Below are 72,089 nucleotides of genomic sequence, written 5' to 3'. Positions count from 1 at the left end.
TTTATCACAAGGTTAAACTCTTAGGGAAAATACTTTCAAAAGGTTTTATCTAAGTTCAAGAACTTTCCATATAACCTTTTCATAGAATAATAATATCCCTAGCATCCCCAAATGTCATTTTTACCTACCCTAGTAGTATATCCCCTTCATATTGCATTGATCAAATTCCTTAGCATCATTTTCACCACCAAACCCTATCAAATTGTCCATCAACCAAATTACCTTCTTGAGCATTTACCCTCATTTTGCATGTCCCAAACATCATTAAGAACCCTAGAACATCATCCTTTGAATGATATACCTTGCATACATCAACCTTTATCACCCTTAACAAGTCCAAAACATAACCCTAATTGTCATTTTGCATACCTTAGAGTCATTTTCATCCCCTCTAGTCAAACTTCAAAACATCACCTTGCATTTGCATTTGCAAAAAATCCCTAGGACATTTGCACTTTGCACATCAAAACCATAATTCATTTAGCATTTCATCACATTGCATAACATTCCTAAACACTTAAAAATCCCAAAAACACTGATATCTTTCATACCCACCACTCTAAATCACCCAAAACACTCAAAAATTCCATTGCATTTGCACTCTTAGGTATCATGCCAACACTTACTAGGACACAATCAGCTCAGAGATCCAAAGAACTCTATCAACCTTTTTTTTCTAAGGCACAAGCACAACCAAAACCTTGTCTAAGACAAAGAAAGAGCAAGAAAAACCAACAAACCTTTGACACAGACCAAGTCGATGCATCACAACCATTACTAGCAGACCCCTTGAACATGCTTCTGCAAGATCCTCATAATCAAGCTATGATACAAAAAACCTTGAACAATGCACCTACCATGAGATTTCCTCCAAAAAATTCCCCCACACATGGGATGGTTCAATGGAGTCCTGACAGTGAACCTATATTCGTGCCAATGCCACTAGGAGAAGGAAGTGTACCAACCTCACCTGAAGATGAACAATTACATTCATTTGAATTCAGCCAACCTAACACATCAAACATAAAACAAGGTATTGTACACCTAAGTGATGAATCTGACACTAATTATGGCATAACTAATGAAGAAATGGCTAGGGCATGTCAAGAAAAAAGTTTTCACAAGAACTTCAAACATTTGGCAGCTCAAGAAATTGTCAAATTTAACCCAAACTTGGAAGGTCCTAGGTCCAAAAATCAAACCAACACAACAATTGAAAACATCCAACCCATGATAAATTTGGACTTAGACAAGGGAAAACAACCTTTGGAGTTTTCAAACACAATAATGACACCTATAAGATCCCATCAAGAACCAACAATTGAAATCCTCCAAAGTACATTTGAACACATCAATGTTAACCCCTTGTTTGATGAAATACAACCAATACCTAAACACCCCAAAAGGACATTAAGACTTGATTTTAGTCACATGATGCAACAAAAAGATGCACCTAAAGGGACCTATGCTCTAGGGATGCTAGACATACCTTCTTTGGGGGCAAATCAACAAAGTACACCTTTTCTCCTAACTTTACCCAGTGCTACGACATCAAACACTATGGAGCCTCTCATAAATACAACATGTGAAACATCAAATGCAACCATCGCTATGGACACACAAAGGAAAAGTCTTATTGACATTACACCCATTCCCAATAGAAATGTATCTCATAGTCAAGTCAATATGATGTCGCAAGCAAGAACATCTAAAACAAAAAGGTACCAAAACAACAATACAAACATGACATTCAATTCTCATGGACTTAGTCAACCCCCATGACAAAAAACACCTACAATGGTACAAGGACTCAACACTTCCAAGGCACAACCAAGTCTACATCCACTTGACAAACATCCCACATATCAATAACAACATCAAATGCAACAACAACAATCACAAGTGGGGCAAACATCCAACATTCCTAAAACGCAATCCCATGTGGACCCACTTGACTTACACACAATTTATTAAAAATAATTCCAACAACAACAAATGATGTTTGCTAAACAACAAGAGCAACTCAAGCAACAGTTGAAATACCAAAAATTCCTTGAGCAAAAAATCATATACCAGCAACATTTGTTACAGCAACAACATGTGCCACAACAACCTCAACAAATACCTCTAGAACAACAAGCACGCACATGGTCTCACATACAACCAACAGAGGTATCCAAACAACAACCACAACACACGACACAACAACAACACATGGTACAACAATCATAGTCAATCCCACAAAAAATGCCACATCAAATACCACAACAAGTTCCCCAACAATAGGGACCTTTCTGTCTTTGAGGTGCCAACATACCTCCACCACCTAGTGACACTTCATCAGACTCATCAGACACAGAAATGTTAGAACCAAGTAGACATAGTTCTCGCCATAGCAAACGGTCTACTCATAGACACAAAAGACTTGAAGGAAAGACCATCATGTAAAACCCCAATGAGGAACTATTACAACAATTCAAACAACTTTCCAAAAAATTTGAGGCATTGGGAGTCCAAAAGAAACAAGCTCTATATACAAAAAGGGACCTACGTCCTAACTAATTCGATAAAAGTCTGTATATGCCTCCATTCCCAAAACACTTTGAAGCTCCAAGGTTTGAAAAATATCGAGGAAAAGGAAACCCTATTGATCAAATCTAAGAATTTTGTGCTTCATGTACTGAACTCAGTGATGAACCCACTTACCTTATGAGATTGTTCCCTCGTTCTCTAGGTGGGCCCGCACTTGAATGGTACTCCAAACTTCCTAGTAATATCAAATCTTGGTCAGAACTAGCAGACATGTTTATCTCCCACTTTGCCTTTAACATTGCAAATGAGGTGACACTTTCTAATTTGTGCTCAACTAAACAAAAGGAAAGAGAATCATTCATCACATTCTTACTATGTTGGAGAAACCTAGTTAGTCAATGCTCACTAGATATTCCTGAAGAACAACAAGTAAACCTGTGCATTGAAAACTTAGTCCTGGACTTAATGTATGAACTCAAAATCAAGAGTCCAAGCACCATTTCTAAACTAATGAAAAAAGGGGCTAGTATTGAAGATGCTCTTATCCATAAGGGAGTCCTCAAGATAAATAAAGAAAACACAAACACCAACTCGTCTAATGACAAGGCAAAATTTTTCTCCAAAAAAAAGAATGTGACTAATGATGGTATTGTGGATGCTCACACAATTAGCACAACACAACCTCAATTGACTTTGAAAGGTGTAAACCCTACAAATTCACAAACCTCTAATCAAACATCAACTCCACAATAGAAAATCGAGAATCCCACACAAGATAAACCTCGAAGACATCCTAGAACCAAAGATAGGAAATTCACACCATTGGGGATACCACTTGAGACTGCATTACAACAGTTATTGAGTAATAACTTCCTGCAATTACCCCCAATCAAAGATGAACCATTGACTAAAGATGATTGGTGGGATGACAAAAAGTATTGTGATTACCATCGCACCAAAGGACACAAAACTTCATCATGCTTCCAACTGAAAAATGCAATACAAGACCTTATTGATGATGGTGTCATCACAGTTGATACATAACTATTAGCATCCAATTTTGATCACAATATTTTCAAAGATCCTTTGGGTAATCATGACAAAGAGAAACCCTCAAGTCCAAACTCAAACTCACAAGGTAATGTGAATTACACATGCACCGGCTATGACTACACCATCAATTCCTTTAATGAGTCTAACTTACACATATCCACATTCACATTGAAGGCTAAAGACCCTTGTTGTGCTGTCACTACACGTTGTAGCAAGATTACCCTACCTGGAGCCCCAACTAGACCTACTGCTTCTACTAGACCTGTACCCCCATCTAGACCTACTGCTCCTACTTCAGCTGATTATAGCCTTGTTGAACAACTTGGCAAAACCCCTGCACAAATATCCATTTTGGACCTATTGTGTGCATCTCCCCAACATCAAAAGATCTTGGAACAAGTCCTTAAAGAGTTAGTAGTCCCAAATAACATTGATGTTTCCCAGTTCCAAGCCATGGTTAGGAACCTATCTATGTCAAAACATATCACTTTTTCACCCCAAGATATTCCTAAGGATAAACCTAACCATAATGATCCCCTTTATCTTGAAGTCTTCATCCATAATGCCAAAGTCAGACGTGTCTTAATAGATGGAGGAGTAAGACTGAACATCTATACTCTTAATGTTGTCAACAATTTGGGTTATTTTGAAGATGATATAGATCCCTCTCAAAGAATCACAATAAAAGCTTATGATGATGGTGAAGGCTTCTCCAAGGGCATCATCACATTACCTGTCAGAGTTGGTCCAGCTATTGAAGATACATAGTTGCATGTCCTAGATATAGAAATGAATTGCAACATGATACTAGGACACCCTTGGCTTCATGCTATGAAAGTAGTCCCTTCTACATATCATCAATGTCTAAAGTTTTCCTATCACAATGTAGAGATTACCATCCCTGGTGATCCAGATCCTTTTCAATTTTGTACTAATCTAAGAGATGCTACTGCATTCCAAATCCCAACAAACAATGAAGCACAACCCACAAATTCCTCTAAGTATGTGGATGCTGATATACTACTTAGTAAAGCCAAGGAAAAGATGAAGATTGAAGATAATGGGTGTGGAGAGTACTTTATGTCTCAAGTCTCTCACATTAGGGAGTCACCACTTTCTCCCATCACTACAAAGAATGATACTTCTATCCATGAGAATACATCTGTATGTATTGAAAAGCCAAAAGCAGAACGAGAACCCACTTTGATATCTCCTAACAAGTATGGACTTTGGTTTACCATCATGCAGAAACAAGGCTATGATGGCTATAGTGGTCTTGGATCTCAAAAACAAGGAATCATTGAACCTATCACTACAGAAGGACAACCTCCTAGTTTGGGGATTGGATTTAAACCATTATGAATAGGTCCTCCTAGTACCACAGTACCTACATGTAAGACTATGGATGTTTCAAACGATGAAAAGGCATATGAGGATATCCCACTTAAAACCAACAATCCCCTAGCCTCTGAGCATAACCCCAATGACCCAGTTGAATCAGTTACCCATATATCTACCTTCAACCAAAGCCCATTCAACACTGATGATGACATCTCCTCAAGTTATCCTAAACCTTTGGATTGGGACCAATGTGGACCACCAATTTTTGATCAATTCGACAATGATGACACTCTCATAATAGACTTTAAAGGAATTATGATTGAAGATCATAAAGAAGCAATTTCTTCTAAAGAGAACACATTGGCATACTTTGGGGAGCCTACTCCACCTTCTAGTTACAAAACAAAAAGAGAAAGAAATAACAAGCATAGGTCTCTTGGTGAAAACTGAAAGGCACCATTAGACCATAAAAAATCAAAAGCTAAGAAGCTCCCAAGGATATAAAATGAAAAATATGATGCCACGAATATCAGTGTTCCAGTGTTCAACATGCCACAAAGTCTTTTGGAGCTCTCTAAATCAACATTCATGCGAAAGCTCATTGGTCTCAACCCTCCCAACCCTCCCTTATATCCCTTTGTTTATCCCCAAATCCAACTACCTACTTTGTCCAATAACCAAAATTAGTCCTTTATCCAACAAGCCTTTGCATATGTCATCATCAGTGACATCCCACATGACATTTCTATTGACCCAATTATCCTTAGATGCCTTGATTTGCAAGAGATAAACATTGTCTTACATATGGTACACGATGGTATCTCTCGAGGCCTTTCTAGTGGTTTGATTTTAGCTACAAACTCGAAACAAATCCTCCATAATTATGGTCAGTCATGGATCCAGAGCTCATTAGCTAGAAGCACCAACAATAGATATCTTCTCAGCATTTTTTAGTGACATTCTTGGTTTCATCTAAAAGTCCTGAAAAAATATCAAAAAAATAGTAAAAAGTCATGAAAAAAAACAAAAAAAAAAGAAAAAAAAGTGAAAAAAGTCATGAAAAAATGGATGCCTTGATGAAAACTTGGCAAACAAGCATCTTGGCACAAAAATTTGAGTCAAGAGAAAAATTTCATCCAAAAGTGAAAACTTGGCAAACAGGCGCTTTGGGCAAGTACCATGGTGAAAACTTGGCAAACAAGCACCATGTGTAATCAGTTATTGCTCCTCCATCTATCAGGATTCCATCTAGTCTTTTCCCCCTCCATCATTCCTTGATCATATCCTTCATATTTCAAGACATCCTTGGTCCCTTATCATGGCTCACGAACTGGTTAATGCCCTTTGTTACCTTGCCTAAGCATCACCAGTCTGCGCACACACTCTGTCATTGGCCTTTGTACATAGTTTGCGTCTTGTCTAGGGGCATATTACCTACATGGTGCATGAGTTTGAATTTGAACTGGGGGCATATCCCTAAGTTCTTTTTATCCATTAGACCTATCGCATAATGGATTGGAGCTAACACTTGTTTATGCTTATACGATCCTGAAAAAATCCCTAAAAATCATAAAATGTCCTGAGAAAATCACTAAAAATCACATAATGTCTTGAAAAAAATCCTAAAAATTCAAATACGATCTTGAAAAAATCCCTAAAAATCATAAAATATCCTGAAAAAAACCTAAAAATCGTAAAATGACCTAAAGAAATTAGTTACACAAAAAATTCAAATATCTCCACAAAACCCTAAAATTCACAAAACTTGTCAAAAATTTGCAATAAACCTTGCACATTTTCACTATGGATAACCACCCCTTTTGCATAAACAATTGCACTTTGTAGACTAAAAATCAAAGCACTACGCTTCAGTGCCAATCACAATATCTGTACAACATGAACCAACAATCAATCCAACCAGTCACTATGAACTTATCAACTGAATCCACAACCAGAACTATCACATTATCAACATGTCAAACACTATCTACACACCTAAAACATTAAAAAGTATGTAATAATGGACAAGAATAGTTGTTGGCTCACGCTGTTTAGTGAGTGATTTATTTTTTGCTTTTTTTTTCTTTGATCATGTTCCTATGCCACTCGATGATATAAAACTAATCTATGAGACTAGCTGGGATGGTTCATGGTCATTTTTTTCTACTTTTGTCTATTACAATGTACTTTTGAGAGTTTGGGGCATGTACATATGCCTCAGAAAGGACAAAGTCATTCTCTGTTTGCATTGTGCTTGTTTACGCAAAAGGCTTGCATTTGCGCTCTAGCCCTTTATGCCATGATACATTGCATTCCATTTGCCATATCAAAATAAAGATCCATTTGACATATAGTGCACTTTCTAGAAGCAAAAGTATTTCCATCATACTAACATCTCGTCATCTCATTTTTCTTCGTCATCTCATTCTCCATCACCATGATCATGTCTTCTAATTCACCAAATCATCTTCATCTTGCATTCATGCATTCTTGCATCATCCTACACTGTCAATCACCTTTCTGTGGCTTTCCACCTAGTTCAACCTTAGTCTAACATTTGTCTCATCATATTTGACCAAATACGACCATTTTTGATGATTTCTCTCATGTTATGACATCTTTCCATCATTTTGGGCATGCACGCACAGTTTTGGGTCTACACTCTAGGCCTCATAACTTTCACATTTTAGCTCTAATTTTCATTCAGTCAGTTGCTATGGTTTTGTCTTCTTGTTGTTGATAAATTGACTTATCATATGATTATATTAGTCAATTTCTCGAGGGGGCACCCATATACATCATCCCTACTGGGGCATGTTGTGGCTTTCTCATCAGTTATTCTTTGATACAATGCTCTAAATCACATTGTATCAAAGAGGGGCAAAATGTAGAAACTCAAAAATGGTTCACATCTATGACCTCATCACTTCTTCATACTAATTTGTCCCATTTTATCATTCTACTAAATTTTATCTTTTGGCTAAATTGACCATATTTTGTCATTTGTATCCCCTTTCACATCAATTTCATATCAACTCAAAATCATATCAAATCAACTCGGAATCACCCCAAATCAACTCAAAATCACCCCAAATCAACCTGGAATCACTCAAAATCAGTCCTAATCAACCCAAAACATATCAAACATCCCAAATCAATCATCATTTATCCGCTCCTAGGCATTGTTGTGGCTTTCAGTGTCTTGGAAACCTATCAACTTATTAATATTATCAATCTGACCTTAGTACTGTCATGGCTCTCAGTACTAGGTCAAAATATCATTCATGTCATTCAATATTTGATGTTGTTGAGGCTTTAAGTGGGTTGAGGAATCTTATGATGCGTCATAGATTCTCTTCCAAATTTGACTCTCGTGTGTCATAGAATCTTACTTTTGGCATATTCTATCATATGCGTCATAGGAATTATTATTACCTCTTATGCATGTCCCTATTTGGCTTATTCGTCATAGATTCTTGGCTTTAAGTGGGTTGAGGAATCTTATGATGCGTCATAGATTCTCTTCCACATTTAACCAAATTTGACTCTCATTTGTCATAGAATCTTACATTTGGCATATTCTATCATATGCATCATAGGAATCTCTTGCCACATCGCATGTCTGTGGGTGACAAATCCAATGTCCTCACTTTAAGTGTTGATTATAAAATGAACACTCTTCTCTTATTTTGGCTCTCTTGGATCCAAATTCTTAGGTTTTGAAAGTCCAAATCTTTGAATCTTTGAGTCTCTACTTATTTGCATGTTGCATTCTCTCTCTCACATAAAATCACACTTCAAGTATTCTCATGGCATTATCCACATCATAGGCTTTGGCTTCAACCTTGTGTGCACTATAGGCAAATTGGAGCTACAATCATTTGGAGAAGAAAGAAGAACATGGGAGCTACAAATGGAAAAGGGGGTTTCTATTGCTTTCTCTATTAGTTTGGCTTTCATGGTAGACTAATGGGTGCTAATATACGATTATTGAGTTTTGTGATTTGATCATAGTATGTTATGCATTTTAACCCATTTTTCTAGTCCTACAGGTGGTTATTTATCCTGATTGATTATTCACTTGAAAAGTGAATAGGTATTGAAAGAAGAAATTAATTTCTCACTTCTCACTTTTGCAAATTGGAAAATTGAGAGCTTCTGAAATCCTATTCTAAAGGATTGGTTTTCTGTTCGTTATGGGAGCTACATGCATGGGATCTTCATGAGGATGGACTCACTGGATCTAGCTTAGGAAGTCCTTTCTTTATGATCATTTTTGGTTTTATCTACAGATTATTTATTTTACTTGGTTGTTTTCCATTGTTTCCCTTTTGGCTGTCAGGTAGGACTCTCTCATTTTCATGTTTCAGCTCTATTTTTGGTTTTTTTTCGGTAGCTATTTGTTAGGAGGCTAAGAACTAGTGTTTCCCAACATTCATATTTGTTGGTTCTGACCAATTGGTCAGGTATGAATACTTTCCAAGTTTTTGGGATGAGAGTTTGGGGTTTTGCATCATTATGCTAGTCATTTTTGCAGACAGTATCCAAACCCAAATTTTATTAGATTTTCAAGGCTTTTGTGCCCTAAGACCAAATGGATTTTATTTTTGAATTTTTTTGAGTTTTGGGGTTTTTACCTCATTTTATGTGCCACCCTATTTTCTTGGGTTTTCTTGGTATGATGTTTGTCATGGACTTGGATCATCCGTTGGGATGCCACTTTTATGTTGCATTAGGATGCATGTCGCATCTATCCTCCCGAGTTTTTTTTGGTGGAGTGATATTTTTCTTGCATTCTCATCTTGTCCTTGTGTAGTGATATTCATGACAGTGGTAAGCCATACATGAGTATGTACATGTATATTTGTCAAGTAACTTGCAAGGCTGGATCATTTATGGTACTTCTAGGAGTTATATTTTTTGGGGTCGGGTTGGGAATATGCATGCCTATAGGCATTCATCATTGAATGAGCATGGGTAGGCTAGGGTAGCATATGGAGGGGGTTTCTATCTCCACAACCTGGTGTCCATGCCTAGTGCATTGCATGCAGAAGTTTTAACCAAGTGATAACTAAATAAAATACTAGGTGGTAATAAATTTAAGATATTTAAAAGTGGATTGTGCATCTTCCATTGGGAAGAGTTGCTGCCTGGATTGTGTGCCTTTCATTAGGGAGAGAAACTACCAGTACTAGCTTGGGCTTTTTGATACCAAGAAACTCTCCATGATGTTAGCCCCTACATAGTGGCCCATTGAGTGTGTGACCAAGACCTATAGTCCTTGCATTGTCTCATGTTCTTAGTTTTAGTCATCATTACTATCTGGTGTGAGTGCTAGCCATGGAAATTTTCTTTATGTGTGTTTGTTGTCGGATCATTATCTCCATTAGCATGGTGGGAATAGACTTATGGGTTTCATGTGGTTGGGAGGTGTAGCTATCTATACCACTACTGGGGACCGGTATACAGAGTTGATGGCCTATTGTTCTAGTGCGACCATTGCTCTAAGCTTCACTTGATACTTCGGGTTCCAGAGTATGCTTATGCTTTCATTGGAATGCCTAGATATCATGTTTAGATGATGTTAGTTTTTTTGATGCAATTCCTTATTATGATTTTTACCATATGATTTAGAAGATGTGATTTGATTAGTTGGAATATCTTATGTTGTAGTACATTTTAGTAGTGACGCCCTCATAAGATAGCTTTGATGATTTGGTCAGTAGTTTGGGATGTTATGCACGAGGGATGGCTAGGACCTTGGAGGTCTCATGATTCTATTATGGTTGGGAGGAACCACACATGATTTTTGTTATCCTTGTATATTGCGATGTTGCTTCTATACACTATGATGTTGCTTTTAGTACATTCTTTTACTACTATATTTTAGATGGTTAGATGTAGTTTCTATCTTGCAGTTATTGTGTTCGAGTGTCTATGCCTCAATTTGTGGATCTAGTACTCTCTAGTGTGGATGAACTTGATTTATTATATTTTCACCTTAATTTCTTTTGGCTTGCTCATTTGAATCCTCATGCAAAATTATACCTTCCCACATGAGAGTGCAAAAGTTTGCATGGTATGATGAGTTTTCTCACACAGTTCTTAGTACTTCCTTACACGAAACTTCACACTAGTTCAAGGTGTTTTCACTATTGGGCCAAGCATTTCCTCATGGAAAAGGTAGATCCTCACATGATGTGTTGTACTTCCTCATGCAAAATTCTATCAATTGTTTTTCCTCACATGAAAAACAAGGGGCATCTCTACTGGTTTTTGGGGAATGCAACTTAGTATTTTAAGTACCCTTTAGGTTTTCTTAATTTTCCATGCTTTGATAGATCTGTGATTCTTTATTCTATTGTCATCTTTGGTCTTCATTTCTCTATTTGAGTGTGTCAGTTTGGTAGTTGCATTTGGAGATTCACTGGTTGTTGGGATTGTGGTCAAGTCTTCCATTGCGATCTTTGTGATCCTTGTATGTTGAGTGTCATGTACATCCATACTTGTTTAAAAAAAAATCTTGGCTTGTATTGAAACCTTGTTCCAAGGATCTCTGGGTAGGGCATTACATCTAGTATCAGAGCCCATGTTGCAACATTGGGATCTTTGTGTTATGCTTCCACTATTAGTTATTTTTGCGTGTCTATTACTATCTTATGTCTATTATTTTGATATCTTGTTGATTCATACTTGTGAATCTTGTGCTTTTGACATGTGATTCTAACCTTATCTTGTTGCTCCATAATGATGCCTCTTGCATGTAGGCTTGTGGTCAAGGTAGTAACCAACAAGTTGTTCAAGAGGAAGAAGACCATGAAGAGGAAGAACAATAGGATGGTGAGGGAGAATAGGGTAACAAAAATTAGGGTGGAATTAAGGTATTGATGTTAGTGCTACAAGAGATTCTTTCTTGGTTGGATCCTTGTGTAGAGGAAAACCAACGTGAGCGAGGTAGGGAAGAGGAGACTCATCATGAGGATTCCCACATGTCTAAGCATAGGAAGGAAGAGCATGAGAATTTTCATACTCCACTGGGTGGCCAAAGGCACCATCAGGGTGGTAGGTTCCATGACAGTTAAGATTCCATCCATTTTGATATCATTAAATCTCTTCAACAATCCAAATTTCCATTCTATGATGGCATGTGAGGTGGCCTCAAGGTAGAAACTTGGTTATTAGACATGGCGCATTGCTTCACCATGTACCCATATGCAAGGAACATGAGGGCCCATAGTGAAATTATGTAGTTGAGGGAGCATAGATCCATTTGTTGGAATATTGAGGGGCAAAAGCTTCAAATTAGCATCATAAATCTCACTTGAGAGATCTTTAAGGAGAGATTTTGAGAGAGATTCTTATCTCCTTAGTTTAGGGAGGCCTATGCTGATGAGTGCCATGAGCTCAAACAAGGAAATGTGTTAATGAGATAGTACATGATTAGGTTCTTTGAGCTTAGGTAGTACTCATGCTACAACCATGATAAGATACTCCTAACTCAACATTTCATCTGAGGCCTTAAAGATGAACTTATTGGAGAAGTTTGTATGCATCAGCCTAGAACCCTTATTCATGTTGTTGAGAAGGCACATATTGTAGGGAATAATTTGGCTAGAGGTTTTAATGGTAAATCATATTTTTTAAACCATACTGCATAGAATTCAGGATAGCATGCACAGTTTACCTAGTCCTTAGGGAAGGACAAATCCTAATCAACACCCTCACAAGTTGGTAATTGTCATTATTTTTGATAGAATGGAAATTGGTCCAAAGGTGAGAAGAATGTAGGTGACTTAAGAAAGAAGGGAGATGACTAGAGCTATGGTAAAAAATCTCAACAAGATCGCCCTCCTCAGAGTTTTTACAAAAACTCTAGCAGGGGTAGTGCACCTTATCCTAGTGCTACTTAAGGTGGTCATGAAATAGGTTCCAGCTTTGCGAGAAATTATTATTCTTGTGGCTAGCCCAGTCATAAATCTTTTGGGTGTCCTATTGAACTATCTACAAGACTTAGTAGAGGTGCATCTAGGTCGAAGCCTACCATGGGAGATGTTGGTGGGAATCATTGAGTCTTTGTGGCAGTTGATAACTATCAATGAAAGCATCAAAGTACCCTAGTTGAGGCTACAAGTACGTTGCATGGTATTTCATCTTTAGTATTACTTGACTTAGGTGCTTTAGATTATTTTATTTCACCATATCTTGTTTAAAAATGTGGGTTAGTGGCAATTGTAATAACCCAAAAATGGTTATCTAGACTATGAGCCCCCTTTCTATCATTTTTACATAATTTATCCATTGGTTATCTTTGATCAAATCCTCAAAAACCTATTTATTTGATTATAACCTACAATGTGACCACTTTATCCCAAGTTCATATTTATTTCCAAGAACATGTCCCCCTTTTAATTAAATAAAATTCCCCATTCATCTCTTGTCCTAAGTGTGCACACATAAAACATTATTCCTATTTTACAAATTAAAAGAAAAGGCTTTGTGACTTTTGTCTTATATGGGTAGTCAACTTCTATTTTATTGGTTGATTGGCTTGTGCACATGGATCACTCCCATTTTCAAACTCCACTTTTTATCTTCCATCATCTTCATCTTCATCTCCACCATTCATACAACTTTAAAAGAAAGAGCTCGCCTCTTGTCCAAGGATCCACACTGTTAAGTATTGTTATTCTGCAGGTTTACTATTTGAATTCTTGAGAGCTTTTGTGGAGAACTTCTATTTTTTGTCTACATTCTCTCATACCATAGCATTCTAGCTTAGAATCATGTTGCATGTAGCTTAGCTTTCATTTTGCAATAGCTTAAATCACGTAGCTTAATAGTTAGATTTATAACACTCTCATCCTTGATTATAATAGTTGCATTTTGCATATTCACATTAGCTTACTTCACATTTGCATTGCATTATTGAGGCATCTTTTGTAGACATTTTCACTCTTGCATCTTGTCTCTAATAGAACCTCCAATTTCATGGCTTACCAGCAAAAAGAGCATTCCTAAGGCTCAATTGAGAGCCCTCGTATTCAAATCATGCTCTCTTGCACTCCGTGAATAGGGAGCTCTAAGCCAACATCCAAGTATTCTGAACTCATGGAATCACTTAGATAGAATGGTTTAGAGTTGGACGCTTTGTGTACATTCTTGGCACCCACCATGGGGCATAACACTTGGTTTTGTACTTTGCTATTTTTTGTTGCATTCTCTACATGCTATCTGCACTTTTATTTTTTAAGCCGTAACTTTTGGGCGACATTTTTCGAGTTTGGTGTGATAGTTCTTATGACTATAGTGTGATACCTTTTTGGTAAAAGTGTTGCATGATATTACTAAACTTTGTTGCCTCTCTATAGTAAGTTTTGTCACCCATCTTAGGTAGGAATATCACACAAAAGGAAACTCTTGTATGCGTATATTGAAAACTATTGCATGTCATACTTCTAGAAAAAACTATCACCTCGTCTAAACTTGCTTGTTAATTGAGTGATTAGATCAGTTTCTCAGTTGTACTTTCTATTTGGATTTTCACAAGTCTATAGTGGGTTTTATAGAGGTTTATTTGTATATTACATGTTGTTTTGAAGCTAACTTTTCGGGCTAACGATTGTGTTTTTAGGTTGTTACCTTAAAATTTTTGCCTAATCACCTTATAAAAAAGAATGCATGTCAAAGCTTCAAATGCACAAGGGCTACTAATGTTTTTTTGCAGGGCTATCAAATGCATAAAAACCAAACTTGCTTGGTTTTTTTATTTTATTCCATGTGCAGCATCTATTAGTTGTTTCATTTTTGTAGGCACATTAAAACTTATGGTTCAGATTCTTCGGTGATAAGAGAGTATGATCTTCACCCTTGTGGTGAATCAAAAATCTTGACTTGCCTTTGGATTTTCAAAAGAAAGGGAATAATTGAATCTTCGTGGTGTGTTGGGGGGAAATGATTGGAATATGAGAGCATGCTCTTCACCCTTGTGGTGAATAAAAAATATTGACTTTCAAAAGTTGAACCACTTTTTGTCTTAGTTAAAATCCTTTAGAGGGCCTGCTCTTGGGCAACCAAGAGGAATGACCCAAGTGGGGAAAAGTGAACCTGGCTATTTTGATCCACTATAATATCAAGGCTATTGAGGAAACAAAACCTCAGTAGATGTAACACTTATCTTACCTAGTGTGATTGCTTGTGGGATTGCAACCACGAGGAGATCACTAGGGAGAAATGCTTAAGGTACTCTTGTGGTCGCGAGACCAGTTACTCATTGCAAGGTGAGGTGTCCTATATCAAGAGAAAGAGGAGTGATATGAATAGAAATCCTTTATCAATGCCCTAGGTTATTAGCTACCCTATTTTTTCACTTAACTTCTTGGTGCAAGGATCGATCCTAGTGGAGTACTCAGATCACCCCAAGATTTTACACTCACCATCTATGTTCCCTTTGTTATGATTATGGAATTTCCATGAAAAAGTGAATATCTCTTGTGGAAAATCACTTGGCTTGAGGCAAAGGAGCACTTAGATTGGGCCAAGTTGTTGAGTAATGAACTGTGACTTTTAGGTAGATATTGCTTGATGTGTTCTCGAATGTACTAGACCTGTGAAAATATTTTGAACATACACATGACAATAGTTCTAGGGATTTCTTTTAAGACCTCACATATGCTTGTATCATGAAAGGCTTCTTTGTCCCTTGATTGTTTGAAGATTACTGCATGTGTCACTATCTTGCTTGGAAACAAATTGCTTTTGAACATCAAACTTGCTATGCTATTAACTATTGTCAAACTTTGTCAACCAAGTCAAAACATCAAGTTCAAATGTTTTCTTGTGTTTCTTTCTAAGGGGAGTCTCATCATTTGACTTTTGTTTTGTATGTCTCTAGTGCTTGAAAATGCTTAAAGTTGTTGGAAATTTGATTGAAAAGATCATTGTAAGAAGAAGATTGATTGAAAGAGGGAGTTTTTTGTTAAATGAATGTTTTCAATCACTGTTTTGTCATTGATGTCAAAATTTCTATTTGCTAGAATGAAAATTGCTTATAAGATCTAAGTACTATCACTTAGTTGATTGATGAAGAGGATTTAATCAAAAAGATGTAACAAGAGTACCTAAGGAAAAGTTGAGTTATGGTTTTGTAATGAAGTGCAAGGACCAGCTAAGACAATGGTTAAAATAATGTATTGATAACATACTTGAAGATACAAAGGTTGGTCACACTTATAAACATTGGAGGAACAAGTTAGAATAAGGTTGACTACAAAGCTTAACTAAGTTCATTAGTGAGTGCCAAGAAAGCTAGTTCAACAAAGAAAATTTTTAGTTAGTGCTGAGCAAATGGAAAATCTAGTGTGTGTCAAGTGATACAGAAGGAGCTGAGTGTGTTTAGGTGTCGAGAAAAGTAATAGGTACTAAGCATTAGAAAAAAACTTAGTGGATGTTGAGTGAATCCATAGCAGATGTCTAGCATTAGTAAAATGTAGTTGATGCCAAGTAACACAATCTGTGCTGAGCACCATAATTTCAATGGTGTCAAGCTGCTGCATTATTGAAAAGTTAGAGATTTTCCAAATCTAAGCCGAAAAGTTTGTTACCTTGAATTTTGTGAACTAGTTAGAGGATAAAAATTATGAGCTGGTGGCACAAAATTTTATATAAACCATTTTTGAGTGAATTCAAAAGGATTCTTCATGATGTTTCTAGAAGGAACAAAATGTGGGTTAGATTCAATGAATCCTACCTAACCCATTCAAAAAGAAATCAAAGGAGGGAAGAATTGAGCGGGAAAAGAAATTCTAGACTTCTATTTAAGGAGTCACAGACCAAGAAGTAAGAGCTATTGGAGTGCCAAATAGTGAAGTGGTTAAAGGGTGTCAAAGAGAAGACACCAAGGAGAAGGAAGAACATAGTATAGAGACTCTGCTTTAATTAGTGGTCAGAAGGAAGATTGCACTAGTACATCAAGCATGAAGACTCAAATAAATAAAGCTTGAAATGAGGGAAAGCTATAAAGAGTAGTAGAGATTGAAAGCCAGGAAAATGTCAAGAGCTGAATTGTGATCTAAAATCTACAAAATAAGTTATGAACTGTAATCAGGTCAAACCCCCTTATTGTTACTCTCTAGAAATTGCAATAGTCAGGGTAAAAATCCTATGGACTTAGGTTGGTTTAACAACCATTTGTAAATCCTTTAATAGGGTGGCATTCCAAGTGAATTTTCTAAAGTCCTCTAACCAGTCCCACTTCTAACAAGGTGGTTAAATCCTTTAACCATGTCACATTTAGCAGTGTGTTGTAGCCTTTAATACGGTAGGCCTTTCACAAGGCATCACTTTAGAAGAGCGAGAATTAAGTAGCATGTTACTGGTGGTTTTTTCCAAATTGGGTTTCCACATAGATCATTATGTCATGTGTTGATATTTTCATGTGTTATGCTTGCATGCTGATTTATAGTAACTTGTTGATTAGGAATGTTTAAGCTTGGATGAATGAACAATTTATAAGGCTTGCTTTACTTGAAAAAAATTTTGAATTGGAAATTTGGACCTTAAATAACTGATTCCCCCCCCCCCACTCTTAGTTATTCTGAAGCATTTCTAATAATTGGTATTAGAGCCATTTGCTGATTTAGTTTGAAAGGTACCAGAAGTAGGAAGACCAAGATGTCTAAGAGAGAAATTCCCAAGCTCAACAAAGACAATTTCATTGCATGGAAAAGTATGATGAAACTGCACCTTGGATCAATAAGAGATTATGAAAAAATCTCAATTGGAGTATAACATGTAGATCCAGTTGGACTGCTTTCTACAAATGATTTGAAAAAAGGAAGGAGCACAATTAGGCAATGTTGGAGATTGCCTCTGCACTTAGCTATGCTAAATTTGATGACATCAAAGGATGTGATACTACATTCAAGATGTGGAAAGCCCTATCAAATATCTATGGAGTAGATTAGAATGTTCAAAGAGAAAAGACAAAAAGCCTCAGAGGAAAGTTTGATGACATGAAAATGGAGGAAGGTGAGAATGCTGCTCAATGTGGCTCCAGAATGAAAGAAGTGGTAAGTGCAATAAGAAGTTTGGGTGGTCATTTGGAAGAAGAGACTATCAATAGCAAATACTTAAGGACCTTGCTCCCCATCTATGCTATTAGGGTTTCATCCATCCAAGAACTAAGGTGTGTACCAGGGAACACACTAACCTTTGAAGGTATAGTGGGAAGACTTACTACTTTTGAATTGTCCAACTTTGATAACTACAAACTTGAGAAACTTGAATCTTCTTTTAAGGCTAAGTGAACATTGAAAGATACTAAGTAGGTGAAATCAAAGAAGAAAAGCAAAAGAGAAAAACATGCATCCAATGATAGCAGCACCAATGAAAAAGATGTGGATCAATTGGAAGCATTATTGGCCAGAAGATTTCACAGAGGAAAAGATAAATTCAAAGGTAATCTCCCTATCATTTGTTTCAATTACAATGAAGTAGGACATACTACTACAAGGTATACATAGAAGAAGAACTACGAAGAAGGAAACAAATATAAGAGCAAAAGAGAAGATGGTAGAAGATATTACAAGGACAAAGTCAAAAGATGGTACATCATTGAAGATGATTCTAATGAGAATGATGATGAAGTAGTCCATGTAGCCATGAAGGAAGAATTAGATGAAGATGAAGCAACAACACTAATAACATGTTTAAACAAGAATGGCAAGTGGATCATAGACAGTGGGTGCTCACATCACATGAAAAGAGACCAAAGTAAGTTTATTACCTTTACCTAGTATGATGGAAATAGTATTAGATTTAGTAATGATGCTCTATGTCAAATCAAAGGAAAATGCTCGATTAAACATACAAAGAAAATTTCATGTGATAATGCATATTATGTTGAAGGACTAAACTACAATTTGCTAAGTGTATCATAGTTAGGCAATATAGGTTGCAAAGTAGAATTTGGAAACAAAACTACCAAAATCTATGACATTGATGGAAATCTAATAGGAAAAGGTGAACAGAGAGGTAAAATGCAACCTATCTCATTGTTAGACTTGATGATGTGTGGCTATGGCATAAAAGGCTATGTCATGTTAATTTTGACAATCTAATTAGCATCAACAAAAAGAAGAAAGTTAGAGGTTTGCCTAAGCCCAAGAAGCTTGAAAATACAATGTGCAAATTCAATGTCAACTAGGGAAGATGACCAAGTTAAGTTTTAAAAGAAAAACCTACACTTCAAAAGAAGTACTAGAGCTAGTCCATACTGATTTTTGTGGACCAATAGAAGTGCAAAGCTAACAAGGAGACAAATACATAATGCTATTTGAAGATGACTATTCTAGAATGATGACTGCCATGTTCTTAAATAAAAAATCTAATACATTTCAAATGTTTAAGTCATATTTGGCCAAGGTTGAGAAGGAAATAGGTAAAAGTCTGAAGTGTCTAAGATCAGACAGAGTAGGAGAGTATACATCAAAAGAATTTGAGATATTTTGCAATCATAAAGGTATCAAAAGGTAAACATCAACACCAAGAACTCCCCCATAGAATGGCATTACAGAAAGAAGAAATAGATCAGTGATAGATTGTGCCAGAACATTGATGATGGAAAAAAAAAGTTTCTCTAAAGTATTGGAGAGAAGTTGTAAGTGCTTTTTTTTACACACTGAATAGAGTCCAAGTCAAAAAGGAAAAAATGCAACACCTTTTGAACTATGGTATGGTCACTCACCTAATGTAAAACATTTCAAAATATTTGGTTACAAATGCCATATTCTTAAAGATACTAGAAATGGAAAGTTTGATGCAAAAAGCGATGAAGGCATATTCCTTGGATACTCCACTAGAAGTAGGGCATATAAGTGTTTGAATACTGACACTAACAAGATTGTGGACAGTGCAAACGTAAATTTTTATGAGCATGTAGAAGTCCAAGTTGATGAATCCAGGAAACTAGAAGATTATAGATATTTTTTATACTTCTTATGAAGGTATACCAACTAAAGATGAAGCTAACAATCAAGTTGGGAATTAGCAACAAATTTTAGTATCAACCAAGTCACAACCAGTGAATGTCAAGCTACATTCAAAAGTTGAGTTATAGAATGAAGAAAATGCACATTCTGATTCTAAAAATAGTACACATGGAAGAGATGATGAAATACCAGAAGGAGAAGAGGCAAATGACTCTAAAGATGAAAGATCAAATGTGGAATGAAGGATAGAATCAAGACTAGCCAAGTACGTGAGAAGACATCACACTAGTACATTTGGGTTCATTTTTTGACCTTTATTAGTTGAATTTTTAACCCATTTTTTGACCAAATTTTGACCAATTTTGACCAATCCATTCATCGATATTTTTTTGGTCAAAATTTTGACCAACTCACTGGTTGGTCAAAATTTCAACCAATATATTGGTCAAAAATCTACCAAAGCCATTGACTAAGTTCAAATAGGATTTGGTCAAAATTTTGACCAACAAAGGTAGAATTTTTTTTGCGTTGGTGCAAATTTTGACCAATGAAGGTGGAAATTTTGACCAACAAAGGTAGAAATTTTTTTTTGCATTGGTGGAAATTTTGACCAATGAAGGTGGAAATTTCGACCAACAAAGGTAGAAAAAAATTTAGGCATTGGTGGAAATTTCAACCAACAAAGGTAGAAAAAATTTTAGGTGTTGGTGGAAATTTCCATCAACAAAGGTAGAAAAAACCCAGGTGTTGGTGGAAATTTTGACCAATGAAGGTGGAAATTTCCACCAACAGCTAGGTGTAAATTTTTTCCAGGCATTCTATAAAACAGTACACATGTCTTGCCTATGATATGACATTTGACATGCATCCTACACTCTCTCATCCAGCTTATGATGGATTACGTAGAGTGATTTGAAACCATGATTCTAAAAAATACACACAATCAAATCCAAAATGAACTTGCACTACAAATGGATTGTGGAAATATGATATTGTTAATTTTGCATGCATGTCTACTAGGACAAATATATATTTAAGTTGTGATTGTCTGGGTAGACATGCATGCAATTTTACCAATATCAAATTTCCACAATCCATTTGTGATGCAACTTCATTTTGGATTTGATTGTGTGTTTTTTAGCATCATGGTTTCAAACCACTCTACATAATCCATCATTAGTTGGATGAGAGAGAGTGCAAGATGCATGCAAAATGTCATATCATAGGCAAGACATTTGAACTATTCTATAGAATGCCTGAAAAAATTTACCCCTAGCTGTTGGTGGAAATTTCCACCTTCAATGGTCAAAATTTCCACTAGCGCCTAGGTTTTTTCTACCTTTGTTCGTGGAAATTTCCACCAATGCCTAAATTTTTTTCTACCTTTGTTGGTCAAAATTTCCACCAACGCACACCAGCCAAGTACGCACACTAGGTTGGCTCACCAAGCTAGCCTACCAAGTCATGTCACCAAGTTGACTATTTGAGTACACTCACAAAGTTGACTCTTTAAGTTTGCTCATCAAGTCACCCCACCTAAATGCCTCATCAAGGTCAGTCTTTAAGTTTGCTCACCAAGTCAGCTCACTAAGTCGCCACACCAAGTCGACTCACCATCTTGCCTCACCAAGTAGACTCGCTAAGTCAGCTCGCCAACTTGCCCCACCAAGTTGACTATTCAAGTATGCTCACCAAGTCACCCCACCAAAGTTCCTCATCAAGGTCAATCTTTAGGTCCGCTCATTGAGCTTGCTCACCAAGTAAACTTGCCATGTCGCATCTCTAAGTGGCCTCGCTAAGTCGGCTCACCAACTTGCCCCACCAAGTTGCCACTTTAAGCCCACTCACCATTTTAGATCGCCATACCAACTCCCCAAGTCAGCTTTCCAAGCTGATAATTGAAGTACGCTCGCCAAGTCGACTGTTCAAGTGTGCTCGCCAAGTTGACTTAGAGTTCGTTCATCAAGTCACCCCACCAAAGTGCCTCATCAAGGTCAGTCCTTAAGTTTGCTCACCAAGTCAGCTCGCCAAGTCACCTCACCAAGTCGGCTCACCCACATGTCCCACCAAGTCCCCAAGTCTGCTCGCCAAGCTGACAATTCAAGTGCACTCACCAAGTCGACTCTTTAAGTTTGCTCACCAAGCCCATCCCCTAGGTCAACTCACCAAGTTACTCCCACATAGGCACCTCAATGAGTTGACTCTTTTAGTCAGCTCACCAAGTCTATTGTTCAAGTATGCACACTAGGTCAGCTCGCCAAGCCAGCCCACCAAGTCATCTCACCAAGTCAATTGTTCGAGTATGCTCACAAAGTTGACTCTTTAATTTCGCTCATCAAGTCACCCCACCAAAGTGCCTCATCAAGATCAGTCTTTAAGTTCGTTCACCAATTTAGCTCACCAAGTCATTGCACCAGGTTGACTCACCATCTTGCCTCGCCAACTAGACTCACTAAGTCAGCTCGCCAACTTGCCACCAGGTCAATTGTTCAAGTATGCTCACCAAGTTAACTCTTTGAGTTTGATCATCAAGTCACCCCACCAAAGTGCCTCATCCAGGTCAGTCTTTAGGTCTACTCATTAAGCTTGCTCACCAAGTTAGCTTGCCATTTTGCATCTCTAAGTGGGCTTGCTAAGTTGGCTTGCCAACTTGCCCCACCAAGTTGCCACTTTAAGCCCACTCACCATGTTAGATCATTAGGCTAGCTCCCCAAGTTAGCTTGCCAAGCTGACAATTGAAGTATGCTCACCAAGTCAATTCTTTAAGTTCACTCACCAAGTCCACCCCCTAGGCCAACTCTCCAAGTTAGCTCACCAAGTCAATTCTTTAAGTTCACTCACCAAGTCCACCCCCTAGGCCAACTCTCCAAGTCAGCTCACCAAGTCACCCCCACTTGCCCCACCAACTCGCCACTTTAAGTCAACTCACCATGTTAGCTCGCCAGGCCAACTCCCCTAGTCAACTTGCTAAGCTAAAAATTTGAGTATGCTCACCAAGTTGGCTCTTTATGTCCGCTCACCAAGTCTTCCCCCTAGGTCAACTCACCAAGTCACCCCCACCCAATCACCTCAACAATTCAACTTTTAAAGTCAACTCACTAAGTCAGCTCACCTAGTGGTTTCACCAACTTGCCTCAGCAAGTTGGCTCATTATGTGTGCTTGCCTAGTTGCCCCATTGAGTTGCTTCTCTAAGCCCACTCACCATGTCAGCTCACTTGGTCAGCTCACCAAGTCAACTGTTCAAGTACACTCACTAGGTGGGCTCACCAAGTCACCCCACCAAGTCATGTCACCAAGTTGACTGTTCAAGTACGCTCGCCAAGTTGACTCTGAGTTTGCTCATCAAGTGCCCACAAAGAAAAATCAACCTATTATTCTAGGAGAAAACATGAATACCATGGCAGGCATAGTGTCGTGGAATATAAAACCTCTTTTCCTTTTTCCTTTCAAATAAAAGAACTTCCACTATTAACAATGCCAATGGGTGTATATAAGTTGATCTATATCCATAGTTATTAACCAATTTTTTTATTTTTTTTTAAAAGTGTGTTTTTCAAAACAATATTTTAACTTGCACTTTATGGGGAGAAGCATTGTGTTCTTTAATTTTATTTTTTAAAACTATATAATAATTAATAATATCCTTCAAACACTGATCGTTGTGAAACCAAGTTGGATCATTGGACTTATTTTCTATCACAAAACAATTACCATCTTCAGCTTCTTTGTTCTGAACCATTGATTTTTTGAGAAATTGAATTCTCTTATGATTGTGAGACCATGGTGCTGTTGAAGGTCATTCAATTTGATAGCCATAAAATGTGCCAAATCTTTTAGTAAATCATGTTCTGGATGTGAAGCTTCTTGTTTCTCTGATCCATTCTGCACAAGCTCTTCTTCATGTACTTTCTTTTCAAAAAGCTCTGAAAGTAGTTCTATCACCATTCTTTCTTCCTAAATAAATGCCAACAAAAAGATACTTTTCAATTTTAAGATTTGAATGCATCTCCCTAACATTATAATAGAATATGTTTCATCCATTTGTTTCATACATTTTTCTAATTGAAAAGCACCCTTTTTTTCTTGTTTAGTGTGTTATATAAATCCTTCTAAAAGGGCTCTTAGAGTCTATGAGGCCAACTTATCCTAAAAATAAATTCTAAATAAATGCTACCATTTTTTTTTTGGTTTATCATCAATTTTGTAAACCATAAGGGAAGATTTCCACTACTTAGAAACTATGATGTTAGCAAAGAAGTGGAGCCTAAGGTACCAGCAATAGCCACATATGTTACTTCCCCAATATCAAAAGTAAACAAAACTCACAAACAAAAGAAGAATGTCCATAGCTTAAACTCATGTAGAAAAATATACAAAGACAAATAAATAATTTAAGTTTTCATAGTAATTGGACAAAGCATCATCTCGCTACTATTCATATTATCTTATATTGAACAAGAAGAATAGGTCTTAATATAATATCTATGACCTCTGAGATCACTATTAAATGTCAAAAGTTAGTCATTTATTGTGGTAGCAAGTATAGTAAAATTTTAGGCATTGGGAGAATGTGAGGAATGGATCTTGCATAACTGTAAAGATGATGCAATTTTTAATCACTTTGGAAGAAGCCTGAGTCAATGACTATGACATCTAGATACTCGCTATAAAATTATTGATCTATACTTAAAAAGAATTAAAGCAAATAAAGCTCAAAATAAATAAGGTTCAGAGGACAACCATAAAGAAACATACTTCTACAAACTTATCTTGTGGTAAAGATTGATGTGAAATGTTTTGGTAGTGTACTTTCCTCTTATCATCCACAAATTCTAGGTTTGATTCAACTGGAGCCTTCAATTCTTGTGAGCTACATAATGGAGCTTCTGAGATTCTTTGCATCTCAGTCTTTCTAACTGCTGCATTCATCAAGTCATCTAACTACTACTGGAACTTCTTTATTTCATGTAAACTATCCAAGTTATCACTAACAACACAATCTAAGCATTGCCAATATATGAATGTAGGCACTTCAAGAGGGGGAAGTAAAGGGACTATCTTTTTCCTCATTCTTCTTTGCAGTAAATGCGAAGAAAAGGCTAGCACTTACTTATATCTATTTCTCAAATATTTGTCACATAGCCTCTACAAGAGACAATAATACATACCTTTCAAGAGCATGAAAATAGTCTAAAATTGTCCAGGAGCACACCATTCAATTTGAATGAACGTAGGACAAAGATGTAGACTTTTATTATGTAAAATAGAAAGTAAACTAAAGCAATCAAATTAGTTGTTTGTATGCCTAAGTGATTAAAAAATGGTGACTGAGATGAATGTAATATTCCAGATAAGGTGAATTTTGTAACATTCCAAATATATATAATAGTTGTACAATTAATATATTAATGAGAGTTGAAGTACTGTAGTATATAGAACATTTTGATACGAAATGTATGTTTGATGCGTATTGTGTTTGTGTTATCTCCACCCACAACCATCATCTACATTATCACTTGTCTTATTGATAGGTGTGATAAAAGAAAAAAAAAAACATTCTGGAGTAGAGATCTCACGTAACAAGAGATTTCCATGCTCAGCCTCCTCATGATCTTTTTGGCCTAGGATTATCCCCACAACAATTTAAACAAAAAAACTCGTGACAACTGTGAGATTTTTAAATTTTTGTACTATTTCCTAGCCCATCTTAATGGTTGGTAAGAAGCATTAAAAAGAACAGTAGGAAACATAATCGAGTTTCAAATTCAAAATAGCATATCTCAGAAAATAGAGAGTTTTAGTAGTCATGATCGAGCCTTTGGATAGACAAAGAAAGCCCAAGAAAGACAATTCCAAATGAATAAACAAATAGCTTGGCAATTGGCTGCAGTAAATAAAATTTGAAAATCCATTGCTATTAGTTTCAATCGATTAAAAAGAATTCTGTTTCCCTATGTCTCTGTACAATCAAAAAATGGTGAGAACATAGAGAATACTTCAAGTAAGTTGGTTTCACTTAAATGAAGGTTCTCTAGCTCTCCACCTTGGGTCAGGAGACACAACGATTAGTGATTTGAAACTATAGGATATAAATGGGTTAAAAAAAAATAAAATTCAAAATGTTGGGTACCCAATTTGTCCACAAAAAATTATTGGAAATGAACAAGATCCTTCTCCATTAACTGATTGTTATTGGATAAAAAATGCAAAATTATCCACCACCCGCTGCCCGCTTCCAGTTCCAAATTGCAGCATGTTCAATGGGTTGGCGAAGATTTGGACAAGAAAAACCTTTCTACAATTTGGATTGTCTAGTGTGGTTATATGGATTGTGGAAAACATCCATCATCCATTTGCTTTGAGCTATAAGAGGATTATAACTATTCAAATTGGTCATATGATAACAACTCTTGCAGTTTGAAAATGACACTTCATCACATCTCTTCTTTTAAACCTCTGTCAGGAATTCAAGATTAAGTGATCAAGTTTTTTTAATTGAAGAATCGAAGGAAGCAAAAAGTGGGTTATCAGCATCAGTAAATGAGGATACATAAAGTTTTGATTTGTCAACATATTCCTATATTTGACATAACAATCCATGTTGTTCAGACATCCCCAGTGGTTTCAATAGGCCCAACATAATGTTTACATCTGAACATACTAGATTAAACATATTGAAATGATATGGAATACCAATATTGGTATTGTTGGAACATGATGAAGTAACAATTTGGGTATTTGAAACATGTGAAGGAAATGTAGAGGGGCTTGTTCTTGACAGAGTAGGCCCAAGCATGCCATTGTCCAATTCAACCATGTCTAGATGTATTCTTGAGTCAGAGGAATTCATAAAATTACCATTTTGATATATTTTAGTCTGAAACGACATGCCTACACCATTTTTTGAAAGTGAAGCATGCAATGTTGGCAGCTCAATATTGAGTGTTCCCCATTTTATGTAATTGCCTCTAGCTTGAAGGTTATAAGAGTTATGTATCTCAAGGAGTTGGTTTTCTACTTTTAGCTTCTTTTTTGAATCTGTTATGTTCACTTTTGAAGCTTTTAGACTTACTTCCACTACCTCATCTTTATTATCTGCTGTAAAAGAAATAGGAAGATTTTGTTGAGTATTCTGTGCTATCGGCTTCAGTACATGCTTGAAACTGACAAACTGGCTTGTAGCTGAAGATAGATCTAATGAAGAAGGATTATTATCTAGACTTGTGTGATTGTCCATAGCACATGTCACTATTTGTGTGGAATGACACTACACATCGAGCTCTCTCTTGTTCTTTGTTGTCTCTCTCTCTGCTTCACTTATGTACTTTTGGCTTAAAATAGTCCCATCTTCATGCCTTATATTTTTCAGGCATGCAAAATCTGATAATTTTGTGTTCCTGGTTGTTACCTTCAATATGCTTAGGATTGAAGTAGAGACTTTGAGTAGCATAACAGCTATAAGGAATTTAGTCTTAATATGAAACTTAGTAAATTAGTTGCAAATTTATCTAACTAACTATCTAGGAGAATGAGATGCTTGATCCATCCCATTAGATGCTTGATCCATGTCACTCTGCCAGTAATGAATAAGAATTGCATGTGTATTAAAGATAAATCACTTGAGCTAGAAACCGTATCCATCTTTATGAATCTAAAATATGACATAGCAAAAAGTGGAATAGTTTTGATGGAAAAATATTATGAATGAGCCAACTTCAGCATCAAATGCTTGAATAACAATCAAATTATACCTCAAATTCATAATATTTGTAACAATATAGAGACCTTCCTCTTCATTCATTATCTACATTAGCCATTTGATTAGATGTATTTTGAGAATTAATGGAATGGTTTCGAGACAATTAATAAATTCAAAACTTGATTAAACACTTTGATTTAAGCTTGACTCATCATCTCTAGTGGGCATCTGTTCAATGGGATTTCAACTTGCACACTTTGGTACTCAAAGAGAAATAGATGTAAATGGAGAGGGCATGTTCTAACATTTATGGTCATCCAATTTTAATTTTAGTCTTTGCAATTTTGCACAATACCTTTGTAGGGAAGGAAGCCCTCAAGCTAGTTGGATAGTTCAGAAACAAATGTCAATAGTCCTTGGTTTAGTTACTATTTCGAGAATTGAGTTGAACTTGTTAATTATTTCAGATTTGTGGTTGTGAAGGAAATTGAGAAAACTTGTCTGCTACCAACAAACCCATTTATACTAGCTAATTTTGCATTGAGGAAACCCTCAGTCACCTTTTGACGAGTAAGGTGTCGAGGAAGATTAGGACTATAATCAAGAGCTTCTTGTCAAGCCCCTACTGTAAATTGTAGACTTATAATTATATAAAAACTAGGGATTGCAATTAAATTTAATAGCAATCCATTGTAAGAAGCTAGCCCCTACTAAGAAAGGAAAAAGGGCAGATGCTAGTTTGAAAGGCTAAGTAAAATTCTAACAAGGGCCAACTACAACTAAATGGTACATTAATACCAGCTACTAGTTTAAACAAAATATAATTATCAACTACTACTTAAATGCATCTACAGGCTATGATCCCTCATGAACTATGATTAAGATTAAATAGATAATATTCAAAGGCTGTGCTTGATCATAAGGAGATGTATCCTTCAAAATGAGACGATACTAGTGAAAAATGTAACATTTCCCCACAATCAAGGATATAATAAGAGAGGTGGTGCATTTGTACATAGCATTAAATAGAATTGAAGGGCCCAAAAAAGGAGGAACATTTCTCTGCTTTGACTAAAATAATGTTCCATGAGAACAGACCCTTGGCCCATATGAGATTTTTAGATGAGGCTAGTAGCAACTAGAAATTTGTTGAGGCTTGATACAAAGTTATTCGGGAGAAATGTTATCACTTCCACGTCTGAGTTTTCAATTTCACATTCCTCACATTCCTCAAAAAGGAATATAAGGAGAACAAATTTTGATGAGAGGTGTATTAGGAGTGCTCCTAATTTAGGATTGGCAATCAAAAAAATTGAGAAAAGATAGGAAGGAAACTTGCCTCTCAATGATCCTATGGATAGGACCCTTGGCTATATCTAATTCTCAAATATTTTTGTTCCTTTTGTCCCTTTTTGTGAGTCAGGGTGACTATTTCTGCTAGCCTGTCCATCTATAAATATTTTCTAATTTTTTAAAATGGGTTGGGAACCTTTCAAAATCCCTCTTTTATGATTATTTAAACAAGAATAGGACATGCAATACAAAGCTCTAGTCTGCATCAAGTTTAGAAGCATAAGTGCCACTATCCTTGTAAATCACAACAAAGGGGCCAATTAGATGATAACTATTAATCAAAAGACTATTATATTGAAATGAACTAGATATCTTCAGCCACATCTTACTCAAACTTGCAAGGTGACCTTGTCTCCCCCGACCCTTTTTTGTGAATACTTAATATTTCATTAATAGAGAAGGCACTATTCATCAAAAAAATGAGCTAGATATTTCAGACAAGAGCATAGTGTGAGTGATATTTTTGACTATAAATAGCTATGATTTCAAAATGTTGTTACTTTATTTAATCTACTAAGTTAATAACATTTCTCATAGGTATTTGAAAATTTGAGGTTAGTTGTTCAGTTATGCATAAATGTTTATGTGGTGGAAGTAGTAATTTCAATGGGCTCTCTACTATACAACAACTGCTAATTTTGCATTCTGAATGATTTGCATTTCTTCATATCCTTGAAGAGAAAATTCAAATATACCATGTACTTTTGAAACCAAAAAATAGTTGCACTGCAAAAGTAAACTCAAAAGGGATTGTGTTGATTGAATTCTCAGTAAATTTACTCACAACCTTGGAAATGTTCATAATAATCATGAAAGCATAAAAAACAAAAATAAGTTTATTTGAGGAAATATGTTGATTGAATTGATAGTGAAAATTATGGATAGCCTTGGAAATGTTCAAAATAATTGTGAAAGCATTAAAAAGGAAATAAGTTGATTAAAGAATATTTACCTTGACCTACTCCAGAATATGAAGTAAAGGTTGTTGTTAATGCAAAAGGAATGCTATATGTTAGCTACAAATGTCATAGGTAATCAATCTTTATCAAAGTCATAAACTGTAACTACCCAAAGTACAGAGAATAGCACTTACCATGATACTTTAATATCAAACTAGTCAATTTACTAAAAACTAGAAATTATATATGTATATACATAACATCCAAGATAACTATCAAAGGGGGAGGGTCTAAAACATATCACAAGAGGTGCTCCAAGGGCTACAAAAATAACCAAAGATGCAATTTTAACAGAACTATGAGGAGGTACAGATTCATGATTTTTAGCAATTTTGGTGATGATAATAGTACATGCAAGCAAAAGGCGCAGAATGAAGTTTGTGATTGCCCACAATAATTCAGGGCTTGTCCTATGAGCCATAGTTTCTATCATCAAAGAAGTTGCTCCTACCATTATTGAATTTAGCATTAGGCCAAATGATCCTAATCTGGCACCTTCATCATATAAAATTGGAAGAGGTTTAGGACCAAAAGGCTTTCCCTTATAAACTTCTTGACCCATCCAATCTATGTCAAAGAGTAAGAAGGGGAACCACACAAGCCATGTCAGTGTAGTTACAATAAGTAAATACAACATTGGAGAAGGGAGATCTCTAAAAGCACTAAATAGCTCCCATATGAATGTCTCTTGGGTTGCTTCATCAGCCTCTTGCTCCTCATCATCTTCATCATTTTCATCAACTGGATTATGAATTTTACCTCCCACTACCTTTGCCCTCACTTTTGCTTCTGCTTGAGCCTTTGACCATCTTTTTTCAGGGGTGGCTGTTACACTGAGAATGGTAGCAGCCACTAAGAGGATTATTGCTATAAAAAATGCAGACTTTAGATTAGTATAGCTGACACCATAGGCCTTTGTTCTTATGAACGGAAGAATTTTATACCATTTGCTGTAAGAACCACTCGCAAATCCTAACACATTCCCTACTACCATAAATAGTGAGAAAAAGGCATTGGCACTCCTAGTTTGTATCTGGTTTTTTCCTACCAGAGGAAAAGCATTTAGAAATACATATGGGTGGAGCTTCAAGCAATCAATAGTGCATAGTGTTGGACATCATTGCCATCATCCCCCGATAGAAGTGTGGTGCTAGAATTTAGTAAAATATTTCATTTATCAAATTAAAGTCCTTCATTTAGCAAGAGAATATAATCTAGAGTTCATTTATGGTTGCCTAGTTTTAATTTCTTGTGGCTATTTGTGAAGAGAAAAATTTGCTCATGGAAACACTATATTGAGTCCTTGAATGATAGGGAGATTTAGAATTCTTCCCTCAAAATTTTCACTACTTAGCCCATGAAAATGAACAACTTTTTCCTTGGAGTGAAATTCCCTATGGACAATGTCCCTCTCCAAGGAATGTGAAGAAATCAGATCTTTCTAGGATACAATCAATGAAATATAAACCAAGTATGGATGTTCTTTTTGGCAAGTCTCTCCATTGAGAAAAGAAATTGCATTTGTAGTAGATGAGTCTTTAATGGGTACACACTAGAATATAAAAAATCCAAACCTATTTAGCACTACCTTTGATGAAATATGCACTCCTAATAGGAGATGCTCAACATAAGATAATGGGATATAGCCTTTGATGAGCATAATTATTCAAATTAAAACCATCAAGAGCTAAATTTTAAAACTCTATAACCATTAATGAAATCTAATGATAAACCATAGGAAATTATTGGCTTCAACCAAAGCCTCTTTAAATGTGGTATGGAAACAATTTCAAAGACCTATGATGAGCTATGGTAACGAAATATTTTGCTTGATGAAATTTTTGAAAGAAAAAACAATTGGTACATCCCTTTGTAAATGGTATATAAAAAATATCCCATAGGTAAAACTTTCTCCGAAGGGAATAAATATAGTTGATTGCAAATTAATATAGTAATAGTTTCATGAATCTAAACATTAGTCTCCATAGATTAAAAATTAATCACCTCACCATCCTGTAATGGCTGATCTTAACAGAGACATTCTATAAACATATACTTCCTTCAAGGTCTATTTTCTGCATGGCTAAGCTAATGAGGTTTTCCCAGACAATCCTTCATGGAAAAGTCTTGAACATTGGGCATTGAAGATTGAAAACCTTGAGAGGTGGGAAATGTCAAAGTTTTGCATTAATCAGAAAGTTTTCTTTCTCTAAATATTTGAGTTGTTTTATACATGGTACTTTTTGTTGGAAATTTTCTATAAATGGTCATGTTCAAGAAGGATTGGAGCTAACACGAACATAGGAAAAATGTCTGCAAGTTGACCATTACCTTGAACAATACTACAAGATGACATTTAAAAAAAGAGAGGGGAAAAAGAAATGTAGCTCAAAAAGGCTGTAAGTAAGGCCTTAACCATCATCTTAAACATAAACTTTCTAGATACCATTGCAACAAATAGAAAAACAATATAAGCATGACATACCTGAAAAATCTGCAAGGATTACCCTACAAGGCCCTTGAAGCATATTGTTGGCAAGATCAAGGAGCCAAAACCCCAAAACAAAAATTGTAATAGCTCTTGGCCTGTATGAGATTGAATCACCAAACATACATCCCAAATTTGCTGAAAATCTAATGAGCATAACTGCCATTACCACAATGCATGCTCCCATAACTATAAATGGCCTCCTTCTTCCCCAGGAGAACTCGCATCTATCACTATAATACCCCACTATTGGTTGCACAAACATGCTAGAAATAGGGCCACATAGCCATATATAACTAGCCCATGTATGAGGAATACCTAAAACTTGCACATATGGCATCAGTAAGGAGAGATGCAAAGGCCATCCAAATTGCATCCCTACTGCCACTGATGCAACCTTGCTAGAGTTCTCAGAGGAACTCCATTCTTCACTTTTCTTCCCACACAAAAATTTCTATTAATGATTAAAACAATCCCACCAACTCCAAAAAATTGGTATCTATATGATAAATAACAATAATTTTTCAATGAAACTCACAATCAATTACTATGGCGATAAAAGAGGTTTCAAACGATGGATATGTCAATAACATTAACTATTTCATAAACCTAATGATTCTAGATTATATATATATGATGTCTTGTGATTCACGTGTGAGCAGGTCACTATAGTCTTTGTGATGTATATTGGAGCTACTTACTATGTATGTGATGTATAGAAAGCTAATTAACTTGTGTACATGTGATGTGTATGAGCAATTTTTTGTATATGAGATAGGTGCTCATTATAATCACGATGTGTGTGATTTGTGATATGATCCTTGTGAATATGTGTAAGTTGCTGCAAATAATGATAGGTGATGGTAGAGATGGAAACATCACCTAAATACAATGAGTATCTTTATTAGTATCTTTATTTGTGATGGGACTAAGTTTACACTTAATTAATAATAATATTGGATGGTTGGTAATGTATTGTTGTAGCATTCTTTTAGATTATTGGGTTTTTATTGCCCGATCCTAAATAATTTTCAAAAAAACACAAAACTTAAATTTGAGATGTGTGGCAAGATTATCCAACATAATCTCAAATCTAGCTTAAACACATTTAATTTTGACAATCTCTAGTATTCAATGAGGAATATCAAGCTCGAAAGAAGATACATTAGATTTGAATGCACAGGAATTGATTCTTGGAGCCAATAACATAGCAGAAGCTAAGGTTGTGCTTGAGTCTAGTTACCAAAGTCAATTACAATTGTAAAATTACATTTGGAAGGACATTTTCTTATCATGAAAAATGTTGTCCTAGGGGAGATTGTATTACTGGAGAATTAACAAAGTGATGGAGATCCTCTCAAGTCTACTTGCAACATTCTAAAGTTTCAAAATATTATGGTAAAAAAAGAGGGAAGCATGGATGCAACCCAACTTTCTAATGTGGCCATTGAGTCAAAGGATCACATGCATGCAATGACCTTCATGGACCTAAGGAAAATCAGTGCCAAGGATTGGTGAGAAGATAGGCAAGTACACAAGTGAAATACAAACTCAAAAATGCATTGCTCGTAATCCTCTATAGAGTGGTAGATATCTTGTGTGGAAGAAATTGTAATCTCAAAAGGGATACCACATTCAAAGGTGCTTTTGGATGCTTGGAGGTGGCTAGTGAATACCACCTTTCCACTGACAATGTTGGCAAATTTCTCTCTTCGGGCTACAAAAGCAATGATTGCATTTTTGGGAAAAGTTTCCTAGAATAGATTGAAAAAATGAAATTCAAAACAAATGAAATCATGCATAAAGTGTCCATTATGTTGGGGGATGACTATCTTATGGAAAAAGGCAGATACTACTCAAATGTGGAAATTACATCATTGTTTAAGGGGCATTGCTTGGAATTCAATACAACTACAAACATGAGAAGGGTCATTGAACTTGGAAGCAATAGCTAGAAACTATTTACTATTCCCAAGCTATTGTCTATTTGCAATTCTATATTAAAACAACAAATAAAACTAAGGCCTCACAATGTTACAATGCACTACCTTGCTGTAAATTAACTTTCTAGAATGATGACATGGTGAGTAGACCCAAGTGGGGTTATATATTTTACTAGTTTAAAATTTCCATAACTATCCAAGCTACTATTACAAATTCAAGTAACAGTATGAAAAAAACATTTCTACAAATGCAGGAATGAAGTACGAAAAAGGGCTAGACCTAAACCAGTGCATTCTTCAAAATTCATCTTGTCAAAAGGAAAATGATCATATAATGTATCTCACTGAATAGATAAGCATGCAAGCCTGAAACCCAGACATAAAAAATCTTTGGCTTAGCTTAAAAAGTTATAGCACAAGAACACAAAGTAAACAGGAATTTTCCTAGAGGACTGGAAGTGATACAAGAGTTATGTGAAAATTTGACAAAAAAATAGTTGAAGAGTTGGAAATCAAGAAATGACCTAGATCTATGCTCAAAAGCATTCTTGATCCCATTGATCTAGGTAGTAAAATTATTAAGTTTGTACTGCTTAACAGTCACAAGGTTTCTAATGCAAAAGTAAAGATCTGCAGTATGTTAGTGCCGAGAAGCAATAAATATGCTAGCCCATAATAAGAATCTATTTGTTTCCATCTCTTACATATTAGTAGTGACTCACTAACTTATTAGTAGAACATATCAAGGACTACTTAAGTCTATGGCACTAAGTTTGAAAATTTAAACATAATACCCATAGCTATGCATATAAAAAACTTAGAGAGGTTGTGTGGATATATCCATGGAGTTGCTGGTTTCTCAGGTTAACTATGCTGGATAGTAAAAAAATTTTCTAGAATTTTTTTCACAAGTTTGAATCTGTCAAAACTAGTAGCCACTAATTTATTATGTCAAATCAATGTACCCAACATCTAGTAGATAAATGTGCAATACAATTTGTGTGCTATTCACATTAAATTGTACAAAAATGATCCCTTAATTGAGGACAAAGTATCTTTTAATGAGTACATCAGATACATGCTACTCCTAATCATTCAAAGCACAACCATGAGGCAAAAAATGAATAATTATTTATAGCAGGACTATCTATGAGAGAATATAACACAACTTCAAGAGTATGAGCTGCATCTTTAGCCAGAGATGATAAAGCAAATTTCTTCTTTTTTCTCCCACGCAAGCATACCCATCTGCACATCATTTGCTAGAATCACTACATTACATTTTCTATTTTGGAGAAATAGTTCCTTAAAATGGTACTTCTAGATTGCACCAGGAAAGCTTGCATAACTTATAAAAATGCATCTCGTATAGTTTCCTCATAGTATTTACATTGCTGGGGCTCCAAACTCTGCAATGAAGTTCTTTTGAAAACTTGCAAGCTAAGCTTCCTTTCTTCTTTAAATAAAGTAGTGAAAAAGACTCATGACTCAACAAGGTCATGTTGTGGATGCAAGCCATATAGAAAGATGAAAATAAACTACTGGAATGAAGAGGAAAGGAATGCAGATATAGATGTTCTACAATATATCAATCCTCCCAAAGATTGAGTTCTTGTTTAATGTCTTGCAAAGCAATCTATAGTAAAATGGCCAAAAACCTGTGTGAATGGGTCTAGATCAAATTCTATTAGAGGTAATGCTGCTAATTTGAGTGAAAAAGAAAATGGGAGTAGCTAAGGCATATTACATTCTTTGTTTTCGATCCAGAGTTTTCCAACACCAAGACATCTTGAGATTCCCTGCATACAAAAGAAATTTTTAAAAAAATAGTGCATTATATCAGAAATATAAATTTTCCACAACTTTATCCTTGCACTTAAATATATGCTAACCCTGAACCTAAACATCATCTATAAAATAACTTTGTGACCTGAAAGAATTAACAGTGGCTCTATTTTTTAAATTGTGATGAGTAGAAGAGAAAGAGAAAATTTAAAAGCATTGAATAGATTTGGAATCTACCTCTGCAAATTTCTTATAGATAACAAACTTGGAATGATATCTAATGACCAAATTCTTACCTCCTTTCTCCTCTCCTGTTGACCCTGCACCAAACTCTCGCCCATTGCAGTCACGGTGCATGCCAAAACAAAATTAACACTACCGTAACCTTTTTTTCTTATGTTTTGAACTTCAAAATTTAACCAATTTAATCATGGTTGAAATTTGGTCAAATTTTTGACCATATCGGGCCCATTTTTTCAAAAAAAAAGAATTTAACAACCCAAATAGGCCTTTGGTCAAAAAATTTGGTCGAAAAAGGGGGCCTAATGTACTAGTGTCACCCTGTAGAAAAAAATATTGGTGATAAGGATGCCAAACCAATAACAAGGAATAGACTAAGAAATGAATCATGTTTGCTGAGAAAAATTGAGCACAAAATAATGAAAGATGCACTACAAGGTGATAATTGTCATAAAGCTATGGAAGAGGAGATGGATTAGATTGTGAAGAACAAAACTTGGACTCTAGTTCCCAGACTAGCTAATAAGAATTTAATTGGTACCAAATGGGTCTCTAGAAACAAACTTGATGAGAATGGTGAGATAACAAGAAATAAAGCTAGACTAGTTTTCAAAGGCTATACACAAGAAGAAGGACTGGACTATGGTGAGACATTTTCCCCTATTGCAAGAATAGAAGGAGTAAGAATAGTGCTTGCATATGCTACTTACAAAGGTTTCAAAGTCTACCAAACATATGTAAAGTCTACATTTCTGAATGGTATACTAGAAGAGGAAGTCTACATAGAACAAACAAAGGGATTTGTTGATAACAACAACAAGGATATGGTTTGCAAACTACACAAAGCACTCTATGGTCTAAAGCAAGCACCTAGAGGATGGTATGAGAGATTGCATAAATATCTTGTGAAGATAAGATTTGAGAGAAAAGATGAAATCAATAACTTGTATATCAAAGTAGAAAAAGGTAAAGACATTTTAATATCTAAAATATTTGTTGATGATATAATATTTGGAGGAAAAGATATTCTATACAAAGATTTTGTTGATCAAATGAAACATGGGTTTGAAATGTCAATGTTTGGAAAAATCAAATTCTTTGTTGGATTGCAAGTACATCAATTGAAGCATGGAATATTTGTGACCCAATCAAAATACATCAAGGAGATACTCAAGACATTTTGGTTAGAAGAATCAAAACAAGTTAGCACACTAATGGTAACAGGACACAAATTATCAAAGAATGATGAGTTAGCTAAAGTAAATCAAACAATGTATAGATCAATGATTAAAAAGTTGTAGTATGTTGTACATAGTAGACTAGACATTGCATTAGCTATTGGAATAGTGGCAAGATTTTTTGCAAATCCAAGGGAAAATCATTTGATAGCAATAAAGAGAATACTAAGGTACCTAAAAAGAGGAGTGAAAAGTTTGAGTTGAGAGCCTACACTGATGCAGATTGGGGAGGTAATATTGATGATAGAAAGAGCACCAATGGAGGAGAACTTTTCTTAGGTAAAAGATTGATTACTTGGATTAAAAAAAAAACAAAGTTGTACCTCACAGTCCACAAAAAAAGCTGAATATGTTGTTGTTGCTATCAACTGCACTAATATTGTATGGATGAAACATCTATTGCAAGGCATAAAAGAAGAGGTAAATGAGTCTATGATACTTTATTGTAAAAATATGAGTTCCATAAACATATCAAAGAATCCTATAATGCATTCCAAAACAAAGCATATTGCAATCAAGTATCACTATGTAAGATAATTGGTGGAAGACAAGCAAGTAAGGATGGAATATGTTAGCTCAAAGGAACAAATTGCTAACATCTTTACAAAGGCACTACCTAAAGATTCTTTTGAGTATCTTAGAGGTAAGTTAGAGGTAATACCCCTAGCCAAGGCTACTTAAGATAAAATAAGACCACCCTACATCAAATGAATTGATTATTAAAATATTACACATTGATGCAGATGATGTTTACTTTAGGATCATGCTTGAAGTAATCAAAGTCCTGAAGTTCCAAATCAATCACAAGCAAGGTGACAAAGAGAAAAATTGAAGTACCTGCAAATGCTACACTTGCATGTTAAGATGTTGTAATAGTATGTCTTCGGCATTGTCGTGAAAGAGGGAGAAGAATGAAGAAAACTTGATCAACTATTGAGGGAGAAGAATGAAGAAAGTGATTAGATTTATGGATAGAGAGAGAATTAGTTAGTCACTAGAATAATAGGAGATGAGAAATGCATATAGAGGGAGAGAATGTAAGAGGGAGTTAGTAAAGCAAAATAATGTTCAGTTATGACAAAGGAAATAACAGCTCAAAAGGAGAAAATCAATACATACAAGAAACAATTAGAGGAAGATAATTTATCAGCAAAGAATTTAGAGGGAGTCATCAGTTAGTTTATGTTGTTGATGGTTGAATATAGTTTTCTTTTTGGCATTTGATTTATTGTTTTAACCTAGTTAGCATTTTCTTAACTTGGTTGATCAGTTTGGTTTGCTATCAATGCCAAAGAGGGAGATTGTTGGAAATCTGATTGAAAAGATCATATTAAGAAGAAGATTGATTGAAAGAGGGAGATTTTTGTTAAATGAATATTTTCAATCACTATTTTTTCATTGATGTCAAACTTGCTACTTGCTGAAATGACAATTGCTTACAAGATCCAAGTACTATCACTTAGTTGATTGATGAAGAGGATTTAATCAACAAGATGTAACAAGAGCATCTAAGGAAAAGTTTGAGTTATGGTTTTGTAATGATGTGCAAGGATTAGCTAAGAAAATGGTTACAATAATGTATTGATAACATACTTGAAGATATAGAGGTTGGTCACACTTAGAAACATTGGAGGAATAAGTTGGAATAAGGTTGACTACAAAGCTTAACTAAGTTCATTAGTGAGTGCTGAGCAAGCTAGTTCAAGTTGAGAAAATTTTCAGTTAGTGCCAAGGAAATGGAAAATCTAGTGTGTGTCAAGTGATACAGAAGGAGTCAAGTGTGTCCAGGTGCTGAGCAAGGTAATAGGTGTCGAGCATCAGAAAAAACTTAGTGGATGTTGAGTGAATCCACAGTAGGTGCCAAGCATTAGTAAAATGTAGTTGATGCTAAGCAACACAGTATGTGTCAAGCACTAGCATTTTAATAGTGCCAATCTACTGCATTATTGAAAAGTTAGAGATTCACCAAATTTGAGCTTTGTGAACTAGTTGGAGGATAAGGATGATGAGCTAGTGGCATAGAATTCTATGTAAATCATTTTTGAGAAAATTCAAAAGGATTCTTCATGATGTTTCTAAAAAGAACAAAATGTGGGTTAGATTCAATGAATCCTACCTAACCCATTCAAATAGAAATCAAATGAGGGAAGAATTAAGTGGGAAAAGAAATTCCAAACTTCTATTTAAGGAGTCACAGACCAAGAAGTAAGAGCTGCTAGAGTGCCAAATAGTGAAGTGGTTGAAGGGTGTCAAAGAGAAGACATCAAGGAGAAGGAAGAATAGAGCACAAAGAATCTACTTCGATTAGTGGTTAGAAGGAAAATTGTACTAGTACATCAAGCATGAAGACTCAAGGAAATAAAGCTTGAAAAGAGGGCATGTTGTAAAGAGTGTCAGAGATTGAAAGCCAGAAAAATGTGAAGAGCTCAATTGTGATATGAAATCTACAATTTATTAGGCTTTCTTTACTTGAAGAAAAGTTTGAATTGGACATTTGGACCTTGAATAACTGATTCACCCCCCTCCCTCTTAGTTATTATAAAACATTTATAACAAAAGTGACTCTTTGGTCTAAGTGCTCTTGGTCTTTCTAAATTCATGGTCTATGTTTGCTTGCTAGTTATCTTTTGGCTGAAATGGTTACCTTGATTTCTTGACTACACTTTTGGATTGGAAAAGTTGTTCACTTGTCATCCCACTTTCTCTATCTATTTGGCTATTTGGCTTCTTACCTAGATCTTGACTTGAGTCACTAGTGTCATTGTACACTTGATTTGTGTCACACTCTAAACCATTCTATCCAAATGATTCCATGAGGTAGAATGCTTGGATGCCGGCTTAGAGCTCCCTATCCACGGAGTTCAAGAAGTTAGTATTCAAGCATGAAGGCTCTCAGCCAAGCCTTAGAAATGTACTTCTTGCTAGTAAACCATGCAATGAGAGGTTCTTTGAGACAAGAGCAAGAGTGAAAATATCTTCAAGGAATCCCTCAAGAATGCAATGCAAGTATAGAGACTAAGCTAAGATGATAATGCAAAATGCAACTATGCTAAGCATGTATGAGAGTGTTACAATATTTTTATTTAAACTATGTGAGATAGATCAATAAAAGAAAATAACTAAACTAGCATGTAAGTATGAATCTAAACTAGTGTACAATGGTAATGAGAGAATGAGACAAGAAATGAGAAGTTCTCCACAAAGCTCCAAAGAAACCTGTTAGAAAACCTGCAACATAACAATATTCAAAATGAGGATGGATCCTTTGAGGGGGCAAGCTCTCTCCCTTTTAAAGTTGTATGGACAGTAGAGATCAAGATGAAGATGGTGGATGATCAGCGATGGAATTTGAAAATAGGAGTGATCCATGTGCATACACAAGTCAACCAATAGAATATAAGTTGACTTGTCACATAAGAAAAAAGTCTCACAAGCCTTTTCTTTTAATTGTAAAATAGAAAAGGAACTTTATGTGTGCACTTTAAGTGGGTTAGAAGAATGGGGTGTTTTATTTAATTAAAAGGGGACATGTTCTTTTAATCAAATAATGAACTTAGGATAGCATAGTCAAACTATAGGTTATAATAAAATAAATTGATTATTAGCAATTTGGTCTAGATAAATGATTAAATTAATTTAGCCAAAATGCTGAGAAGGGGGCTAATAGTCTAGATGACTATTTTTAGGTGATTACATTTGCCCCTCTTTGACTAATGCATGATCGATCTAGGAACACATTATGTCAAAGAAAATTGAAGCCAAGTAGGCAATGGTAGATATAGATGTTTGATTCTGAAGAGTGAAATGCAAAAATAGATAGCAAGTCCTAAATGCACAGCCTGATAGCAGTAGTACTGAACACTAGGAACATGATGTTAGGATCTGAAAAGAAGTCTAACACCTAGCAAAGTGAATAGATCGAGTGCAAGTGATAAGGTCAAACAAATGCTCCTAATAAATAGATAGCTGTAACAATAAGAAATAGAGTATTTCTGCCCCCTTGGGATCAAAATCGAAATGAGTTAACAGGAAGCAGAAAGTAGCTAGACATGAGAAAATTGAGATATAGCAATGTCTAATATGATAGATAAATGATTAGAACCCAAGAATGACTATAAGAAACTGATAAAATGCCCTAGTTTGACCAAAGTTGACCACGAAAGATAAATCATAAAAATTAGGTCAAATTGAGTAGAAAGAGGATTTAGATGTGAAAAGGTGAATAGAAGTAGATATGAAGCATAGAAATGATGAAGTCATGAAGAAATGAAGATGCCCTAGTGATGATTCAAAGATTAGACCTCAAACGGTCAGCTAACTACTCAGAAGAAGGTAAAATTTTAAAATGTGATTTTGACCATCAAGATGAACTCAAATTTTGATTTCGATCCTAAAAATGGATCCAAGATGCCAAAATTAGCTAGGGGTGCAATTTTTGCGCAATTCCAAGGAGTTTGAAAATTAGGTCAAAATGAGGTTGGAGGCTATAAAAGGGGTCCAAGTGTCATTTTCACTATTCATTTGTCTTTTTGTGATTTGAGAGATTTTGTGTGGTCCACATAGCATCATGGCTCAGGCGAACATTCCTCTTCATCGACACCATTTCGAGTGCAGCCGGTTGCACAACCGGCCAGAGCAATATGGGGCATCGGTAAGGAACTACCTTTTTGTTGCTTTTTCAAGCTTTTGTGAGTTTTTTCGCACGTTTTTTAGTTTTTTGAAAAAATTTCGTGCGATACTTTTAAAGTATCGCACGAGCTTAGAAAAACTGTTGCACGATATTTTTTTTCAAAAAAAGTATTGCACTGTTCAGAAAAATATGTCACCTTGACGATACCCAAATGTCGCACGATGCGGTGCGAAATGTCGCACTCTTATGTAAAAAGTGTCGCGCGACACTGTTTCAAAAAAAATGTCGCACTCATTTTGTAAAAAGTGTCACATGGCTAGTTTTGTTGTTTTTCTTAATGCTTTTTTTCGTCATGTGACTATTACTGATGATTGCTTGTTTTACCTAGACAAGAGAAATTCCCGACATTACAGATTAGAGCTCCCAGGGTGGTTGGTTTATGTGTTGTGGAGCATTTGAGCAATGAGAAATAGACTGCACTAGTGGCTATGGGCTTGCATTGGGTTGTACGGATGCCCCATATTCTAGCAAACCATGATTTGTTGTCTGCGTTTGTAGAGAGGTGGCATAGCGAGCATAACACCTTTCACTTACCGACCGACAAGGCGTCGATTACCTTGGAGGATGTATATCGCATTCTACGAGTGCCATGTCATAGCAAGCCAGTAAGTTACTTGGTTAGTAGTTTGTTGATCTATCCATTTTGATGTTGGATGCCAGGTGTACTGATGTTAAGTTTGGTGATGGCATAGGTGTACTATGATACGACCCCGACAGAGGGGCGAGTGCGAGTAGAGGAGCTTTTCCAAGATGTGACCATTTTGGACTATCACCTGAGTTGGGAGAGATTGATGACTAAGTATGAATATGATTATCATTTGCCTAGCTTGTTATGCTCTTTGGTAGCCCAGGCCCTGGTGACAGACTGAGGCCAGAAGGGCTTCCCATTAGGATGGGGTCGACTGGTATATGATCTGATCTCCCGACCACGTAGGATGGCATGGGGGCCTGCTATACTAGTAGAGATGTACCATGAGCTTCATGAGATAGTATACCATGAAGGAGGGTCATGGGAATGCAGAATAGTGTTAGTGCAGATCTAGGCTTGGGAGCACATCGCTGTGATCCGACCACAGGTGCAGCCACGAGAGCGCAGCTAGCCATACATTTTTTGCTATAGAGGTTTCATCCCACAAAGGCACAGTGGAGATGTGACTTATTATCGACGCCTATTTGATGAGCTGACAACATTCAGATGGTGACCATACCAGGAGTGTCAGCGGTGGTCAGATTCATGGGAGTTAGACTACATGCAGTATAGCAGACTGCTGGTGGGTCAGAGCACAGACATTGTGGAGCAGTTTGTGATTAGTCACATATGGCGATAGTTTGTAGAGTGACAGGTGGTGTTAGTGGAGACCGCTACCTATGCCCAGAAGCACATAGATGAGGGATTGGGATGGCTACCGATGTTGGACTATCAGACAATAGTTCAGGATACTACAACACTAGTGGTGACTCCCTAGGATTATCGCCCAGATGTGGTAGATGCAAGGGCTAATCTGGGGTATCTTTATGAGATGCAGAGATACCCATTCCCCTGATTCATACATCCAGATGTAGCACTTGTAGGAGTGGGAGGTGGAGGTGGTAGCGGAGGAGGTGGAGGTGGAGGGAGAGGGAGAGGAGGTAGGCAGATGGAGGGGGAGAGTTCTCGAGCAGGGCAGAGGAGGATGCAAGCACAGGTGATGTACGAGGTGAAGGAGTCTTCAGAGTCTGATGGTGATGATGGTGGAGAGGAGAGGGTGCCCTTGAGGAGATGGCGATCAGTTAGGGTAGAGGCACCTGCAGAGTAGCCATCAGGATGAGAGGAGTAGGGTACGAGGATCTATGCCTTGGATGCAGAGCTGCAGGCAGCTTGGGTGACCATTGCAGTACGAGATCAACAGCTGATGGATGAGCAAGCACGAGCAAATGAGCTGCATCGAGAGTGGGATACTACGAGGTGAGAGGCAACACATCATGGTGCCCAAGCTGCATACTATTATGCTACCTATAGGAGTGTGGTACCACCAAGACAGGGTCTTCTTGATTATTCGGAGCAAGTGGGCAGATCAGAGGGTGCAGTGCAGGCACCGGATAGGAGACAAGCTCCTCCACCAGGGCCAACACCAGCCGCAGAGGGTGGCAGTTAGACATGAATTTTTTTTTGATTTGTACGTTATGTATTTTTGAGACATATATCTAGATTTTGGATCTCACATTTGTATATGTACCATGACACATTTGATATATATATGAGATACTGGGTTTATCGATATTCTTGTGTACTTGTCTCCAAATGTATGTTTCCGCTTTCATGTGATGTTTTAGTTTTTGTTTTCAGCTCATGTATGTGTATATGCTTATGTGTATTGATTTTGATCTCTCATATGGATGGTATAGACTTAAATATTTTTGTGAAAATGTGACACTTGGATAGATCATATGTGATGATTTTGGATTAACCCCTTGTGATGACAGGGTAGCAAAGAAATGGAGTGAAAGATTAAGAAGGTGAAAAGTCATGAAGAAGAGAAAAGATAAAAGTAGTTAGCTGATATGTCCATGAAAAAGATGAAGAGAGAGAGCTCTTCCCACATGTAGGAATGTGCAACTAAAAAAATGACATGAACCTAAAATGCAAGCTACTATGCAAAGTGGTTTACCAGCAAGAAACTCATATCATTTAGACTCTTAATTTCATCATTGAGAATTTATTAAGGACATCATGAGATCATACAACCATCACTAGTATAACTATGAGGATATGAATATGATCGATATTAGATAGGTATGTGGAAATCTAGTCTAAGCATCAGAGACATGTAAGTCAAGATAACTATATGATTAGATTCCCTAAGTTTAATTTAGCAAGATTACACCTGTATCAAGGTATAAGCTCCAAGATAAACCCTGAGTGCGGTCTTGCAAAATAGTCAAGGATGATACATTTGTAAGTCAACATGTTAAATAGGACAAGCATAAATTCTTACAACATTATAGACAAACAAAGTGTACCCACAAGCAGAAATCAAAAATATGTCCCATGCCCCCAGTCTTCTAGTCAATGACATCCTCGAAAGACTATAAGGGAGGGAACACATGGCAAAGAAAATCATCATAGACAACACAAAAAGTAGATAAAGATTAGCATAGCTTAGTCATTTAGGTGTTAAAGTGTGTGTGTGTAAGTCACTTGGCCACTTTTTCAAGAGTTGATTCTAATAGTGAGAAATATCGCGACATCGGAGACTGTAGGTAAACTATCTATTAATTGTTGAAAAACACTTGATGTCAAAGTGGGTGGGGGTAGTGTTGAGAAACATTGTTTTGTGAGTTGTCAAAGAAACCCTAATGCATAAGAATACCTCAATAGGCTAAGTAGCTATGCCCCCAAGATGAGGACAAGAAACAATTCCAAGCTAGGAAATGTATAGCGAAGTGGATGATTGAGTTTGATAGACATAGGTGCAAGGGTTTCAAGTAGCCCCTGTTTCCAAGTTTTCACCACTTGATAGATTTTTTCAGGACTTTTTTAAAAAAAAATTTAAAAGGATTTTTTAAGGATCATAGATATATACAAGATAGCTAAGCAGCAAGCCTCTAAGTATAGAACTTCTTCAAGTGTAGGATGTTGATAGGTTCTACAAGCTCTTCACCCTCTGAAGTAGACAACTGGTAAGCACCAGACCCAAATGCTGCTGTGATAATGTAAGGACCCAACCACTTAGGTTCAAATTTCCCTTTCTACTCTTGATGTTGCTGATTTTTTGGATTCTCTCTAAGCACGAGTTCACCAACCTGGAACTCACGGGGGTGAACCTTCTTGTTATATTGTGTAGACATGCACTTCTGATAAGCTCTCATGTGATCAAAAGCAGCCTTATGACATTCATCCAGAGCTTCTAGTTCCTATACTCACATAGCTCTATGATCTTCATCAGTTATTAACCCATGTAAGGAGATGTGCAAGGAAGGTATCTCAACTTCTAATGGGAGAATAGCCTCAGAGCCATAGACTAGAGAAAAGGGTGTAGCCCTTGTAGGAGTACGAATAGAGGTTCTATAGGCCCAAAGTGCTGGATTTATTTGTAAGTGCCAATCTTTCCCAGTCTTGTGAACTGTGCGGTGTAGGATTTTTAGTAGTGTTTTATTAGAGGCCTAAGCTTGGCCATTCCCTTGGGGATAGTAAATAGAGGACCAGTGTTGCTTAATTCAAAACTTTTTGCACAACTGTTTTAAATCCTTATTCTTGAATTGCCCTCCATTATCCGTAACAATAGAGGATGGGATACCATATCAGCAAATGATGTGATTCAATATAAACAAGGAAACATGTTTGCCTGTAGCAGCAGATAATGGTATAGCTTCAACCCATTTAGTGAAATACTCTATTGCTGTGATGATGAATTTATGACCGCTGGATGAGCTTGGATGAATCTTTCCTCCCAAGTCAAAGGCCCATTGCTGAAATGGCCAATATGTCACAGAAGGGATTAACTCTCGCCTGGGAGCATGTATCAAGTTGCCATGGAGTTGACATTTCTGACAAGACTTTGCATAGCGCATAGCATCAGCTTGCATGGTGGGCTAGTAATAACCTGTCCTAAGAAATTTTTGAGTAAGTGCAAGGCCATTAGAATGTGCCCCACAAATGCTATTGTGGACTTCGGTAAGTGCCTTCTCAGACTCTTCTAGCTCTAAACACCTAAGCAACGTTCCGTCTAGACCCTTCCTATACAAGTCACCAGAGACCAAAGTGTAGTGTGAGGCATTATGAAGGAGTTGGCATTTTTGGTTGCACGTGAGGGTTTCAGGAATAACCTAATCACATAGGTAGGAGAAAATAGCAGCATAGCGGGAGGAATCATGACCCACAATAGCGTAGATCACCTAGTTATCTAAGGAATCATAGGTTGGATGACGCAATTCTTCCACCAGGAACTCAAATCGTGATTCATGTTCTTGTAATTGGAGGATAGATGCTAAGGTGGCCATAGCATCAACAACCTTATTTTTTGCTCTAGGAATCTGTTGGAATGTTACAAAGGTAAAATAATTCCTTAGAGCATCTATCAACTTTTTACAAGGGATCAACTTGTCATGCTTTGTTTGATATTCATTATTCACTTGGTTCACAACCAGTTGAGAATCTCCATAGATGTGTAGCTTAGTTATTCACCATTCAAGTGCCATTTTGATCCCATTTGTTAATGCTTCATACTTTACAATGTTGTTTGTACATGGGAACAATAGTTTTTAGGATTTTGGGATCGTATAACCATGAGGGGAAACAAATAAAACCCCTGCTCCAGCTCCATTCTGTGTATGGGATCCATCATAAAACATCTTCCATGTTCTGTCAGTAATGTACATGATTGAGGTATCTAGAAACTCAATTTTCATAGGTGCTACATCTTCAAGTGGGAAGTCAACCAACTAGTTAGCTATGGCCTATCCTTTGATTGCCTTATGTTCAACATACTAAATTTCAAATTCGGAAAGAATCATCATCCATTTAGCAAGGCAACCAATAAATGCAGCTTTACTTAATAAATATTTCAAAGGGTCTATCTTGGCAATCAAGTGAACTGTATGGGCCAACATATAATGCCAGAGTTTTTGGGAGGTAAAAACTACAGCAAGGCATGCCTTCTCTATACTTGTATAATTTAGTTCATAAGCCACCAAAGTTTGACTGATATAGTATGTGGCTCTTTATTTACTCGTCTCATCACTTTGGGCTAAAAGTGCCCCTAGAGAAGAATCTGTAGCTAAAATGTATAGAATCAAAGGTTTTCCCAGAATGGATGGCATCAAAACTGGTGGTTTTTCCAAGTAGCCTTTGATTTGATCTAAGCTTTGTTGACAGTCATTGTTCCAAATATGGGTAGATCCTTTATGTAGATTTTTATTGAAAGGTTGAGCCTTATCATCTTATTGAGAGATAAATCTTCTTATGGATTGTAGCCATCTTTGCAAACCTCTAAGCTAACTGATAGTCTTTGGTGGAGGCATATCCATGATAGCTTGGACCTTTTCAGGGTCAACCTTAATGCCTTTTACTGAAATGATATAACCTAGCAATTTTCTAGAAGTGACACCAAAGGCACATTTTTTTGAATTCAGCCTAAGTTGGAATTGTTCCATATGGTCCAATATCAAACTAAGGTCTTTGAGATGTGTGTCTCATTTCTTTGATTTTGCCAATGTGTCATCAACATAGTCTTCCATGTTTTTATGCATCATATCATGAGAGATGGTAGTCATTGCTCTTTGATATGTAGCGCCAGCATTTTTGAGCCCAAAAGGCATGACATTCCAGCAAAAGGTACCCCATGCACATGTAAAAGCTATCTTTTCTTGGTCTGTTGGAGCTACCTTTATTTGGTTATACCCAGAAAATCCATCCATGAGCAAGTACATCTCATAACCCGCAGTCATGTCCACTATCATATCGATGTTTGGTAGTAGAAATTCATCCTTGGGGCATGCTTTATTGAGATCTCTAAAATTAGTACAAACTCATATGGATTTGTCATGCTTGGAGACAGGTACAATGTTGGAAATACACTCGGCATAATCAATGGCCCTAATGAAGTTTGCATTCAATAGTTTTTCTAACTTTGTGTTGACCAGTAGGGCCACATGTGGATGCATTTTTCTCAACTTCTATTTGACAGGCTTGACATCTGGTGAGATTGATAAATGATGCATGATGAGATCTGTATCAAGCCCTGGCATATCAGAGTATGTCCATGTGAAGTTGACCTTCTTGTCTTGAAAGAATTGAGCAAACTATGTCTTTTCTTCATCTGACAAAGATTGAGCTACATGGATAATCTGAGGACATTCTTCTGTTCCCAAGTTGATAGGCTGTGTAGGTTCAACTAGAATTGAAGATCTATCCTATAAATAGCTTGAAAAACTACCAAGTACCTCATCCGCAGGTGCCTCAGAGAGGTTTTCACCATTAGATACGCCTTTATTTTTACTTTTTTGATGATCAGACACCGCCACAATGTGGTTTTCACCATCTGATCGCTTATTTTTCCTTTTAATTTTTTGACTGAGGTACTTGATATCTGATTCTGTCATGTTAACCACAAGTTTGATGGTGGAAGAACTGACAGGTTCAATTGCATTCAGATAACAAGCGATCTTAGTGTCATTTTGGAAAGACTGTATTTCAGGTCTTTGATTTTGGATAGACCAATCTATGAGATCTGGGTAAATTAGTGAGAGTGGGGGAGAAGTTTCAATGTGATTGATATGGAAGGAGTCATCTCTGGTGACCTGTGAAGTTGAGCCTATAGAAAATGTCTCAAAGGAGTCCAGCTCAGGAATAGTCCTGAAGGAACTAGCGTGATCCATTGAGACATGTTGTGAGTAAAACTCATTCGACCCCATACTAGACCATTCGAATACATCGGATTGGGTTGCATAGGCATGAATGGAATCCACCCCTAGCTCGCAAGATGCATCAAAGAGGCTTTCCCACTCATACTCATGAGAATCTATACTTTGACCCCTAGCTATGAGATGAGCAATATTCTGCCTAATTCGTCCTCTATTTATGTGCTCAGAAGTAGACCCTTCTTGTTCCTATTGTTGGCAGGTAGAAGTTTCTTCATTATTAGTAGTCACTATTTCTTCTCCCCAAAGGAGGGAAGTGAGAGGAACAAAGTCTTCATCTTGTGCAGTAGTAGCAATTACGGGAGAGTCATCATCCTACGATTCACTAGACATGAGCAATCTTCGATCACAAGTTGGTATATTATTGTTTAGCCCAAAGCCTAGACCAGTGGTGTCTCGGGCACCACAACCTTGAGTGTGACTTAAAGGTTGAAATAGAGCATTCTTACAACTAGTTAAGGAATCGTGGCCTTGGTAGCCCATTTTTGTCAAAAATTTATAGCCTTTTCCATATTTTTTGGGAGAAATAGGGGTAGTCATTGTAACCTCCTCGTCTTCCTCTTCTCTGTAGATCTAGTCTCTAATGGATTGTTCTTCCTTCTTTGCTTCTAGTGGTATGGAAGATTGCACAAAAGTGCCAAAAAGTGTCATAGCAAAAGCAGAAGACTTCTTTGCAATAGTTAGTTTCCCATAGGAATGAGGGGAAATTGGTAAGGCAGCAATAGAGTCCAAAGTGTACTTTCCCATACCAAGGCTCATCATTTTCAGTTTTTTTTCACATTCTATGAAAGATGGTGCTAGCTCATGAGAAGAGCAATTGTGTGGGACTAGCATTTCAGCAGTAGATAATGTGTTGATAGACATGGAGTTGTCACTGGGGACAACTACTTCAGTACCATTAAAAGGGAACTTAATGCACTGATGGTATGTAGAGGGTACTACTTGCATATCGTGAATCCATGGCCATCCCAACAATAAGTTGTATGCAAGTGGTATGTCTAAGACTTGGAAAATGACATTCTTCTCAACTGCACCAACTCTGATTGGAAGTACAATTATACCTTTAAAAGGCCTTTCGACCTCATCATAGGCCTTTATAGTGATCTTGTGCTTAGGATCGATGGAAAATTTAGACATGCCCAATTGTTGGATTACATTGAACAAAATGATATTTAACCCTGCACCATTGTCTATCAGGACTCGATGGATGTGGGTATGAAAGATTTGAACTTTGACATGAAGAGCAAGATTATGGGGATGATGGAGAGCTCGGTCATCTTCTTCAGAAAAGGTGAGATAGTGAGGCAAGGAGATGTGGTTCACCATAGCTTGGAATCGTTTCACATCAATATTTGTGGGAACATTGGCATAACATAAAGCTTTCTCAAGGATATCCCTATGCAAAGGAGATAACTCTACCAATTCAAAAATGGAGATTTGTGCTTGTGTGCATTGCAGTTGGCTAACAAGATCATAGTTGGAGATCTTGGAAGTAATTGGTTTCTTAGATGATGAAGCATTTTTAGGATCATTAGAAACTTTTAGGACAACCTTAGATTGCTCCCTAGTGACAGCGTTAAGTGGTTCACCCTGAGAAGATGAAGACTCAGCCACTCGGAGTACCACCTTGGGTCTAGTATCAGTATGATCTTGAGGAGTGGATCATGTCCGTAAGACCACTCTTGGTTGTTCATCTTTAGCATCATAATTTGGCCAATTGTCATTGTTGGAGCTTGCCATACATATGTATTCAACGGGCTCAAGCATGCTTATAACATTATCAGTGTTAGCGTAAGCATAATTGATTTTGGCATCATGATTCTTTTTGGAAGCTACCCTTGAGGTCTCACCTTTTTCATATTCAGGTAATGGTTTTTGGAAAGCCTTATGATCATTATTCTTAACAAGGCCATTTGTAACAACTTTGCCAGCTTCGATGAGGTCTTGAATTACATCTTTGAGTTTGAAGCAATTCTCTGTGTTATGTCCTTTACTTCGGTGATAGCTGCAAGTATGATCTTCTCTCCACCATGGAGGTCTAATGGGTGGATTGTAAGGACGTGAGTTGTCTGGCAAGGTAACCAATTTTTTTGCAATTAAGGTTTTTAAAACCACTTCATAAGGTTTGACCATAGGTGTGTAAACACGTCGCTTCTTTGCAAATTTAGAGCCTTTGTCAAAGGGCTATGGTTTTGAACCTTCTTGTTGCTTTGCTGCATAGATGGCATTGGAAAGGTTAAATGCAGGTTCCTTAGTCTTAGGAGTGTCCACTACTCTGTCATTGACAACATACTTGTTTTTGTTCCAAGGTTTGCCTTTGTCTTTATCGTTTCCATTGTTAACTCTATCCTTGTTTATGGCAATGTAACCTCTTTTGATAGCAACATCCTCAATGCGATATGCACTTTCTACCATGGCGTTGAAGGATGTGAATAACTATTTTCTTAGATCAAAGTATAATTCAGGTACAAGCGTATTGACAAAAAATGTCAATTTTTTCAGCCTCAGGCACTTGCCGAGGATACTGAGAGTATAAAGATCTCCATCATTGAAGGTATATTGCAAAAGATTCTCCTGGTTTTTGTTTGATGTTGCATAAGTCTAACATAGTCACAGGATGTTGAATGTTGTATGAATATTTCTGGATGAAGCATTGTGCAAGTTTGTCAAATGTTTTAAGAGGAGGACTTAATTTTGTGAACCATTCCATAGCTTGTCCTCTTAGAATTCTAGGAAACAAATACATAAGAAAGGTGTCTTCATGCATAAAGTCCATGCTAATAGCATAGAAATGTCTCACATGGTCGTGAGGGTCACCACTTCCATCGTATTTGTCATACTTAGGAACCTCTATATCCTTAGGAAATGGCAGCATGTATAGACTCCTATCAAATGGAAGAGCACAAATTGATTCAACAAATGATGTCTTAGGTGGCTCTTTTGAAGTTTGCAGTTGTGCAAATTGTTTCCTTAGTTCTTATATTTCTTCCCTTAAGATTTCAGCCTCAGTGGGCTCTCGTTTTGGAATAATATGTTCAACATTAAAACCTTGAGGGAGTTTCCATCCCCTAGCTACCATGTATTGGAAGTATTAGTCTCCATTTTCCTCTAAAGCTCTGAGCATTAGTTTTTGGGTGAAGCCATCTTGTTGAAATTTGATCACGTCTTTGCTAGTTACTTCTTCATCACTATCATGATGAGATGGTTTAGGTGAAGGACATGCACCAGCAACAGCTCTAGGATTCCTTGGAGGTGTGTGATTACCATCATTGTTCTCAAAAGGATTTCGAGGACAAGTTCCTTTATATCCTTCATAGCATGCCTGATTGTCAATTTCAACTTGTTGATTTTCTCTCTCCATAGTGTATATAGCCTCCAAAGTCTTTTGGATTTCACATGCTTATTCTTCTAAGCGACGTTTAATTTAATCAGGGTGCACCATAGTGACTATACCACTCATATCCTCGGGTGTCTCAAAGGGCGTACCAAATGGATTTTCAAAACTATAAAGTGGGTTGTACCGAACATTAGCCATTTGTGTTTGAGCAAATTTGAGATTCTTATCACAAGGTTTTTTGCGAGGACGTTTGGGTGGTGTTTCCAATTTTTTGAAAATGAAAGGCATGTGGCTACCATTACCAACTTGATATCTAGTTGTGACCGGCATGTAAAGAGTTGTCTTTGTTTAGTAGGACAAGAAAAGCGAGCCAAATTTGAAGCTTTTACAATCAGGACTAGTCACTTGTCAAAATGTGATAGATGGCTTGTCAAACAGTGCTCAAGATCTTACAACATGGGTGACTCGAGCCAAGTGGACGAGCAAGAAGCTCAATAGCGGATAGCTAGAATAAAATAATAGCTGAATTTTGCCAAGTGATTCATCAAGACATTTCAAGACTTACATTCGATGGACTAAACCCATCTTTTCAACCTAGGATGAATTCTTCACACACTGATATGTAGCCAGGATCAAGGGTGACCAGCGTGATGCTCCTTAGACCAAATAAATCCAACAACAAACTCTATTTTTGACCCAAAATGACTCTAGGTGATACTCTCCCAAAAGAAGGGTGACATAAGTTCGAAAATAGTGTCACACAATAGAATTTTAACAAGGGTACGACACTTTTTGTCTAAGCGACAAATATTTGAACTGAGTGTGACAGAATCTTACACACAGTGCGACAGAATTTACTACTGACATGTGATAGAATTTTTTGAAAAAAATATCGCGCAATATTTCTCGTGAAAGCGTGCGACAGAGTGCCAGTTTTGTGCAAAAAAAAAAGTCAATTTTTGGTTTGAAGTTCATTTCAATTTGTCAATCAGACAACATTTCATTTCACTTCGTATCAGTAAACAACAAGGTTTGCAAATAGTAAGTGTTGTAACATGTCTCAAAAAAATTGATCAAGGGTAAAAACAACCTTGTCAATATGCATTTGGGATATCAGAATGGCCTTCTTAACAACTTTTTATCAGAATGTTTATGTTGCAAGAACGTTAACATTGCTCAAAACATCAAAAACAATAGCCAAGAAATCTACCTTAGAGTCATGGTTCATTACTCAACAACTTGGCCCACGCTTGATGCTCCTTTGCCTCACACCAAGTGGTTTCCCACAAGAGATATTGGCTTTGTCATGGAAGTTCCATAAGCACAACCAAGGGAACACATATGGTGAGTGTAAATCTTGGGGTGATCCGGGTAGTCAAATAGGATCGATCCTTGCACCAAGAAGTTGAGCGGCTAAAAAGGGTAGTTACTAACTTAGGGTTTTTAGATCGGGCTTCCGTTCATAGTGTTCCTCTTGCTCCCAATTATGGACACCTCACCTTTCGATGAGTAACCTATCTCGTGATCACAAGAGTACCTTAAGCATTCTTGCCTAGTGATCTCCCTATGGTCAAAATCCCATAAGCGATCACACTAGGCGAAGACAAACACTACATCTACCAAATTTTTGTGTCCTTGGTAGCCTTGAGTTTATAGTGGGTTGGAAGAGCCAGGTAATCGGCTTGTCCCCACTTGGGTCGTTCCTCTTAGGTTGTTTGAGAGCAAGCCCTCTAAAGGATTCTAACTACACGAAGTGGATCAACTTTCGGAAGTCAAGATTTCTGGTTCACCACAAGGGTGAAGAGCATACTCTCCTATTCTAATCATTTTCTCCCAAACACGCCAGGAAGATTCAGTTACCCCTTGCTTTTGAAACCAAATGGCAAGTCAAGATTTTTGATTCACCACGAGGGTGAAGAGCATACTCTCCTATTACCAAAAGACTCCAATCACAAGTTTTATGTGCCTATAAAAATGAACAATTATTCAATGCCGCACATGGAAACAAAAATCAAGAAAGTTTGGGTTTTTATGCTTTGGGTAGCCCTGCAAACAATCGTTAGTAGCCTTTGTGCATTTGAAGCCTTGACATACATTCTTTTGTATGCAAGGTTTCAAATTTCTTTTTTTCACAAAGAGGGCAACCTGCAATCACAACTCGTTAGCCCACAAGTTAGCACGAAATAATCACAAAAACTATGAATTAAACCTCTATAAAATAGCCTAGAAATCTGCTTAAAAACAACAATCAGCCAACTAAGAAGAAATTTGATCACAACCCTCAAGCAACAAGCAAAGAATTGTCAGGTGATCCTTTTTGCTGAACAACTATTGTGCGATACTTCACAATATAGCGGGGCGACAGTTTCTATTCAAGTGATACTTCTTCTTTAGCCATTTGACAGAGTTTTGGATAGAGGGTGACATAATGTAGGCTTAAAGTGTGACACTATTTCCAAAAAAAGTGTCGTACGATAGTACTGTGAATTGTCGCGTGATATTGGAAAAATATTGCCCAAAATTGTGACTATAAAAAAAGAAAAAATGCAGAGCAGTAAGGGAAATGCAAGCAAAAATAGGAAAATGCAGGGTGAAACATATAGTCCAGCCCCACGTTGCCCCACGGTGGGTGCCAAAAATGTACACTTGATTTGTGTCACACTCTAAACCATTCTATCCAAATGATTCCATGAGTTGGAATGCTTGGATGTCGGCTTAGAGCTCCCTATCCACAGAGTACAAGAAGTTAGTATTCAAGTATGAAGGCTCTCAGCCAAGCCTTAGAAATGTACTTCTTGCTAGTAAACCATGCAATGAGAGGTTCTTTGAGACAAGAGCAAGAGTGCAAATATCTTCAAGGAATCCCTCAAGAATGCAATGCAAGTATGGAAACTAAGATAAGATGATAATGCAAAATGCAGCTATGCTAAGCATGTATGAGAGTGTTACAATACTGTTATTTAAACTATGTGAGATAGATCATTATAAGAAAATAACTAAACTAGCATGTAAGTATGAATCTAAACTAGTGTGCAATGGTAATGAGAGAATGAGACAAGAAATGAGAAGTTCTCCAAAAAGCTCCAAAGAAACCTATTAGAAAACCTGCAACATAACAATATTCAAAATGAGGATGGATCCTTTGAGGGGGAAAGCTCTCTCCCTTTTAAAGTTGTATGGACGGTAGAGATCAAGATGAAGATGGTGGATGATCAATGGTGGAATTCAAAAATAGTAGTGATCCATGTGCATACACAATTCAACCAATAGAATATAAGTTGACTTGTCACATAAGACAAAAGTCTCACGAGCCTTTTCTTTTAATTGTAAAATAGAAAAAGGACTTTATGTGTGCACTTTAAGTGGGTTAGAAGAATGGGATGTTTTATTTAATTAAAAGGGGACATGTTCTTTTAATCAAATAATGAACTTAAGATAGCATAGTCAAACTATAGGTTATAATCAAATAAATTGATTATTAGCAATTTGGTCTAGATAAATGATTAAATTAATTTAGCCAAAATGCTGAGAAGGGGGCTAATAGTCTAGATGACCATTTTTAGGTGATTACAATCATAAGTTTCTTGGACACCTTACTTGATAGGTCACTTTGCTCCATTTTTACTATTTTGTCAAGTGAACACTCTACCTCTCTAGTTTGGACATCAAGTTATCTTGTGTCACCTTCTTAGCTTCCTCTAGTCTCCTTCCTAGTTTATTATCTATCTACAACTATGGAATTCAAACATTTTGCTACCAAACCTCAACCAAATCTAGATGATCATAATATCCTCCATGAAACTAAAGAGTTTCAAGATCTATATGCTTAATACAAAGAACTAGAAAAGACAAATTATCTTTCTTACCTACATCTCTCTAAGCACGTGATAGAAATGAAGTAAAAACTTGAGAAAAGGTTAGAGGAGAAGATTGAATTCTTAAATGAATATCCCTTAAGACCTTTACATACACATGGGTCATAGTCTTAAAGGTCTACATATTCTACTCCAAGACATCAAATGTCTTCATCTTCTAGATCTAAAGACCTCTTTAGAGAACAAGCAAGTGATACCTCCTTTGAGCCTATATCAAGTTTTCATGATGGACCTATCTTTGACCAAGACAATGATGAAGACATGGATGCATACCATTCACTTGAGAAACAACAAAAAGATCCTAGGAAAACTTTTGAGAGGAATTTTACTCCCTTGGAATATTCTTATGATGATATTTTGCAAACACTTCTTGGCACCAAGCTCATCAGGTTGCCTAAGTCTAGCTCATATGGAAACCCATTCTTTGATATCTATTGTGCATAACAACAAAATAACAAGCATATTACTTTATATTGTATTGAGCTAAAACACAAAATCCAAGATCTTATTGATGATGGAATTGTTAATAAGTCTAATGGCTCATGTAGTGAGGATACTTCTCTTAAGCAAGTTCATATTAATGAACCTATATATAGTGGTGGTTTCCTTGATACCTTTGCTTTTCTACTCATGGATCTCCCAACATTTCAAAACTTTCCAATATGCCTCCATAAAACAAAGAACCTAGTACTTTCCATTTGCAAAATGTGTACCCTCAAGGGCTACCTCTAAAAGAAACTCAAGCTAACCTTCACTTAGTTGCAAAAATTTTCCATGCTACCAAACCTAAAGATCCTCAACCTTCATGCACTAATATGTCTACTCCAAGCACTACTCCATTTACTCTTCATTCTCCCTTGTCCTTAGAAGTGGTTCCATGTCAAGAGGACTCTCAACAAGAAAAATGCTATAAATGTCAAGAAAGATCAAGATCAAGCACACGTTCAACTCTTTCAAGATTTTCCCCCTCCATATCCTATATCTTATCCACCTCCTAAATATGATGAAGACACCACTCCCACTATTTCCCTTGAGCTTACTGAAAATTATAAGAAAATTTCTCTTCCTATGCTATCCAAAGTCACTTGTCAATATCGAAGTGTCCCCTCATGTTCTACTTCTCTATATCCACTTCAAAATTGTTCTCAAGCTTCAAATTCTCCTATTAAAGACATTTCTCCTATTAAAGCTACTCATGATTCTATTGATGGCCTTGGTCATATTCCTCACTCTAAAGATGTTGATATCCCTACTCACTATCCCTTTGCATCTTCTAAATCTATCCTTGGTCCTTATCCATCTAAGCTAAAGCCTTCAAAATTTCCATCCATATTGGGACCTTATGCTCCTTCATCTCCTATATTTTCCACTCCTAGCTCTCCCATCATACCTCAAGATCAAAAAAGACACTCATCCTTGATGAATTTCCACCCATCTATCCATCTAAACCAGTCATATCAGCCTTATTCATCCACAAATCCCAAGTCTTATGGAAGTGAGAATAAACATAAGAATCCATTGAAAAATGAAAATCACTATGTCCCATCTAATCGACATGTGAATGCTGTGAAAGAAAAAACATTCAAGAGACTACAAAGGTCCACTACCCAAAGAGTTAAATCAAAGAAAAAATGGGTTCCTAAACCCATTATTGAATAAATGTGTTCTAAAGTATCCAAAGGAAAATCTAAAGCCATATGGATTCCCAAGTCTCTCTTGAAAGACTTGAATATTGAACATAAATCTAAGTTGACATTTAAGATTTGAAAGGCTTCCACTCTATCATCTTCTAAAATTTCTCTACTACCTCATACATCTAAACCTCAAGCTATTTCATCCATGATTCCTCCATCATTCCAACACCATTCAAGGTGTGTGTCAATGTTGATCTTGCCCAATATTTCAGCTACCCTTATGAAATCCTCTAAATCTTACACTTACTTGCTATTCATGCTCATTTGGTTCTTTAAAGAAATGAACTCTTATCCTTCATATACTCCTACCATCATTTCCTTTCAATTACCCTATCAAAATCTTTGAGCATACTTATCTATGGTAGTGGCTTATCAAGGCTTATCTTTCATATAGGAGCACTATCCAAATTCAAAAATCTCGAGCTCTTTCTAAAAAACCAAAAAAGAAAAATTCAAAAAAAAATGTACCTTGATGAAAACTACTTCTTGTGGCACCTTGGTAGCAAAAGTAAAAGAAATAAATGCATCCTATGGTGAAAACCACTTCTTGTGGTGCATTGGATAAGTACCATGATGAAAAATTGGTAAACAAACATCATGCATAATTCTTCCATCATCCATCTATTCCCTCTTCCTCTTTGACCTTGACAATGATGAGCTATCCTTGCATATTGGCTATCTTATCCATCAGATTCTCTATTGTGCTTTCTCATTCATTCATAGCCTTCATATCTAGATTCATACTTATTTCTCTATCCCTTCACTATCCTATCTAGTTAACCCCTTGGTCTTGATCACACAAAGTAAATCATGGTTCTCATAGGTCTCTTGGCATGCCTACTCCTTTTGGACTATATGCTTTCATGTTATTGGCTTCAACTACTTATCCTACATGCCATCTTTCTCATTAGTTCCATTTCTTATCCAAAGCCTTCTTTATATGGGTATCTTTCCCTAGCTTGGGTACTCTTGAGGAGTGTGTCCTTGAGGATCACTTTCACTTGCTTCATATTCCTTACCTATCCATCTTTTCTTATCCACTAGCTTTTTGCTCCATCATATCCTACACCTCTCTAGACACTGGGACAAATAATGTGATCTTGCTTGAGATCTAGTAATCTCTAAATCATTCTAATTTTTTTTAAAAAAAATCATATATGATGTTGAAAAATCCTAAAAATTAGAAAATGTCCTGAAAAATGATCACCTTAGTGAAAACCTAGCAATAGGTGCTTTGATGTATCACCAAAAAAAAAAATCAAAAGATCAAAAATATAGAAAAAAATTGAAAAAATTCCTAAAAAAATTTGTCAAGTGGTGAAAACTTGGAAATAGAGGCTACTTGAGACCCTAACACCTATGTATATTAGTCTCAATCATTCATTTTGCAACATATTTCCTAGCTTGGAATTGTCCCTTGTCCTCATCTCAAGGGCATAACTACTTATCGTATTGAGGTATCCCTTTGCATTAGGGTTTCTTTGGCAACTCATCTAAACTAGTTTTTCTCAACACTACCCCCCAACTTGACATCAAGTGTTTCTCAACACTACCCCCAACTTGACATCAAGTGTTTCTCAACACTTTTTAGATATTTTACCTATAGTCTCCAATGTTGCAATATTTCTCACCATCAGAATCAAGTCTTGAAGAAATGGCCAAGAGACTTGCACACACACACACACACACACTTAAATGATTAAATGATTAAGCTATGCTACTCTTTATCTACTTTGTGTGTTTTCTATGATGATTTCTTTGCTATATGTTCCCTCCCTAATAGTGTTTCAAGGATGTCGTTGATTAGAAGACTAGGGGAACATTGCACATTTTCTTGATTTTTGTTTGTGGGTATACTTTGTTTGTCTATGGTGTTTTTGAGCATTCATACTTGTCCTACTTGAAACTTTGACTTACAACATATTATCCTTGACTATTTTTGCAAGATCACAGTCAAGGGTTATCTTGGTGCTTATGGATTAATACTATGTAAGCTTTCTATATCAAACCTAGGGAATCTAATTATGTAGTCATCTTGACTTACATATCTTCGATGATTAGATTTGATTTCCACATTCCTATCTGATGTCGATCATATTCATACCCTCATAGTTTTACTAGTGATGATTGTATGATCTTATGATATCCCTAATAAGGCTTGATGATAAAAAATAGAACCTAATTATGTAACCCTTGCAATTGCACCTTTTCATACTAGCTTGCATTCTAGGGTTCATTCTAGCTTAGCTTTTCATTTTGAATGTTCACAGAGCTCTCTTCTTTATCTTTCATGGACTTGTCAGCTAACTACATTCATCCTTCTCTTGTGTCTTCTTGATCTTATCTTATCTCTTCTTTCCTATTTCTCTTCTTTTCTACCTTACCATCTCATCTATTCTTTTTACCTATCTTTTCTAATCTTGACATGCTAGATCCGTTTTTGGAATCGAAATCCAAATTTGGGTTCATCTTGCTAGTCAAAATTTCTTCCTTCTTCTATGTAGTTGGCTGACCTATTGAGGCTTAATCTTCATATCTTTTTGGGGAAATCATAATTTCTTCATTTATTCATCATTTCTATCCTCTTCCACTCTTTTCTATCATTATATTTCATCTTTCTTCTTTCTTTGACCTAATTCTTATGCTTTTTCTTTCTTGGTCAAACTGAGTCAAACTAGGGCATATCTTCATTTCTTGGTGGTCACTCTTTGGTCTTAATCTCTTATCTATCATAATGAATTTTTATTTGTTCCAATTTGACCAAATCTAGCTTATTTTTGCATCTCCTCTATCTCATTTTGATTTCAATCCCGAGGGGGCAGGAATATTCTATCATTGTTGCAAATTGCTTTCTTCTACAACTATCTATTTTCTCTTGATCTATCTTCTTTTCTTGTTATTAGTACTCTTCTTGAGTTCTTATATTGTCCCTATCCTAGTTTTCAGTACTATTTCTATCAGACTATACATTCAGGACTTGCTATCTCTTTTTGCTTCATTCTTCAAAGTGAGATCTCTCTATCATCTTGGCTTCTTCATTCTTTGACATAATGTGTTCCTAAACCAATCACACATTAGTCAAAGAGGGGCAAATGTGATAACCCAAAAATGGTCATCTAGACTATGTGCCCCTTTTCTATCATTTTTGCATAATTTATCCATTAGTTATCTTTGATCAAATCCTCAAAAATCTATTTATTCAATTATAACCTATGGTGTGAGCACTTAATCCCAAGTTCATATTTAATTAAAAGAACAAGTTCCTCTTTTAATTAAATAAAATTCCCCACTCATCTCCTATCCTAACTGTTCACACATAAAGCATTATTCCTATTTTAGAAATAAAAGAAAAGGCATTTTTGCCTATACATGAATGCACATTTTTTTATGTGAGGAATATTCTATTTTAAAAATAACTTTAATTCTCCTTGACATATTTCAAACCCTCTCAAAAGTCATCCATTAATTATGATTGGTTGAGATGCTTGTGCACATGGATCACTCAAGATGCATTCTCCTCCCTTTATTGTGCCTCTTTTTCCTCTGAATCTCTATCGTCCATTTTTCTTTAAAAGGGAGGACTTTCTCCTCATTCAAAAATCTTAGTCTCTCATGCTATTGTTATGCTATAGGTTTTCTTGGTGATTTTGGAGACTTGGAGCATTCTTGCATTTTAGCTTAGCTCTCATTCTACTTAAATTATGGAATACTTTTTATCTTAGTTTCATTTATGCTTTTGCTTAGTTCTCTTTGTTAGCTTGCATTTGTATTGCATTTTATTCTATATTCTTGGATAAATGAACTCTTGCCTCTAGTCTTTGAATCTCTCATTCTATGGTGCACCTTGCAAGGATTTTCATAGCTAGGCTCATTTGAGAGCCACCATCTCATAGCCTTTGTATGTCATAGATAGAGAGCTATAAGCTGCCTCTTGAGATGCCCTCTTTCATGGGTATTCTCAAGAATAATGGCTTATACAAATGTGACAGTTTTTGTACACACAACAATACATCAGGTCAATAGGTGGTAGGGTGAATTAGCCATGAGATTCAAGATGGCTATAGACTCCTTGGTCAGTGGTTGTATTTTCAATTTGGGAACCTTCACCTTAATAGTGGATCTTTGTATCCTACCTCTAGGATCGTATGACATTTTTTTGGTCATGAATTGGTTAGCTAAACATTAGGTGAATATATATTGCCTCTGTAAGTCAGTGTAGTGTGTTGATGACACAGGTGAGTAGGTGGATTTTTAGGGGTTCATAGACTAGTTTTACTTTGGATGATCTCAACTAATTAACTTAAGTAGAGTGTGTGGAAAGGCTATTAATTGTTTGTTGTTTTTGTCAGTGATCTTGAGGAGGCCAAGAGCCATATGATGACACTTGATGATCACCCACTCCTTTGTGAGTATGTAGATGTGTTTCTTGAAGAGATACTAGGTATGCCACCATAGTGTGGCATTGATTTTAAGATCAATCTCATACTAGGAGAAAAGCTAATTTCATGAGCTCCTTACCACATGACTACTTCAAAGTTGAGCGACCTTAGATTATAGATGGAGAAATGGTTGGCCAAGGGCCATATTCATCCTAGTGTATCCCTATGGGGTGCACCAGTCATCTTTATGAAGAAGAAAGATGGAAAATTGCATGTATGTATTGACTACCGATAGTTGAATAAGGTGATGGTGAAGAACCAATACCCTTTGCTAAGGATAGATGACTTTTTCAATTAGATGAAGGGAGCACGAGTGTTCTCAAAGATTGATTTTAAGTCAAGATACCACCAGCTTCATATTCAGGAGGCTGACATTCATCAGACAACTTTTCATACCTTGATTAGTGTTTCATTGTATTTTTGGATGACATATAGATCTATTCAAAGACTATTGAGGAACATGAGCTCCATTTATGCCAAGTATTGTAGTGCTTAAGAGACCATCAGTTAAATGGAAACTTGGGTAAATGTGGATTCTTCCAGTTGGAGGTAAAGTATGTAAGGCATATGATCACAAGTGATGGTATTGCAATGGATCCAAAGAAAATTTGAGCTATCATGGAGTGGCCGATAGCCACTAATGTCTCAAAGGTTTTTAGTTTCATGGGATTGGTAGGTTATTACCATCACTTTGTGAAGGATTTCTCACATGTAGCTCACCTCATCACTTCTCTTCAGTAGAAAGGGAAGAAGTATGTTTGGTCAGACCAGTGTGAGGTAGCATTTAATGCTCTTAAGGAGTGTTTGACTAGTAAACCAGTCCATCTAGTGCCTAATTATATAGGTGATTTCATGGTTTGCATAGATGCTTTGTTGGAAGGTGTGGGTGCAATGTTGATGTAGGATGGTTGTGTGATTACATATGAGTCTAGAAAACTCAAGGACCATGAGCTCAACTACCCCACTCATGATTTGGAACTTGTAGCCATAGTGCATGCTCTTGTTTGTTGGAGGCATTTTCTTTTGAGACATAGGATTGAGTTGCATAGTGATCATAGGAGCTTGTAGTATATTTTTACTCAACCAAACTTGAATGCATGACATCGTCACTAGATGGAGTTCTTGTGTGAATATGATTTTAATTTTCACTACATTAAAGGGAAGGATAATATCATTGCCAATGCCTTGAGTAGGATGTGACATGAGATATTAGTGTTGTCATTGAGAGTGGATTTGTGAGGTTGTATTTTAGAGGCTTTTCCTAGTGACACTTGGTATCAGGAGGTTAGAGTAGAGATTGAGTCTGGATGTAAATTTTAGGGGAGGTTTTCATGCCATTTTCTTAAGTCTAGTGGACTTTTATGAAACTTGGAGCATATCTATGTACCCATGTCGGGTGATCTTCATACCTTGGTTTTGTTGGAAGCACATTGTGCACTGTATTTCATACATCCTGACATCAAGATTATGCATGTTGATCTTAAAAATTATATTTTTGGGTAGGGATGAGGAATAATGTTGCTGATTTTTTTGTTTGACATCTCAAGTGTTAGAGTGTGAAGGTAGAGCATCAACATTCGACAGGTCTTTTGTAGCCCCATACCATTCCAAAGTGGAAATGGGATATGATATCTACTGATTTTATCATAGGGTTGCCTATATCATCACATCAACACAATTTTATCATGGTGATAGTGGAAAAGTTATCTAAGGTAGCACAGTTTCACTCATGAGAATAACCTACATAGCTTCTTTTTTAGCACATGTTTTCTTGGAAGATATTGTTTGATTGCATGGGATTCCTCATCGGATTATTTCAGATAGAGATCTAGTATTTACTTTGGCATTGTTGATGTCTCTCCAACATGCTTTGAGTGCATAGCTAAATTTTAGTTTGGCTTATCACCTAGAGACCAATGGTTAGATTGAGAGAGTCAACCAGGTTCTAGAAGACATGCTTTGTGGGAGGATTATTTATACCTTGTTGAGTTTGCATACAACAATGGGTATCATAGTTCTCTTAACATGTCACCTTTTTAGGCCTTGTACATTGTACCCCTTTGAGCTAGGATCGATTGGAGGACCAAGTACTTTTAGGTCTAGAGATGCTTCAATATATGGACCAGTAGGTAGTTCATATTAGAGAACATTTAGTTACCACTTAGGATAGACATAAGAAGTATGCAGATGCCCATAGGTTGGATTGTCACTTTTCAATTGGTGATAGGGTATTTTTGAGATTGCATCTAAGGAAGAGACCCATCCATTATTAAAGAGTCTCTAAGTTGGCACCATGTTTGGTCAGACCATTTGAGATTGTCAAGAGGATTGGTCATATCTATTATCAACTAGCATTGCCACCTAGCCTATCATGCATCAATGATGTATTCTATGTTACTATTTTGAGATAGTATATTCCTAATGTGACCCATGTTCTTGATTGGGATGCTTTATAGGTGGTAGAAGGGCAGCTTTCTTTGGAGCCCATTCATATCATTTAGTATTGGAGACTAACCTTGAGAGGTCAAGACATAGAGTAGGTAAGGGTCTAGTGGGACCTAAGCAATGAGTCATCTTCTAGTTTGGAAGATGCTACAAGATTGAGAGGATTGTATCTCTATCTTTTTACCAGCTTCTAGGAGTAAGCTTATGCTAGTGGTTAAGGCTGTAGTGCTTCTTGTGTTTGTAGTTTGTACCTTGTATATTTTGTTTTGAGAGATACTTGTACTCATTTTATTATTTTATATTTTGAGATGATCTAAAGGTTAGATGTTACACCTAGATTTCAGTATCATAGATGATATGCTACTATGTTGTTCAGTTTATCATATCTACATGATGATGCCATTTTGAAATAACAATATGTTTTATGATGATAGCTAGTTATTTGGTATTTGGACATGTCTCTGATTATGTTATGTGATGGATCTAATGCTATGGTTATTTACTTTATTGTTGCTTCATTATGCTTTATGCAAACGTGAGTGATGTAAATAGAATATTTATGTATAATTGAATAAATGGTTAAATTAGGTGATTTAATGTGTTTATTGCTTCGGCTATGTTATTATATGCAATTGCACTTGATCGAGTATTTTAGTGTGCAAGATTTATATCCTTGGCTATGGCACATGGAATTAGTGATTCAGTTGTTCATTATTTGCCAATGTCATCCATGTATGGTTGACCTATTCTTATTTAAATGTTTAGATTAAATCTTTCGGTGATTGTTAAATCCAACCTCATCTACATTATGTGACTAGACTTGTGAATTTGACTGCACATTTAGAGATTCACATTATTGCAAAAGTTGTTAAGGAAATTTTGGTGATTTTGGCTTTTCAAGCTTTATTTTTTATTAATTTTAATTTCTAGCAGCTTTTCCATAGATGAATTCCTATTACTATGAATAGCCTATTTTCATTTCCATTGATTTGGGGTTTAACTAGGTATCATGGTTATTCACCCTAATTGATTATTCACTCAAAAAGTGAATAAGTATTGAAAGAAGAAATTAATTCCTCGCTTCTCACTTTTGCAAATTGGAAAATTGAGAGCTTTTTTTGAAGGATTGGTTTTCTATTTTTTGTGAGAGCTATGGGTGTGGGATCTTGACGAGGATGAACTCATTCGATCTAACTTGGGGAGACCTTTTTTTTTCTATTATTTTTGACTATATCTATGGATTATATATTTTACCTAGTTGTTTTCCATTTTAACCCTTTTGACTGTTAGGTAGGGCTCTCTCATTTTCATGTTTTAGCTTCATCTTTGGTTTTGTTTCTGATAGCTTTTTTTTAGGAGGCTGAAAACTAGTGTTCCCCTCCATTTTTATTTGCTAGTTCTAACCAATTGGTTAGGTATGAATATTTTCCCATTTTTTGGAATGAGGGTTTGGGGTTTCACATCATTATGCTGGTCATTTTTGCATATAGTGTTCAAACCCAAATTTTATTGGATTTTTGAGGCTTTTGTGCCTTAAGACCAAATGGGATTTATTTTTGAAGTTTTCCAATTTTTGGGTTTACCTCATTTTGCGTGTCACCCTATTTTCTTTAGTTTTCTTGGCATGATGTTTTTCATGGATTGGATCATCCATTAGGATGCCAATTAGATCATTGTTGCACTTTTATGTTGCATTGGGATATGTTCGACATCCATCCTCCCAAGTTTGTTTTCAATGGAGTTATATTTTTCTTGTGTTCTCATCATGTCCTTATGTAATGATCTTCATGATGGTGGTGCACCACACATGAGTACTTACACATACATTTTTCGGGTGACTTGTGAGGCCCGATCTTCAATTGTACTTCCAAGAATTATGATCACTTGGGCTTGGGCTCAAAATATGCATGCCTTTGGGAACTCATCATAGGATGAGAATGGGTAGGGTAGGGTAGCATATCAAGGGGGCTTCTATCTCTGCAGCCTGGTGTCTATACCTAGTTTGTTCCATGCATAAGTTTTAATCAAGTGATAACTAAATAAAATAGTGGGTGGTAATAAATCTAAGATAATTAAAAGTGGATTGTGTGACTTCCATTGGGAAGAGTTTCTGCCTAGATTGTGTGCCTTCCATTGGGAAGAAAAATTTCGAATACTAGCTTGGGCTTTTTGATGCCAAGTGAATTTCCATGATGTTAGCTCCTACATAATTTCCCATTGAGTGTCTAACCTAGACCTATAGTTCTTGCATTGTCTCATGTTCTTGGTTTCAGTCATCATTATTGTCTAGCATGAGTGTTAGCCATGGATGTTTTCTTTATGTGTATTTGTGGTTGGATCATTATCTTCATCAACACATCAAGAGTGGACCTATGGGTTTCATGTGGTTGCAAGGCATAGCTACCTATACCACTGTTAGGGATCAATGTATAGAGAATTGTTCCAGTGCGACCATTGCTCGATGTTTCACTTGATACTTTGGGTTTTTGAGTATTCTTTCTTGTGATTTATGTTTTCATTGGAATGCTTGGATATCATGTTTAGATGATGTTAGTTTATTTAACACATTCCCTTATTATGATGTTTAGCATATGATTTAGAAGATGAGATTTCATTAGTTGGAATATCTAATGCTTTACTGTTTAGCATGTTAGATTTTTTTATTCTTATGATGTAGTATGCTTTAGTAGTGGCATCCTCATAAGTAGCTCCAATGATCTGGTTGGTAGTTTGGGATGTTACACCCAAGGGATGGCTAGGACCTTTGAAATCTCATAATGCTATTATGGTTGTGAGGAATTGTGCATGAGTTTTGTTATTCTTGTACATTGTGATGTTTCTTTTAGTACATTCTTTTATTGCCATGTTTTAGATGGTTAGATGTAGTTTCCATCTTGCAGTTATTTTGTTTGAGTGTATATGCCTCAATTTTTGGATTTGGTACTACTCATTGTGGAGGAACTTGATTTCTTATCTTTTTACCTTAATGTCTTCTAGTTTGCTGATTTGAATCCTCGTACAAAATTGTACCTTCTCACGCGATAGTAGAAAAGTTTGAATGATGTACTAAGTTTTCTCACGCAATTCTTAGTACTTACTTGCATGAAACTCCACACTAATTTAGGGCGTTTTGGCTATTGGACCTTGTAGAAGTTGAGAAAACCAACTTCATAGTTCACCAAGAACACCTGCATACAAAATAACTTGTTGCTGGAAGGAAGCCAAAAGAGGAAAAAAGCAAAGCTTGGAAATCTCAACAGAATAAGAGAGAAAATGTATTCTAAGATAATATGAAAAAATAATTACAAGAGTTCAACCTTAAAGGTGAATGAAAACCCTAAAGCCTAAAATTTTTTGGTTTCACATTATAATTAATATAAATATTAATTATATGCACCTAAGAGATAGCTTAAGAAAACTAGAGTAATAGACAACTTAATTAATTAAATCAAAGTGATTGAATTAATAAGTGTAAACAAATAATTACTCTAACACCCCCTCCCCCCCTTAAGTCAAGATCAGGAGGTAGGCTAACCTAGCACAACTATGAAAGCAGAAAAATGGGTCTCAACAACAAGGCCTGATTAGGTACCCAATCACAACAAAATTTGTATACAATGGATAAATAGAGAAAACCCAGTGGGAAAAACCTTGCTCTAAAAATAGATAGTAGAAAACCTAGTGAAGGATAGAGAAGCCTCCAACTAGAGGAATGTTCTAGAAAATAGGAACAAAGAGTGATCATGAAGAAAACCACTGAAGCATGAATAAGCTACAAATTCTATCAAAAAGAAATTGTTAATTTGTAGAACCTCCTTTGAAATGAAAACACCAGCGCCTGAAGAGATGATCAATTGAACTGAGGAAGCATGAGGAACAATAAGAATCCTCCACTAATGTAGAGAACGGTGAGGTGACAAGAAACTAAAACAGTGGACCAAATGAACTGCATGTCGAGGAAACATGATCAAGATGCTTAAAAGAGTACATAAGTGTGTACTGAGGTAATCAATCTCAAACACATCATCAGGCTAATGTCATAGAAGGGATGCTCACTGGAAAAAGGAAGATGGCAAACAAAGGCAAAAATCAACCGCCTTCACCCCCCATGGCACTTTATCAAAGTAGTGCATGCATAATAGAGCACTAGACATAATGAATCTCAAGACTACAATAATTTGTATGAGTATCCTCAGATGACACTACTCAAATTAGAAGGAAAAATAAGGGAAACAACTGAAACAAAAATATAGTTACAATATGGCACTTTATCTCAGTGTCTTTGCATAAAAATTCTTACAAATGATATCAACAATGATCACAAAGAGCAAAGAGCTGATACAATAGAAAGCACAACTGAAAAGAAGAGATCCCATGCCATGAAAATGATTCCTGGACTTGAAACACCCAAGATATCTACCATAGTGTAAAAGAGAAAAAATATTATAGAAATTGCATGGAGTAGAATCTAGAAGAAATTATAGCATTTTTGAAAAGAGGATGGAACTAGCTTTCCAAAAATATAATGTTTTCAAAAAATGGAGATGGGATGCTCAAGATATGCCCTCCAGAGTGAAAAATTGAACATTTAGGTTTGACTACCAAAATAGAAAAAAAAAATTCATTAAAACCAAAAAATTTCTACACCATTATCTTCATCTCAGAACTAGCTTTCTAGTGCTTCTTTTAGATTGGAAAAAGACCTCCGTATGCTCAAGTTATGGCCAAAAAACTAACAATAGGTCAGAAAAGGACCTAAAGGGAATGCAAGAGAGTTGATGTAGTGCTGATGTCATGTTGTCAAAAATTTGATGGCCTACTGGCCATCATAGCAAAAATAGACCAGCATATGGCATCCACATGGCAGTGGGCTTGAAGAAAATGTGATGTGGTAGTGCCATGTGGCAGGTGCTGGTGGTGATCGGGCCATGAGGGTGATAGAGTGGTGGCCACAGAGTGGAGGGCGGTAGAGGCAGAGCACCAAAGGTGGCCACCAAAGAAGCAAGCGGGCCAGAGGCATCTTCTAGAGTGACATGCGGTCTAGTGGTGGCTTGTAAATGGTGTAAGGTGGCAAGTGGTGAAGTTTGGCATTCGACAGTTGGTGATAGTTGGAAAGATAGTCAGTGGCTAGCAAGACAAAAAACTAGAGCTTAAAAAGGCTTTTTCTCATCCAAAAAATGACGGTGAGTCATTTTTAAAATTTTTTTGCACAAAATGTAAAAAAAAGGCTTTTTATTTTTTTGTGTCATACCACTTAGGGGAGAGGAAAAATTCATCCCAAGGGTCATAGTGGCCAAAAACTATGAGTTTTATATAGATTTTGACTAAACCAATCCTTCTAAGTGCAATGGTGGCATTCGTTTTTGTTTAAAGTGCACCAGAAAAAAGTGCCTCTAGATTTTAGAAAAAATAATCATGAAAAGTTGGGTTTTTCATCTTCAAATCACAACTTCAAGATCTCCATACTAGGCAGTAGTAGGGATGCTTTGATACCATGTAGAAGTTGAGAAAACCAACTTAATAGTTTGCTAAGAATACGTGCATGCAAAATAACCTGTTGCTGGAAGGAAGCCAAAAAGGGAAAAAGTGAAGCTTGGAAATCTTAGTAGAATAAGAGAGAAAATGTATTCTAAGATAATATGAAAAAAAATTACAAGAGTTCAACCTTAAAGGTGAATGAAAACCCTAAAGCCTAAAAAATCTTGGTTGCACATTATAAGTAATATAAAGTATTAATTATATGCACCTAAGAGATAACTTAAGAAGAAAACTAGAGTAATAGACAACTTAATTAATTAAATCAAAGTGATCTAATTAATAAGTGTAAACAAATAATTACTCTAATAGGCTAAGCATTTTCTCGTGTCATTTGGAAAATTCTCTTGCATGAAAAGTAGATCCTCATGTGGTGTGCTTTACTTCCTCGTGTAAAATTTTGTCAGTTGTGTTTCCTCCCATGAAAAATAGGGGGCATCTGAACTGGTTTTCGAGGAATGCAACTTGGTGTTTTAAGTACCCTTTGGGTTTTCTTAATTTTCCATACTTTGAAAAATATATGATTCTTTGTTGTGTTTTCATCTTTGACCTTGTTTCTCTATTTGGGTGTGTTAGTTTTATAGTGGCATTTGGAGATTCATTGGTTGTCGAGATTGTGGTTAAGTCTTTTGTTGTGATCTTTGTGATACTTGTATGTTGAGTGTCGTGTACATCTATACTTGTTTAAAAAAAATTTATGTTGGCTTGTATTGAATCCTTTTTCCAAGGTTCTTTGTGTGGGGCATTACACACCAAATAATGCGAGGAAATACTTGGCCCAATAGCCAAAACACCCTTAATTGGTCTGCAGTTTCACACAAGGAAGTACTATGAACTGTGCAAGGAAACTCAACACACCACTAAAACTTTTACACTCTTACATGAGAAAGTACAATTTTGTGTGAGGAAACCAATCAGCAAGCTAGAAAAAATTAAAGTAAGAAGCTAAAAAATGAATTTCCTCCACACCAGGGGGTATCCAATCCACAAATCGAGGCATAGACACCTAAACACTATAACTACAAGATGGAAACTATGAGTGCTAATTATGGTCTAA

The 72,089-nt window shown here is 36.4% G+C and overlaps 1 pseudogene; it reads right to left on the bottom strand.

The window, feature by feature from the left end:
• Positions 1 to 23,610: 23,610 nt before the first annotated feature.
• Positions 23,611 to 42,900, bottom strand: LOC149561976 (sucrose transport protein SUC8-like; annotated as a pseudogene).
• Positions 42,901 to 72,089: the final 29,189 nt, after the last annotated feature.

Source organism: Cupressus sempervirens, chromosome 4 (assembly GCF_028749045.1).
Source record: "Cupressus sempervirens isolate cs-2001-9-10 chromosome 4, ASM2874904v1, whole genome shotgun sequence".
Lineage (NCBI taxonomy): Eukaryota > Viridiplantae > Streptophyta > Pinopsida > Cupressales > Cupressaceae > Cupressus > Cupressus sempervirens.
Note: the sequence above shows the minus strand (reverse complement) of the source record. Positions and strands in the feature narration are given on the sequence as shown.